Below are 72089 nucleotides of genomic sequence, written 5' to 3' on the forward strand. Positions count from 1 at the left end.
ACCAAAAACTATAATTTAGATGAAATAGTCAGTTTTTAACACATAAGTGTCTAAAGCAATGAGGAAAAAATAATATTTTGAAAATAAAATTTTTGAAGGATAAAAATTTGAATTTTTCAAGAAAATAGGAGTTATTAAAAAAAAAAAAAAAAAACTAAAGAAAAGAAATTGCTGCACATTTTGTATTAATTTCAATAGTTTGCATAGCATTAAATTTCCAATTCTGTTTTTGAAAACTTTGTCCTTTAAAGAGTTGTCTATTTGCATCTTAGGAATGACCAAAAATGGAGACTACGCCGAACATTAGATACTAGATTTTAATTAGTAGCAGAAAAATAATTTTAAAAAATAAAAAAATCCTCATGAAACCACAATTTAGTTGAAATATAACAGTTTTGGCACATTAGCGTCTAAAGCAATGAGAATAAAATAAAATTTTAGATATTAAGTTTTTCATTTCTCAAGAAAACTATTTAAAATCTTTCAAAAAGAAAAAAAAAAACAATTTGCAGCACATTTTGCGTTATTTTCATTAGTTTGCAGCAAAATAAACATCCAATTTTGCTTTTTTCTTACAAACTTAAGCATCTTGTTTGATTCCATCTTACCAATAGCCAAATATGGCGACTATGTTTCACACGTAGCGGAAATAATGCAGTATCCAATAAGAAGCTTTTTGGTAAAATAGAAAAAAAAAAAAAAATTATCCCCAATTGATCCGATGTAAAATATATTTTTTTGATGTGAAGTTTAGTGAATGAGCCAGTTTTGCGATGTGAAATTTTGTGAATGAGGGTTGCTTTTACCATGTAGAATTTTTTGAATGGGGCCACTTTTATGATGCGGAATTTCGCGAAGGGGCCACACAGCAGACCCAGTTCTGGTCTGTATAAAAACTCACAGGGGCTGTTCATAGATGATTTCATACCTCACCTTACCCTTGCTTCCTTTTGTAACATGTCATGCTGTTTTTCAAAGCATATTGTAATAAAAAGATACTGTGATAGGAACAGGGGACTCTCGGGTGTAATGTAGTAAAAACACAGCCTTCTATATATCAGGCCTACGCGCTGTATTGCGCAATCGGTGTCACGTGACTTCAAGCAGGCTTTGAGCGGGGAAATCCCTTTAGTTCAAACAGTGTTGTGGACTTCAAGTAGCTGCTCGTTGCGGATGCAAAATTGTATTTCATCTCACAACTTTAGTATCAAATAGCAAAGTAATATTTATTCCAAATGTGCGAATACGTTATCAACTGTCTTTATGGAGACTTGAAATGTTTTCTTTTTTGTTCTTTGTATTTGACTGTGCTAAATCGTTACGTTTCGTCAAGCTTACATTATAAGCCGTTGGGATACTTTGGTGGTGAAAATTTAACGTATCAAATGTTTAACATCTCCAAATATGTTTGAAGCTACTATTGTTGGATTAAAAAATGTTAAGAAGGTAAGTGTGGTTACCAATGGTTATTTTTAAGCAGAATTGATAATAAAAAATAAATGCAGTAAAATCCCTCCTAGCGGATACCCCTCCTATGTGGACATTATTTAATTCTTCGATTCTAAGGTAAAATTAAAAGGTATTATTAAACCTCTGTCATGCGGACACCCCTCAAAAAATTTTGTCTTGATAGTGTCCGTATTAGAGGAGTTTTACTGTACTTGTAAAGTAATATTTTAAGGATTTTTTACTTGTAAGGGGCGAATTTTTATGTATGTTTTTTCATGCTACATATTTTTATCACTTTCGATTTTAATGATGAAGCTTTTTTGCCCTCAATTTGTGTAATGATTATTTTTTGTAACTATTGTTTCAAGGAACTTTTTAACATCAATTGGCTGAAGAGTGCTGTTTAATAAATACATTAGATCGCGGTTCTTTAAAAAGAGCAACTGTTTTAACTTTTAAAGCAGTTTCTATTTCTGTAAGGTACTATACTCTATTATTGAAAGGTACACATTTTTATTTATGTTTTTTTCATGTAATACACGTTTATTACTTTCGATTTTAATGACGAAACTTTTTGTCTTCATTTTGGTAAATGATTATTTTTTGTAACTAAAATTTCAAGGAGCTTTTTAATATGAATTATCTGAAGAGCGCAGTTTAATAGATACATGAAATCGTGACTTTTGAAAAACACCAACTTTTTCTTTTAAACCCAGCTTCTATTTATATAAATGTATTTTAAAATGTTGTGGATTTTTTTTTTTTTTGGAGGAATTCATAGCAAATGAAAATGAATTAAAGCTTTTAACAACTATTAGCGAGCCATGCATTAGAAATGTGGTACATGACCATTACAAGCTTAGCTTTCACACCATTTTCTTGATTTTGAGAAATATTATGCGAATGATTTATAACATACTGTAGAATAACTTCTCCAAAAAAAAAAAAAAAAAAAAAAAAACTCACAGATAACTCATGATAAATCTAATTATATTTTTTACTCTGAAATATATGCATCAGTATTGTCCTTTTATACCAATTGTTTAGTTTGTTTCAATTGTTCAGATGTTTTGTAATTATTATTGGGTATTGGAGTGATTTTTTTCTCAAAAATGTATGCTGTTTCTTTTGTTTGTAACAGTTAGAAATATGGCTAAATATTGGTTTATTTTATTCCATCTTATTATTTTTTTTTCATTTGTCTGTATTTTTATCAAAGGAAATCAATACTACTGTAAATCATTCGTGTGAAAAATGCAAAATATTTATTAGTTTATTGAATAAGAAATATGCACTTCCCGTTTGTCTTCCCCGTCTGTCTTAATCATTTTACAATTTATTTACAGTAAGCAAAATTTATTTCGTACTTTCTTTTGCATTATGATTTGAAGTTGAAGTGTATTTTCTTTTTACACATTAAAATTTTCATTTTTATTCATTATCTATATATTTATTGCGAATATAATATTTAATGTGTCATGCATGAATTTTAATTTAGTTTACTATTTAAGAACTATTTGTGTCGATATTAAAACTCAAACGATATAAATTTTTAATTTAAAGATATATCGGAGTATTTCACGTAAAAATTAACTGTGTTTTTTAATGGATTATAAAAAAATCTAAATTTTTATTCACGGTAGAGCTATTATGAGATGTAAACAAACTGCCTTCACGGGCGACCATGTTGAATGAGCGCGCAGGCCTTGTGTTAAGATGGCTGTGAGTAAAAAGATGTGTGATGTCACACTTCTTGTTAGCCTCTTCTACCCCTTTGTCACTAACTCAGTTTCAGGACCCTATCCCTTCTCAATAAAAGTGTGACATCACTTGATAGCATAAAACATCAACAACCCCATTGCGTATTTTAAATATTTGGAGCAATCAAGAAGATTGCTTATTGATTGCTCCACGAAAGTTGCTTCATGAAAGCCGGACGTCATTTTTATGATTCACTATTTAATGCCCTGCTGACTTTTATTGCATTTGTGATTATTCAGATGAGTCCCAAGACTTTATTTTTCTTGATTACCTTGATTTTTATGTTAAAATTCATCGGAAATTCAGCTAATTTTTCAACGTAAAAAAGTTAAAATTTAGCCAAGAACTATAATTTTGAAAAATTAACCCATCAACTTAGAGAAAAGAAAATATGCTATATCTGTACCACCACTGAAGCAAAAAGTTAAATTTTAGTCTATAATACCTTCGCACAATAAAATCATTCAAGCATGTATAGTAACAAAAAAATTTGATTGATCAACACATCAAAGTTTCAAGAAAAATATGGTATTTGTGCTGCATTATGAAATCACACTAAAAGTATGCATGCATCATTCTTATTTACTTCTGTCTCTTTGACTTCCACAGAAATACAGTTAACATGAGTGAAAGAGCTTGAGCTACATTAGTGCAATGAACTGCAGCAAAAAATATACAAAGGCTTATGTCAATCATTGAACTGGCCATAGTGCTCAATCAATACCCCTGTGATAATACATACCTATCACATTTGCCTGAAAAAGTGAACTTCTGTCAACATCTGCGTTGACTTCTGGTATGGAGAACAGCGCTATCTAGCAGCAATCCAATAATGGCGTTGCTATGGCGATGGAATGGATCCACACAATTCAAACATTTGCCTCGTTAATATCCATATATTGTAATATTTCTTAAAACAGCACTACCCAGCAGCCATCCAACAAAGGCATTGCTATGTCCATGGATCCAAACAATTTAAATCAAATTGTTAGTTGGTAAATTTCGAGTTAAAATTTAGAAATTTAGCAATTGTAAATTTCTTCTCTATTAATTTCTAATACTTCCGTTAGATGGCAATGGCCTCCGTACCAATATTGACTGGTCCTAATTCCCTCATTTTGAGTTCATTTCTGTTGAATGTTAAGTTAAAAAAGGAAAAGGATAAGCATTTAGCATTATAGGGACGTTGGTTTAATTGAGGAATGAATAAAGAATCTGAAAAGTTAAACTAAAATGTATGCTAAGTTATAACTTTCAGAAACACAAAGGAATCATTTCGCTGCCATTCTTGATTGGAAATACTTGAACTTCTCAGAAATGGATTTCATGTTTATTTTTGGTTGCTATCAGTTTCAACCAACTAGAAATGATTGCAAAATAAACATTTGCTTGCTGAAAATCTTTACATATAGATATAATTAGTTGTACTTTTCATTCAAAATAGTTTAATATGAAAATGCAATGGTCTCTCTCATTCTAAAATTACTTATAGAACTACAAAACCTGAAATATTTTCAACATTTACAAAACTCTTATCAAAAATGTGCAGATTAAAGTACCTGATGAAGTGCTTGAAAAAACACTTTCTTACTTAACAAGCAAATATCCAATGATATTCAAAGGAATGTGTGGTTTATAAAAAATATCATAATTCTTATCTTAAACTCTGTTCTAAAATGCAAAAGTGTAAAAATTGGAAAGTAACAATATTATTATTATTTTTTGCCATAATACTTTCTGTAAAAATTCCAATGAATGCTTAATCCAGCTAGATCAATGGTTGGAGTATGAACTTCTATTTTGCTATTTTCCTATAGTCAAAGAGAAACATTTATCAGTAGGACCTCAAAGCAGAAAAAAAAAAAAAAAAAAATGTGTCTTAAACATACACAATTGAAATGAAGTTTTTATCCTTTCCTTTTTTATATTCTGAACTGTCACTTCATGTGCTTGTTTTCACACATGCTCTTGTTTGTTCTGCACCTTTCTCAGGTATATGCACAACCAAATTGTACATTTAATGAAGAAAATAGATTATAAACAATGAGAAAAGTAAGCAATAACACTGTCGTGGGCAGGAAAAGTGTTGCACTGCAATTTTTTTTTTTTTTTTGAAAAGTTTAAAATGCCCAAAATACAAATATCGTCGCCTCAGAGCAACAGTAAGATATTTTAGTGTTATTTTTGGGATTGGATATCTTACTGTTGCTCTGAGGCGACGATATATACTTGCTTAGGTTTAGCCTTGAAATTAGTTTGTTAGATTTAATAACAAATCTAGCTTTATAATTACTATTATTTTTCATTGTGTTTGGCAACAATTAAAAAACTGCGTCACTTCCGCCACATAAAGGTTGCGGATCATAATTTCAAGTTCTCGCATAAAAGTTTCACTTCAAAAACTAGAATATTTTAACTTTATAATTGCTATTATTTTTATTGTTTTTGGCAACAATTAAAAAACAACTACATCACTTCCATCACAAAAAAAGTTTGCAGATCAGAATTTCAAAGTCCTACCATAAAAAGTTTCACTTAGGTAAAAAAAAAAAGTTGATTTTATGACTTACCATTAAGCTTGAAAGACGAGTTCTAACTATTTCCAGAGCATTTTCCTCTTGCGTTAATATGCACATAAAACCTCCGCCTCCAGCTCCTACTAATAGTTGTCCAAAACACAATGGCCTGAGAAGATCCATTATTCTCTTTACATTGGCTGGTTCACACCCAGGTGCAAGAATTTTCTTTTGTTCCCAATATGTATTCATCAAATGTCCCACCTTTTCTAAATCACCTACAACCCAAATTCAAAATAATAGAACAATTTTTGGAAAAAAAGTTTAATCCTACAAGATGTAGGAGCAAAGTAGGTATTTAAATGAATGTTCCGCCTTTTTTAGACTTTGAAATGTACATAACATTCCATTTATACTTAATTAAAAATAATCTCAAACAGAATAATCCATAAATAAATGGTGATGACGGTTTATATTGAGTAAAGAAATTAAAAAATTAAAATTGAAAGAAACATCGTCAAACAAAACAATATCAGTATTTTGTCGTGTGACTTTTTGCTAGAATCATAATTCTAATCCTTTGTCTCATGCATGCACTCCACCAGCTTTTTACATTCATCGCTACTAAAACTGTTAAATATCCTCTTCAATGCAGCAATGAATTCAGTTTTGTGGGAACTTGATCTTTAATGTTTTTCTATAAATCTGAATATGCCACAAATTTTCGATCATATGTAGATCGGGAGAATTGCTTTGCCAGTTAAATACCAAAATCCCTTTCCATATACAAATTGATTTAGAGGTGTGACACGAAAAAGAATCTTTCTGAAAGATAAATATGCCACTGCATATGGCACTGATGTACTTCAGAAAAGAGCATCATGCAGTAATCCAGTATATCTTGATAAACTGCAGAGTTTACAGCTTGTTTAAAGATACATTATTGCCCAGTTCCAGTAGCTCTCATGCATCTCCATACCTTTACGGATTTCTCAAATTTGACAGAGCCTCATATGCAAGATTTCTCAAACGCTTCACTTATGAAATGGCAAACCTGAACACCTTTTTCGACAACAAATATGAGAATTAAAGATTCATCGCTGAATAAACTACTTTCTCAGTTTTGTTACCTCCAGATAAACTTCTCTTTGCTCCAGGAGAGTTGTGCAAGTTTCTGCTTCACGTTATCTTTGGCTTTACATTGAGGATCTGCAATTGAAACTGCAAATGATGTTATCGTCCAAGCGTAGTTGACTTGCACATGATAACTACAGATTATTTCCAGAGTACAGATTATTTATTGATGTCAGAGTCATTTTTAAAATGACTATTTTGGACGATTTACATGAATTTGCATTCATCTCTGGTAGTTGTTAGAAGTTTTTTACCATATTTACTCCAGTTACTTTTTAGTTGTCCAGTTCTATTTTCCTTTCAAATCTTCAAAACCGTAGATTGCAAAATATTCATTTTATCAAAAGTGATTTTTTTTCCTAATTTTAAACAATGATACAATACACAATTTCGTTGTTTCAGAATTATCAAGTTGACAACCCATCTTGAGCAAAGGAATAACGTAATATTTTCTGAGAGCTGAGCTTTATACTTGTCGCAATTTACCAGTTAACAGGTGTGCAAATATTTTAGCTGCTTTTCAAATTTACATGGAGTAAATTGATCATTCTAATTTTTTGACCATATAAAAAATTAACATAATTTTCAAATGTGTTAATGCTGTTAAAATTATATCTGCAAAGTTATTGAAACTGTTTTGCCCATTCATGAATAACAAGCTTCACTCTTTTTAATTTGCATGCATTCATTTTACGTGACTCACTGATGATAAATTTTGTCGAAAAAGTTTGGATATTCTATTATTCTGAGTTTGATTAATATAAGTATACATCATTTGATTAATATAAATATACATAAAAAAAGAAGAAATTTAAGCCTGCACAATACGTATTAGAAAGTTAAAGTTAGAACAATTGATTAAACAGTAACAAACTTCTTAACTTGAAGGCAACAATGTCATACGTGCTTCATCCTATTCTGATTTTTTAATTCTTGCATTTCTTTCTTTTTTACATTAAGAGTCTTCTTAATCATGCAGCATTTTTGAAATAGTTTACTATGGAGTATAACAATAAACAATTTTGAAATTATTTAACTAACCATTTAGTTTTTTTTTCTTTTGCAAGAAGTTATTAATAATTCATAAATTGATTATAAAAAAGCTAAATGAACATTTTTAGTGTATACACATTTTTTAAACTTATGATAGAATGAAAATAATACACTTTGTATAACTTCAAAAAACAAAACATCCTTAATGGAGGCAAAAAAGCAAATAAATAAATAAATAACTAGTATGTTGGGGCCATCACGAAACTTTCTTCTATATTTTTCTTTTTTTTTTTTTTTCTGATCCCTCCCCATGCTTGACGAGGAAGCAATATTCCCAACAAAAACAAAATTACACATGCAAAAATTTGACGACCGTCCCAATGTCTGAATTATTGCAAAAGCAAAGCAAAGAGCGAAAATTGAAAGTTATTTTAAAAGCCTTGCTTGAATTATTTACAAATATTTTATTTGTTAACAAACATAAGATGGCAACAGTTAAAAATTTTAAATCATTGAGATAATATTTCCGATCATTTCCATACAATTAAAATCACGAGAAATACGCAGACGACAATCTATTACGATTTATCTTTCTTATTGTTGCATTAATAAAGCTATTTTTATTCGCAAAAAAAAAAAAAAAAAAAAAAAAAATCAACACCTCTTGGCGCGATTGGCGTCAAAATTGAACCAAAGCCTGTTTACGTATGGATTCACATATATTCCAAATTTCAACCAGAACGTAGCATTACTTCTTGAGATAGGGTACTCACAATGGAAAAAAAGAACGGGTGATTGCGCTACCCCCCCTTTTTAGCTGTTGACACCAAAATAAAATCAGCTCTTATACCCACTAAGGGCTACTTGCCGATAAATTTTTCTTTCATTCCGTTCATTATTTCTTGAGATACAGCAGTCACAATTGACGACAAAAAAACGTTCTATAGCTCAACCCCTGTTTGAGTTATTGACACCAAAATTGAATCAGCACCTGTTCCTGTTAATGGCAACATATGGACCAAATTTTGTTTGATTCCGCCAGTTACTTCCTGAGGAATAGCAAGCACGCGTAACTCAAAAAACGTCCCATTGCTCCACCCCCCTTGGAGGAATTCGCGCCAAAAACCAATGGGCACAAGTTCACATACGGGCACACATGTGTACCAAATTTCGTTCGATTTCATGCGCTAGTTTTTGCTGTAGAGCGGCCACAAAAAACTGGTCACACACAGACGTGACACACATACATACACACACACACACACACACACACATACATACACACACACACACACAGACAGACAGACATTTTCCAAAAATAGTCGAAATGAACTCAGCACACCTCAAAACGTTCGAATCCGTCAAAATTCGAAATTCGAAAATTTGCACGAATCCAATACTTTCTTCTATATATTAGATATAGAAGAAAGTAAAAATAAATGAATAAACTGTCACAAGATCACCCGAATAGTAATTTAATGTTCTAAAATAGTTTATTCCACATAATTAGTCAGTTAGAAGCAAATTATGTCTTTACTAGAAGTCTTTGCTAAAATTACATACAACACTTGCTAAAACAAAGAAATAGTAAAATCTACTATGTTCACATGTGCCCATCCCTTCTCTATGATTTACATATTTTTCATCTTATGAGCTCCATGAAAAGTGGATTTTTGTGTGTGTTGGGGGGGGGGGGGGTAGACTTAATTATGTGAAGAAAAAAAAAGATTCATATGGCAAACTTTACAGCAAACCTTAATTAAAGTAGCCAAAAATAACAACTCTAATGTAACACAGGGTTTCTGCTACGGTTGGATTTTTTCGCAAAATGCAAAAACACTATCTAAGTTACGGAAATTAAGCAATGTATTTTCGCTCAAAAAAGAAAAAAAAACGATTCACAATCTGAGAGAGCAAGCAAGCATGGCGATATTGCACTTTATCTTTTTATAAATCTTAACTGACATGTTCCAACTACCATTAAGTACTTGTACAACAATACTTAGTCTTAAGACAGGCATTATGTCTCCCCCCCCCCCCCCCCCCCCGATAATTGGATTATTGGCATTTCAAAAAAAAAAAACTTATATTCTCTCAATGCTCAGTAGGATTCTAAATTTTTTATTTCAAATTGCAAAGAAATATTTGCTACTGGGTGTTTATTTCTTTAAAGATATCATGACTGAATTTTGAATTCTGTTTTCAACTGGAGGTGAAACACATAGAGTCAGTGAAAAAGATACGTAAACGTATTCATTAACCTTTGACATTTTAGCCTTACGCTAAAGCTTTTTCTTTCCCAATTATAGCTTTTCTGCTAAAAAAACGTTTAAACTCCACTTAAACCCTAAAGTAACAACAGAGGTTATGAAGGTTTAATCTTAAACTACTATTGTTATATTGTTGTAAATTGTATTGTAAGCGAGCGCCCAGTTGGCAGAATGGAGAAAGTGCTGGGCTGCGAATCCAGAGATTGTTAGTTCGAGCCTCAGATTTGACTTTTGATTAAATCCTCTTTTACTTTCCTTGCTATCTCGAAGTTTGTAGAAAATTCTAAAATATATAAATAACTGAATCTGCATTGTTCTAGAATATTCTTAAGTTGTGTATAAAAAACCTCTCATGAGCCGAGAGGAGGCAGTTATGTTCTTTCTAACTGATCGGTAGTCTGTATGAAATAAAACTGCTCTTCATTGATTACAATGTTATCATTCAATATTACAGTTTTATTTTTCAAATTTATAATTAGTCTGACATGACGTAAATAACAAAAATTTTATTATGTGTCAAAGAAAAACTAGAAAACTTATAAGATAAAACTTGAAAACATTAGTTCTTTATTCTATCTTGATTGGAATTTAAAAAGGACACACATGAAGGCTTATTTAGATATTTCTAAAATTTAGAATTTATTCATTTTTCTTCTATTGAGAGAAACAAAATTTTTTTTCAAAACTTCAAACTGTTAAAAACAAATGCCGACTTACCTTTTTGCAAAGCTTCTTTCATCTGCATAGAATAAGTAATTAAGTTCTTAAAGCATTTTACAACTGTATCATCTCTTGCATACCAGTTGCGAATAACTGTCTAAAAAAATAGTTACATTCAAAAGTCATTAAAATTTGTATTTTACATTCATTTGAAAATAATCAGTTAAACAGTCATTTAAATTCACAAAAATAACCCACAGCATTAAGTGTATTTTTACTACTCTCAAAACTCTAGGCTGTCCACATAATTATTTAACCAATGAGCAATTTCCTCAATATATTATTGATCCATATTTATTTATTTTTCTCAAATTATTCCTAAGCTTGGTAAATCAAGGTGTAAAAGTACTTTCATATATCTTGCACTTTATTTTACACAAATGGTCAATAATTTAAAATAATATATGTGAGTGTATGCCTAGACTTGTAGCAAAAAAAAAAAAAACGTATTTTATTCATTTATTTTTCTTTCACAATTTATAAAAATAAAGGAAAAAATTAATTCATTATAGTTTGTTTCAGTAAAAATAATGTTACTCTGACGAACATGATTTGGTACAGCTGCTGAGTCACATTTTATAGTATAAAGTAGCTGCGTCGCCCGGCTTTGCATGGTTCACCTCGAAAATAAAAGTTATGTCAAGTGACGCAAGTTCAACACTCAGGCTTGAACCAAAAAAAAAGTCAGTGAAATGTTGCGGAAAACCCCCAAAAAGTAAACATTTTAAATCCCCTGATTACAGGAAAAGCCTCAAAACAAAAACAAGAATTTTACCTGTGCATATTCGAAAAAAAAATGGCAACAGATCTTTCATCTCAATGATTTTCTTCACGCTATACATTTTAATAAAGCATTGTTGCGGAAAGTTGAGATGAAGCACTGAATAATAATTTGAATGGAGGAAAGCCTTCGATAAATAAGGATTTGATTTTGAAATCTAAGAGTCATAGTTAATAGTTTTTGTTTGATATCTCCGCTAATTATAATCAGAGGATTTTGTTAAATAGCCAAACATGAAGACGGGAGGATTACGAATCCATCGATACCTGGTTCGATGGTCAGTTCATTGTCGTTCGGGAGAAGAAGCTTGGACGTACATAGATACGCTCAGTTTTTAATTATATAAGAGATTATGGCCACAAACAAATTTTTGAGTTTCCCAACAAAGGCACAAAGTGCATAAAATTTTTGCCAAAAAATATACTGCAAAGTTCAAAAGAAAAGAGTGTTATTTAGCATCATTGAAATATAATAATTTGTGCACTGAAAACACTAATCTTTCAAATAATTTTAATAAACACTTGAACAGCAAAGAAACAATTTTTCAAAAGGAAATAACACTAAAAGTTTACCAAGTTAGTCCATGGCAATAAGAATCTCTCTTTTTTTTAAAATCAAACAAAATGATTTTTTAAACTGTAAAATTAATTGATAAAATAAGAAACTATTCCTAGTTACCAGAGAAGTAATAAAAATAATTGTAACATTATCATTCAAACAATGATTCAGAAGAGCTTAATTTATTCCAATAAAATAACAAATAATATGAGGACTGAGAGAATATAGTATTTATTTTTGTAAGGAACAATTAAATGATATTTTGTAAGGACTATTAACTCCACAAACAACAGGGTGGCGAAAGGAATGGCGAAAAAAAGTTCCTAGACTTTTCCCTGATAAAGTTCAGTGAATTTCCCTGATTAACATTACCATGGATAATTGCTTTCTTCCTTTACCCTACCTGAAAACCATTGCATATTAAATAAAATGCAGTGTTTAAAACATTTTAAGCTGTTAATTAAAAAATATATTTTGAAAATAAGCTTTTTTTTTAAGTGAAAATAATATATTAAATTACCTACGAAGAAATATTATAGGAAATCTAAAACAAATACTTTACTTCCAGTAACCTGTTAACATAAGAAATCTAAGAAATTATTAAAACCGCATAGACATATCTAATCATGATAAAAGTAAAAAAGTTTAATTGGAAATAATTTTGAACTGAATTCTCAAGCAGCATAATTGTTGCTGCAAGAATAACAAGTAATGGGGTTGTTTAAATTTTTTTTAAAAATTACTTAATCTGCGTGCTTTCATTGTTTACACTTCTGTCGTGTGACATCACAAATGATGAAATGCCATTCAATGTTGCCGTTCGCAGTACAAAATATTGAATTCGCATCTTTACTCACGTGTATTGGCAACGATAGGGTTGGTAGCCCGCGTAGAGCGCAATTTTAATTGGCTGCTTGATTATCATAACGTGGAACCGTGGTAGAATTATGCGCCAAAATGCATCATTTGTGATGTCATAAAGATCATGCCTTGTTTGAAAAATCGGACATTTAAAAAAATTAATTTAAAAAAAAACTGTTGGGAAAATGAAAGTATTTTCTAGGTTCATGTAATTTTTTTTGCTCATTCTATCCATTTCAATGACTAAAAGTAGTACTTTTGACTGAAGGAAAACACCCCATTGGGAAAGTATAGAAGTAATGCAGTTTTCCTTACATAAATAATGGACATATTTATGTAAAACAAATTGGAACCTTTAAACAATCAGTCATACTGAGCTATTCCCTAATCAAGAACTTAGGTTTCAATGAAGGAATACAGCATTTTAACTATTAAAAAATAATAAAAATATTTACTTATGTACACAACGCAATTTCAAATGATTTCATTATTAGTCAAAAAAAAAAAAAAAAAAAAGAGAAACTTTTGTAACAAACAACACTGAATTAAAAAAAAAACAATAATTAATTTCAAAATTTATAGTATATAACTTGGTTTTAAAATAAAAGAATTTTAAAGTCTGAAAAAAAAAAACCCTTCGTATAATCTAAAACGACAGCGAATAATAAGATGGCAAAAAACAAAGTTGATTTTCATTTACTATAAATTTAGCAATTAAATTGAAAACGCCAAGTAAAATACCTTTTAAGCTCTTAGCAGTATCAATTTAAAAAAAAAGATTTTTTCTTGAAATCGTGATTACAGTACGCTAGCTACTTCAAGATAATGAGTAAAGGCAATGGAGCTAAGTCTTTAATGGCGGCTCCCTCTTTGCCTGTAGGGTGGTTTATTTTATGTAGCATGGAACGCCTGGCAGAAAAAAATCAAACTACGTAAAATAAACACTTTTACAGACACAGAAGCTTAGGAAGTTCATCCTGTGGTTAATAACTTAAGATTCAATACTTTGACCTTAAGGGAAAAAAATGCACAAACATGTGTTAGTGCATAATCGTACCTCACTAATTTTATTTTTTTTACAAACAATTGGGGGGAAATGCATAGGAAAAAAGGGTATTTAATTTTGCAAAGCAAAAAGAAAAAATTCATTCAATCAATTTTCCCTGAATTTTGATTATTTATTCGAAATTCCCTGATATTTCCCTGATCAATAAAGTTCCCTGACTTTTCCCTGATCTGTCGCCACCCTGAACAAGGAAAAGTGCGGCTCAGGTAGAGAATTTCCTATCATTATATAACTTTCTGTCACAAATTTGAGTGTTGAAACATGCATATTTTTCTGGGAAAGTTTGATTTGAATTGACTTCAGTCGCACTTTTCTTCGCTTGTGAAGTCTTTTGTTTGGAACAATTGAAAACTACAGGAAGATTTAACTATTGTCTTTTCTGACCCGGAAGAGTTATTTCGTCCTTTTGAGTGCATTATGAAAGTACTTAGTATTTTTTTTCTTTTAATTCTGTTATTTTATTCTTTTTAGTGTAAATGTATTTCATAAATAGAAGAATGTTATCATCATGAAATTTCACCTCTTTTTTCATGGAAATGCTTCATACTAAAAGGAAAAAAGTTTTGTGTGCCTAAAACTTTAAGCATTTGGCACTAAAAACTAATTCTTGCTCCCCTCTAGGATTTGTTTGTGTGCTAATTTAATTAGAACCATTTTAATATTAAAGGTTTTCAAAACTAATTCATATTTCACAACATACAAGTTACTCGTGATAGAAATCCTAATATGTCTCTTTACTTAGATCCGTTTTCGATTATTGGCATAGATGAGGATAAAAATCCTAAGAAAGCAATGACAGTGGATATAAATTTCAAGTTTCCTCCAGAGAAGTCATCATTCAAAATTTTCATTATGATTACTATTAAGAGTCTTTTTTTTTTTAAGCTAGACAAAGTGAATGGGGGCCAGATAGTTGACACCTTCAATTTTCCTGAAAGTTTCAGGATATTTTACTAGTATTATGATAAGAAAAAGTGAAGCTTCTTACCTCTCTAATATGACTTGTTGGCCCTTGGGTGGAGGTTAAAGATTAGGGTCGCGAGAAAAAAGAGCTAAATACACTGGTGTAAGAAATTAAGAGAATTTTCAGATTTGGTCAATTATTTTCAGAACTACTGGACTGATTTTAATGAAATTTGGTATGTACATACATTGAAACAATACAAAAGAAATAACCATCTAAAATTTTAAACACACAAGCATGATCATAAATAACACTCGTTAGAGTCGGATGGTATGAAACAGCAATTGCAAAATTAAAAAAAAGGGGGTTAGTAGGGGGCTCGGTCCCTTCTAACAGACATATAGGCCTTGCAGTGTGACTCCATACTTACTTACCTATACTTGAAATAAAGCAGTTTATGGGATCCTTAAGCAATTATTTCCAGTCGTTCAACAATGCCGTTCTCAGGCTATGAATGGTCCCCGGAGGGGTGTTGTGAGTTGTTATTGCCCTCCTGAAAGCGTTGCGGACATGTTCTACAGGATTGGAGTCTAGAGATCTACTTGGCCAATCCATCGAGTGAATATCCTCCCCTTCCAGAAATTCGTTGACCAGAAGAGCTGTATGTTGTCTAGTGTTAACATCCATTAAAACTAACTCGGGCTCCAAGACCACATCCCTATATCTCGCAACTGTGACAGAGCCTCTCCCAAAGACGTGGAGGGGTGTGCGGCCATCCAACATGGTACCGCCCAGACCGTCAAACCTCTTCCTCCAGAATAGTCGATTTCGCGGATATTGGAGGCTAAATAGCGAGTCCTGTTTCAGCTTAAACTATTCTTTTCTTACGTTTACATGGATAGAAGCAGGAACCTGCTACCTATCCTCCAATATCCGTGAAATCGACCATTATGGCGGTGATCAGCTTTTTCAGAAGAACTGCCATGTTGTGGTCAAGGTTACGGAAAATTTTATTAGACTGGAAGCATGAAATTTCGGGAGCATAAAGTACATTTGGCTGTTGATTCGTTCTAGTATTTATGTGAGTTTGAGCATATAAGATTTTGAGTAGACCGTATATAAACTCGTGAAAAAGCGCTCTTTTATACTGAAATCATCATTTTTGAGACCATTTAATTAAGTAAGATGATTAGATCTCATGTTTTTCTGACATGAGTCTAAAACTACACCACATAGAGCATAATTACAGCTCTTGCTCCAAGTTACTGACTCAGGCGTTATAGAGTAATTGACCTAAAACATTGATTCTTGTTCTTTCAAACTATCAACTTTCAGACCACATAATTAAAAAAGTTGATTAGTTGCCATGGGCTTCTAACCTGGACCTTAAACTATACCACTTGGATTATAACTACAGCTGTGTCCCAAAGCTGTTGCAGGTCACGATCAAAGCTATTGACCTCTAAACAGCCATTTTTAAAGAATTATCGACTTTGAGACAGTTTAACCAGTAAAGCCAAAAGAAACGAAAGCTATTTTATATTTTTCTTAGTACTATACTGTGGTGAGTAGTTAATCATATACTTATTTCCAAGGGTTACTCACGGCTTTAGCTGATATTAATTAGATTATTAACAAGATTTTTGAAATTGTATTTTTAATTGACCTTTGACCTCAAAGCCATGAGTGAGTCACCAAAATATTTATACTAGAATGTACCTAGTATTAAGTAATATCCTTATTTAAAAGAATTGGCTTGGTTCACTCTTTGCTTTTGAAGCAAAGCAATCATATATTTAGCTCTTTTTTTCATTATCTTAAACTTTGACCCATGTTCAATGACAAACAATTCAGTTTTTTAAATAGGAAACTTCTCTTTTTCTTATCATAGTACCACTAACACATCCTGAAATTTTTACGAAAATTGAAGACATCAACTATTAAAAATGTCCAGCTTAAAAAAAGTGACTCTTAATATTACTGTAGTAAGGCAACCAATATTTAACAGTGGGTTTTATATTTAATCATTTGATGGAGAAATTACATGAAATTTGCTTTTTTCATTCCTAACGGAAATAACAATTTTATTTTAGAATTTTAATTTTTCAGGGTAAAGTTGTACCTTAGGATTAAGCAAATCATTTAGTGAAATCCCGAAGTTTCTAAGTGGTCTAGTTACTGAGATATAAGCAAAAGCAGGCCTCACATGCTAAGTATCATAAAAGTGCTTAGTCAGAGTTAAAAAGAAGCAATACAAGATATTCAGTTTCGGCCTTTTGTTTCATTAATTACTAAATGGTTTCAGGGAGGAGACTATTACTCACACCCAGGGGCGGCAAATAGGGGGGTCAAGAGGGGGCAGTCGCACCCCCAAATTTTTTCAATAGAATGATAGAAAACGGTTGAATTCAATTTATGTAAGTCGGACATCAATGTTCATTTTAAAAAATCTCGCTGGTTCTTAGTAATTTTTTGATGAAACCCGACACATTCCCAGACTAGAAAAAGTGTTTTTCGTTATTTGGATGATGACTTAGATATTCATGAAGTATTTTCCCGCCTTTTCAGAACATAGAAAGCTAATAGAGAACCATGGTTTAGTTTTAACTAAAGAAGACATTTCCTCATATAGGCTAAATATTTCATTACTTGTGTGCCCAGTATAACGATGGTATGTCCAATATGAGAGGCTTGTGCAAAGTGGTGTGGCTGCAAGGTTTTCACAAAAAAAATTCCTTGATATTTTACATTCAATTTTACTCTCATTTTTAAGTGTATATTTATTTAATGAGTCTTCATCGCTTTCTTCTGCTAGAAACACGTTTCAGCTGCTCAATGCATTATATCCTTTCATAGAAACTTCTTAAAAATGCATCTGATTATTGAATTAGAAAAACATATCAACAAATACCTTTTATGGGGCTCTCGGAGTGACACAAGATGCCTCGGAGCGTCTTCAAGAGTTAGGTAAAACCATAAAAAACATTTAACTCCAAAGCGGTGATTTGACGACTGGAAGTATTATTGCAAAACGATTCTTTCAATGGTTAAAAAGCTCATGCCTTTTAGCATGTATGACTTCGTTTGAATTTTTATTCAATTTGTATTGAGGAATATTTTTGAAAAATGCTTTACTCTATCAAAACATCTTCAATCCGCTACCCTCAATTTTCGGACAATTAAAGCCACAGTTCAAACTGCAAATGATCTGTGCACCATACTACCCTAGTTCAATCTACAACTGAATCTGAAAATAAATTTTACATTTCAATAAACGTGAGGCTTTTCAAAAAAAATTCTTCCTCCGAACCAATTTTAAAAAGACGCAAAAAAAAAAAAAAAAAAAAAAGTGACAAAAATCCACATGATGATGTGAAGTTAAACATTGATTTTTTAACATTTTGTATGAAGTAATAGATTAAGTTTCGAATGAAATTTACACAAGATTTGATAATAATTATTTTTCTGTATAGCTGGTTCTATATGAGTAAAATTGCTGGCATGGGGCAAGAAAAATTACAAGCAAAATACCGACAAGACCGGTTACCACATCCAGAGATTGCATTTTCGTCATTGTTATTGACTCATCAGTCTGAAATAGTAAATAACAGAGCTGGAGGCAGATGATATCTCAATGAAGCTGAGATGGCCGACGAGACTACATTATTAAATGATGAAAAATTAAGTCCCTCACAATTTTTAAAGTTGCATGGGTGATTTTGAAGAGCCGGATATAAAAAGTGTTTTCATACTTAACTTTATTGCTTCAATTATTTTTCAACTATTCCAATAAGCTAAGCTAGTAGAGAAAGACTTTTTTATGTCTCAGGAGGTTAGAGAATTATTTTCGAAGTGCAATGTGCAAAAAATTCAAACGAAGTCATACATGCTAAAGGGCATGAGCTTTTTCACCATCTTTTCTATTTAGCTGTATGGTGTATGTATAACTGGCAAAACAGCACGACACTGAGCAGATAGATTAGTAAAACAATTCCGTGCTCTTCCGAATTCCAAAAATCATGTATTAAAACTTTTCTAAAAGGTATAAAAACTTTAGTATCGAGATGTTTTGTATGATAACTTATTAGAAAATGAATCAACATTTTAATTGTTTCTAAACACTAATTTTTATTCATATTAAGCCGGTTTTATGACCACTTCCTGTTAGCTAATGTTTGTTTGGGACCACACTGTGGTAATACACATTTAAGAAACTCCACCCCCCAAATGAAATGCTGAAATGTCGCCCCTGCTCACACCCTGTGTGATTGTGAAGTGTTTTCTGCCTATAGGTTTGAACACATTGGTCATCATTTGCTTGAACCATGGGAGATTCATGATATTCCTAATAGGTGTTTGCTGAATTCTGCTTCAGTTACTGGTTTGTTTTTAGACTTCTGTTTGGGGACTAGTGCAATAGACCTCTGGTCCCAGTGCTTGGTTCGGTTGAGCCCTCTCTTTCATTCATTTTATTTCATTTCATTCAAAGGGTTTCATTTGTGATATATATTTTACCCATCAACAACAAAACTGAAATATTTGCTTCCCTTTTTCTTTACTTGATACAAACACATGTCATCAAGGGGTAAACATTTTGTATATAATATTTTATCTAAATTTACTGCAAAAAGAATAAATTAATGTTTTTTTAATGACTTGTACTCAATATATATTATCTTACGAACCTGCAAGAGGTTTTTAGCCAGTCTCACTTTTCCTGTATAAATTAGTAGTAAATGTGAATTCAATTTGTCAACAATGTTTTCAGATAATTGCAATGGCTTAACCTGCACATGCAGGGGAAGAGTGGCTTCAGAAAATCCTCTATTTATTCCACCCATGACTCCAGACACTTGATCCTGCCACCCTCCTCCAGTTGTTAGAAGCTGTTCAATGTGAAGCACCTAAGAAAAGGTATATTTTTAGATAGGAAAAATATATATTAAAAACATGTTACATAAATAATACTATCAAAGTAAAGACTTGCACAGTCAAAACTCATTAGTTAAAACAATAATTAACATAAACTGAAAAAATGCAGGAACCAAAAAAAAAAAAAATCTTCCTCATTCTTTGCACTTAAGAGCATTAGTTCATTAAGATAAAAATGCATTGAGTAGAAATAAATTTATTTTTACAGGAATAAAAAGAAAATTCAGAACTTAGGCCTTTGTGGGTAACATTGGCCCAACAAATGAAAAGAGATTGTCTACACCAACCCCCCCACTGAAGGTTGGGGTTCCCAAACATTCTGGCACATTTTGAAGAGTTTGAAAATTTTCACAACACACTAGTTCATCTCTATATACATACATAGATACACTGCTCAAAACAATTAAGGGAGCACATGGTTTCAACAAAATTACGCAAAGACGTATACGAATAAGTAACATAAAATGAATCATCCATAATTTGAAGCCTACCAGGAAACGGAAGAAGAAACCTTTATATACAAATCAGTGTTTATGATGTCAAAAACCAGAAAAAGGAGATGAGTGCAGAAATCCGGATGTTGCAGAAACGTCCGTTTTATTGCATAGCAGTGAAATTCAATTGTGCAATTTTTTTTTTTGAGACAAGGTTACTTGAGAATGTCTCAACAACGTGATTTACTGGAATCCATGACATGGCATGTTATAGGCAGACTGGAATCCTGGCAAACATAACGTAATGTCGCAGATGCTGTTGAAGTCACCAGAAGTGTTGTTGCAAGGCTGTGGAATCGATTCCAAGAGACAGGATGTTAGACGTCAACCAGGGCAAGGTCAGCCATACATAACTACAGCAACTGATGACTGGTACAGACTGTTAACAGCCCGTCAAAACAGAACAGAGAATGCTACGCAGCTGCAAAGAAAGTTGGTCTTGGCAACAGAACGAAGAGTGTCCAGCCAAACAGTACGTAATTGGCCTTATGAGGGAGGATTCTATGCAAGTAGGCCAATGGTCTGCATTCCATTGACCCCACGCCACCATGCCGCCTGAAGAAAATGGGCTGCTGAACATCAAAAATGATGGGGAGAAACATGATTGGAGCCAAGTCTGTTTACAGACGAGTTACAAATCAATCTGGAGTGTGACAATCGAGGTGTTCTGGTATGGGGGGAAAGCGGCACTTGAATAACCCCACATTCATTCATGAAAGGTCACAATACAGATGAGTTGGTTGGATGATATGGGGTGGAATCAGCATAGGCGGACATACGGACCTGCATATCATTTGGAATGACACTTTGAGGCGCCAAAGGTATGCAGACGAAATACTGTGACCTCCCCTTACGCTTGAGCCATTGGAGATTCCTTTGTTTTCCAGGATGATATTGCCTGACTGCATAGAGCTTGTCTGGTGAAGAACATGCTTGAAGCACATACCCTGAATTCGGCATTTCCCACAATATTCTTATGGTAGAGCAATTACTGCAATTAAAGTCTTCAATATGGGCCAGATTATCTGTCAGAATATGCACCTTGAGTATTTATTTGTTTAGTGTTAAGATAAAAGGGGTAAGCTAAATTCGGGGAAATATCGAGGTTTTCTATTTCTGTTCGGGAAGGAAAATTTTCGGAAATTTCATCCCGTGATAATAGTTGATCCCCCATATTCGAACCTCGTTTTTGTACTAAACCTCTCCACTAACATGCTAATACATACTGTAATTATTTCAACTAAAGATCATAAAGTTCTTAAAACTCTCATCATAGTGAGCGTTTGATAAGTGTCTGGCATGTTGTCAAAATTTCTGTAGTGATCCGAACCTCAACCTATTTCCTAAGTCCAAAATTGGTGTTGGTCCCGTTGCTGCCCTATTTCGAGCCTTATGCTGTACTTACTTTTATCTACACAGCAAAAAATAGATAAATAAAAGTTAAAATTTTTTTCCTTTTGAAATTTCGAAAAACATCGGCGATACATTAACATTTAGATGTTTTTCAAGGCCGATGGGCTGATGTTTTCTTCAAGTTAGCATCGGCCGCCAATGACGATGGTTACAATTTTGAACCATCGGCCTGGCTGATGTATCAGTAGAGTCCTAATATTCAATGGCCATACAAATAAAATAAACTTCCTTTAGAGTTCTGATTTTAAATAGTCAATCATTGATAATCCTTGATTAAAAGACTCATTAAAATTTAAAAAATAAATAAAACTCTCTTTAGCAGTGTACAAAAATACATACACATAAGAAAAGTCATGCAAAAGTCAATTACAATATTTAGTGATCAAAGAAACTGACATGTATACAATAAAATGGAATACAGCAGATTGTAAAAAAGAGGAAAACTATGTCATAACTTCTCCCTTATGTACAGCATTACTGCATAGAACTTTTTTTTTCTTAACTTTGAAAAGATCATTTATTAACCTGATTTAGAGGCAAGAAATAACTGAAAAGAACAAAGAAGTCAAAACAAAATGCAAAATTATGGAGAACTGCACTCTTCTTCTGAGTAAGAGGGATATTTCTCAAAAAGTTAATTTTTCTAAAGGATTTGTTTTACATCCAGTAAATAATTACTTTATTTTATTGCAATAATTGAAACATCTATTATTTATTCATACTTGTTTAAATCCCACATTTTAAACTTTATTTCAATTCTAGTAAACAGTATGTTTTAATTCTAGTCTACTTTAGACTAGAGTTAAAACATACTATTAGCCTTGAGCCCTTAGATAAATTGTATCAAATTATAAAAACAATAATAATTTAAAAAAAACTTTTCATTTAAGAGGGAAATGTAGTAATAGACATAGCTGGTACCGTTGTGAAATTTGCAACGTAATCATTTATATAGTTCTGTGAAATAAAAGCACCAGATTATACAATTTCACTTCCATCATACACATAACCTTAAAAGTCCCAGTTGAAGTGCAACATATTTTTAATCGATTTCAAAGCATGCATATTTTTGAAAAATCATTTCCCAGAGAAACTTACTAGTTCAAAACTGGGTTAACATTTACAAAAAAAAAAAACTATGCTGCAGTACACATTAAAATTTTACAACTCAATTTAAGTAAGGTCTATAATATTATAAATTGCAGGAATTTAAATGATTTATGCATGAAAGATATAATAAAAATGATAAACTTACAGCATGCACAACAGACAATTTGTTAAACTTTTTTCCTGTAACATACCACAAAACACTGATGACAGCACTTGCTAATATGCTACTAGTTCCCATACCTAAAAATTAAATATTGATTTCATACAGGCAAAACTAATTAGAGAATTTATACAGCAAAAATCATTAAAAAAACTAAAAAACAGAATCTAACATTATTTATTTAACATATAAAATTATATTGAGGGTTATTATTAAAGAATTTACCACATCCTTGAGGAAGAAGGGACCATGTCTGTACTACAAAGCCTCCACCAAACTTGGAAAACAGTTGGTCACATAACGAATGCTCAGAATGAATATCCACAATATTAGAATATATTAAAGCAGCTTTTAAGAGAGCCCCTGTAACAAATATTGCAACATTTTTGGGATTATTTCTGTCCACTTAAACATATATTCTGTAATCATTTTTTTTTTTAATGTGTATACAGTAAACTCCAGACTATCCTGTCATTGTATCCAGCCTAGAACAAAAATAAGGAATATCTGAAGAGGCTGTGTGCTACAAGCCTTGTGCTGAATTTTACACCTGATGACACATGTAGTTACCAAAATCAGAATGGCATGAAATTTGTATTTTGATAAGTGTCTGAGATTGATTGCAAATTTGAGCATTAATCAAGAGTACAATAAGATTTACTCCTTTTTTCTATGAATTAGGCTTACGTTTTGCTTAATAGTCCAGCCTCAAAACAGAGGTGCAGTGTGCATGGAATATGCGATAATTTTTGACTTCAGAATATTGTTAGGGGTAGTTAGTAAGTAAACATAATAAAATTCCCCGCCCCTATGGGGTGAGCTAAAGTTGGGAGGGAAGGGGGAAACAAAATTTGGGTTTTTCGAGAAAATATCGGAAACGATGGAAAAAATGCGTTTAAAATAAAAATTCAAGCTAAATAAACTTCCTATGAAACTTTCTACACACATTTGTCACATTTCAAATAATTTTCTGGGTATATATTACGAAAAATCGATGATTTTTGGAAAATTCTCTCTTTCTGTCAAATATTGGCTCTTAGTGCCTCCCAGGATCAGTATTCATGAAAATTGTCAATCACAAAGCTGTAAAGCTTTAAATTTCCTTTAATTTGATATGCTATTTTGTTATATTTTATTCAACCAATCAAAAGTTACAGAACTTCAAACACACACTTTCACGGCAAAACATTAAACACTTCCCATTCACAGATTTCAAACTGTCTCGAAAGAATCGCGCACTTCCTCTTTCCTCAAAGAATTCAACAATCCTGATGAACAATAAAGAAGTATTTGTGGATTACTACAACATAAATAATCTTTAGGAGGGGGGTGAAATTGTGACAAAGGGGAAGGAAAGAGTAAGAAGTGTGACAACAAGCATTTTTAAATATGAATAGGTTTATAAAACTTAGTTTATGAAATGTGCTTTGTGAAAAATGGGGAAGGGGTCAAAAATGTTGAAAAAAGTGTAACATCATTTATGGACAGCGCCTTAACAAGAAATTGGACGAAAATTTTCAGAACTACGTATGTGCAGTATGAATTAGCTCCATACCCACTGCATTATTTAACGAAAGTGAACTGAAGAAGTGCAGAAAGCTAGCATTTGCTCAGTAAGAAATTTGTTAGAAGTGATTAAAAAGTAAACGTACTGAAAGTCCCCGTCCCTAAGGCGGGGGGGGGGGTTAAAGATGGGGAGGGGGAGCCAAATTTTGTGAATTTTGATTATATCTCGGAAATGGCAGGAAAAATGTGTTCTGAATAAAAGTGAAAGTTAACTAAATTTATTGTGAAATTGTCTTCCTACATATTTTCAGTGGTTTTTTAGATATGCGTTCTTGAAAACCAATACTTGTTGAAAAAAAAATTAAATTGTTCGTTTTGTCTCAGAGTGCCTATGCCAAGCAGGAGCTCAAGAGATCTTGTGCAGCAATCATGTGACAAGGACCCTGACGGTTTTGTGTTTTGAAAATCCACCGGCTGAACACTTGAACTGCAGATTCAAACCTGATACCAAAGAAATATGAAGCCTATGCGCAATCACTGTGACGTTCAACTGAGAGGCAATCAAAAACTATGAAGTTCTAGAATATACTCAATTTCGTTATTCTTATTGAAATGAATATGTGGTGCTAGAGCATGATAATGAAAATTTTAATAACAGAGATAAGGTAAATGTAGTGACTGGTAGCACCTTTTTGTAATTATAGTTTTTATTACATTATTACTAATCTTATTTTGAAAGTGTTTATATGGAATATGGACTGACAGTAATTAGGAAATGAAAATATCATCTTTACGGTGACATCTTGATTTTATTCTGAGGCAGAAGGGTCATGTCACCAGCAGTGAAAAAGTTGTTCTAAGAAATTAGTAATGTATTGATGTCATCATCGTCCCCTTCCTCCTGGATAAATAAGTTGATTCCGTTGTTGCAAGTGCCCTTGCAATGCAAGCCTGCGACAGAATAGTTTTAACAATGATTTTCTAGAAGTGACTCCTTCGTGTCACATCCATTCGTGCATCGGTCAAAATCATCTTCAAGATTCCGTCAGGAGCAACATCCAATTCCGAGAGTTTCGTCACAAGTTGGTCATTCCTCCTTTCCCAAACCCCCAATCCAGTACTTCACCATTAAGTTCCTAGCTACAGGTGTGGTACGGCAAAGTTAGAGATCAGTCTTGATGTTTGCAGCTACTTTGATAAATGATTTGTAGCGGTACTCATTGAGGGACTTTTCTGTGGCTAGAGCATCATACCATGAGAGATACATATGAACCCAGAAGCCACAATGAATTCAGGGGAAGAACTCTTGATGTATACCTCAGACACATGTTGTATGATTTTAGATTTCTGGTACATTTTAGCAGAGAATGTTGTGATCAGTTAGGGATTTGGCTATCAAGAGAACAACCAGGAGGACTTCCTTTCAAATGATAGCTACCGAAGAATTTTGCCATCTGATGATAGCCATCTTCGCAATATCAACTTCAACATCACCTAAAGCTCAGAGCATATATTTGTCTCATTTTTCAACAGCTTCATCATTAGCGTATTTGTCAGCTGGCTGTTATTATAAAAGATGGACAGAAACCTTCTTGTTTGACCAACATTTCAATTTTATAACTGACATTGATGTCCATATGGTTTATACATTCGTCTGTTTTTGTCTAACAATTTTCTACACTAGGTATCCTCAGTAACAACAAATTCAAATTAAATTAAATCAATGTTGTTATCAATTTCCTTAAACAGTATGTATAGTGCTGACTTTTGTCACGTCCTCAGTCCTCCAATTCATACTGCATATACGTAATTTTGCAAATTTTCGTCCGATTCCTTGGTAAAGGGCCGTCCATAAATATGTCAAACTTTTTTTTCAACAGTCTTAACCCCCTCCTCACCCCCTTGTCACGAAATTCGTTTTACAAGCTACTTTTCATAAACATATTCATATTAAAAAATGCTTGATGTTACACTTCTTACTCTTTCCTTCCACCTTGACACAAAGTCACAATTTCACAAAGTTACTGTCCATCAGGATTGTTGAATTCATTGAGGAAAGAGAAAGTGCACAATATTTTCGAGTCAGTTTGAAATTTGTGAATGGGAAGTGTTCCATGTTTTGCCGTGAAAGTGTGTGTTTGAAGTTCTGTAACTTTTGATTGGTTGAATAAAATATAACAAAATAACATATCAAATTGAAGGAAATTTAAAGCTCTACAACTTTGTGATTGACAATTTTCATGAACACTGATCCTGGGAGGCACGAGGAGCAAATGCTTGACAAAAAGAGAGAATTTTTTCGAAAATTATTTATTTTTCATAACATATACCCGGAAAATTACTGAAAATTTGACATATATGTGTAGAAAACAGTTTTATAGAAAGTTTATTTAGCTTGATTTTTTATTTTAAACGCATTTTTTCCACCTTTTCCAACATTTATTTAAAAAACCCAAAATTTTCTTCCCCTTACCCTTTAGCTCACCCCGTAGGGGCGGGAACTTTTAGAATGTTTACTTACTACCTCTAACAATATTCCGAAGTCAAAAATTATTGCATATTCCATGAGATCGCATATTCCTTAGATTTCTCAAATGGAAGAAAAAGTATGCATGTTATTTGAATGATCCATGTACATTTACATACTTGCATAGTTATTATTCCGTAAACTGAACATCTTTAGCAACTCAAAACTTTGTATAGATTTGTTGCATAACTTCAAACAAAAATTTTCAAGGAAAAAACAAGATGAAAATCTTTTTGAACTAAGAGACTTGCATCAGATGTCAATTATGTTCTAATACCAGCAGTTCTAATCTCTATAATTACTTTATCAACGTGATGAACGGGTTATACAAAAATTATATTTATTTAATGAAGAAGCATTTAATTGGTTTATATATAACAGCAGGGATGTAAGCAATCAAATTATATATACCAAATTGCTTTGTAGCTAGTTGGTATTCACCAAAATTTTATAAATTATGAAAGAAAATAACTTTTAAAAATTCATGGATAGAGCTCTGGTTTTGATTATAAACTTGCACTACCATTCATAAAATTTAACATGTTCTAAATCATATGTTGGACAAGGTGTTTAAAGGAGGGGGGGGGGGGTAGCTTGAAATAATTTCAAAACACTTATTGGGAATAAGGATTTTAAACTTTCGAGTTCAATTTGGAAAGTTCTCATAATTATTAGCTTTGGTCTCTCCAGAAAAAAATTCTACCTACTCTCCTGACAGTGGCGTAGCTAGACCCGACTTTTGGGGAGGGGGGGGGGGGTTACTTCCTATATATGTATATATATATATATATATATATATATATATATATATATTATATATATTATATATATATAATATATATATTATATATATATATAATATATATATAATATATATAATATATATATATATATATATATGTATAATCGCTTGGAATTTTTCCCTTTTCTTCTTTTTTTTTCTTTCTCTTCTCTCTTCTTTTTCTCTTTTTTTTTTGAGACTAACTTTTCGGGGGGGGGGGGGACACCCCAGTCTCCTGATGCTCAGACTTTCAACCCCGTATTTCATGTATTGATCAGTTCTGAAATCTAGCAGGATGGCTAAATTCATGTAAGTAATAAAATAATGAGTAAAAGAAAATTGAGTGGAAAAGTCAAAATATTAAACAAGTGTACCTTACCTGGAGCATTTGGCTGGTCATAATTTAAAATATCCTTCATCTCTTCAATCAAAATTTCATGATACATTTCCTTTAGTTTTATCTTCAGATGTATAATAGGCCTGAAATTTTAGGGGGAAAAACACTAATTACTTTAAAATGGAAAATTAGCTTTTTTTTTTCGTAGTATAATTTTTAAAATGTCTAGTAACACTAGTCAACAAAAAAGAACTTTTTGTCTGCATCCTGGTTTTAAATTATCAATTTCTACTAATTTTAGGTCGAGAAAAATGAATATGGTAGTGAATTTCTTTTATTAGTTCTTGTTTTCAAGATACATAAAAGCCCACAGGTGAAAGAAGCAGAGCAACCACACATTGATTTAATGTTAAAAAGAAAAAAAAAATCTGTGTAATAAATGTTACTAAATATGTCTTGTTTTATTAAACAATGCTTTTTTTTTTGCAAAGCAGTGGTTGCTTTTGGCTTATTGCTGTAAACCAGATTTCCAAACTGTGGTTCTTGGACCCCTGGGGGTCCGCAAGTCCATGTCAAGGGGTCCGTCATGCTATCCAGCTAAAACATTAAATATAATTGAGGTTTGCCCGAACTATAGTTAATAATTAAAATCCTAATACACCATAAAAATACAACTCCTATGAAAAATTAACACACTAAAACTAGACCAATAGTGTTTCGTTCACTAATTTCAAAAGTTCATTTTTATTAGAAAACTTGGTGATAGCGTAGAAATTCGGTGATAACATTTTTTATTCCAATTTGAATTTAAAATATAATTTTACTTGCATAACTCAAAATAATAATGTAAGAAATAAAAACTAGATAGAGCTCTGAAAAATATACAGAAAAATGAATGCACAAGTTTAAAGGAAAAAAAGCGTAAAAAAATATTTAAAATAAAGGTTTAACTGTGTCGAAACCTTGTTATTGTGTGTGCGCGCCGGCGAGGGGGGGGGGGGGGCAAAGTTCATATTTTATTCTGGAGGGGGTCCACAGAGGTTTGAAGTTTGGGAACCTCTCCTGTAAACGCTTTATTTTTGATTGCTTTTTGTACGTCAAAGAAGGACCATCTCTTGTAATAGTTCAGCAGCCTTTGGTGAGCATTAACTCAGCCCAATGACCCTGATATTTGCGTTCCAATTTAAAAGATATCTTGATGAAACCTTTCCTCACGCTCACAGCTTTAGTTTTTAAACAAAATATCCTGGAAAAAGTGAACAAAATAAGAGTTTCAGAAACACATCATTCATCAATGGGCACAGAATTTCCGCAGGGATTGATTGACCAACTGTTTTTAGTTCTCGCCTTTTCTGCTGAATAGAAATACTTGCATTATAGTACAGTAAAATTAGGCCAAAAAATGGCCAAACCCAAACATCCAAAAAAAAAAAAGTGAAACCTGTTGCAAAGTACTTCTTACCCTTCCAGCAAGAAGGGGTAAAAAGTCCCAGCACTTTGCGCGTCGGGTTTTGGGGGGAAGGGGGGGGGGGAGACGAAATAATCCTCTATTTAAATAAAAAAAAATTTCTATTACTTAAAAAAAATTCTGAAACCTCGCAGAAACCACTCTATAATAGTAAAACAATAAACTCTCACATAAAAAAATTCTAATTAACCGGGGTGTACAGGCGAGGGGGGGAATGGGGGGGTGTCCATGGAGCAGCTTTGCGTCATTGGAATTTTTCGGGCAGTTTTTTCAAGGGGTATTTTTCTTTATTGAGGACTTTTATTCTTGATGGGTACTCCGTCACACTTAAGGGGTGCGCCATCGCTTTGAGGGGGGGGGACCCTGAATTTACATTCCAAAATCACAGTGAGTGCACATTTGCAGTGAAGTTCACGAAAAAATTTCCCTGACTTAAACTTTTCCGAAGTACAAAATGCCTCACAATGATATGGTAATGTCAGAATGATAATTCTAAAAGATCTAAGCGAGCTCAGTAACCAAATTATTTGTGACTGGAGTTATTAAACTGTTTAGAGCGCTGGAAAAAAAAAATTCCTGAGCAGCATAAAAAAAGTCCAAATTGACCAAAGTTTCCCTACTTCTTCTTGATTAACTTACTTCAACTTTTATACAATCTTTTGCCATCACCGTAAGGGAGGGACAAACAGGAATTGCCAATAGTGAGACGGGCAATGCTGCAATTCTGCACCCTCTAAGTCGGTGGGGGTTCTCATTTGCAAACACCAAGCTACCTCTCTTTTACGCAGCTGGTTATGTGAATTTTGCTAAATATGCGGACATATACTTGCAACTCTATCTGAAACTTTTGAGTACATTATGCGATAAAAAAAATTTGATCACATCAAACATCAGCTATCCATCGATCTAACGCAGTGACAAATTCAGGTGGTCTAGAATCTGTACTGATTCAACGATAGAACAAGTCTTGATGAGAGCAATGAGCAATACATCAATAGAATGCTAAATATTTACACCTTTTTGTTTCCCAGTTTGGAAATCTCAATCCGTTTCTAAAGCCCCAGAAGTTTCTTCCCTCTCAAGTTGGTATGGGTATTGCTCGCTGATGATAAGGTGAGTTGCAATAAGACCTTTAACGTTCGGGTTAGTAACATCAAATCATATTGAAGTCAAACAATTTTGTGGCATTTCTTTGTAAAGGAGGTAAGCAGTTATGTCTTTAGCTTCTGTTACGAGAGTAGTTACTATCTGTAAAGATGTGTAAGCCCAAACCATCTTTTACACCGAATGGTATGAACAGTAAAGATGGAATAACAAATTGCTAAAAACTTCTGGTACGAGTTATGCGCTGATCCTCCATCAGTATTCGATGAATCTGGTTTCAGAAGGAAAGAAATCCTGTATCGTTAAAGTACTATTATCTGAAGCAAAAGGTTCATCCAAAATCACAGAACGAACAGCTGGTGTGATATATGAGGCAGTGAGAAGCAAAGGGATGTAAGTGGACATTTTCAAGTTTTGAATAAAACGCGTTTAAAGATAAGATCCTAGGTAGACTTTCATTGTTTTTTTTTTTTTCTAAATCATGCTGTATAGAAGCAATTACCAGGTCTACTAGGACCATTTCTTGCCCCAAGATATAGGAGAGGTTCACCAACCATTTGTACTGGTTATCTCCAAATTTTTAATTTTGCCCTTTGCTTCTCACTGCCTCATATGTAATAGAAAGAAGATACCCGCTTGAACATATTTTTGATAATGATATGTAAGTTTCAAGGAAATATGCCAGCAATGCAGTGTGTAGGTCACTTGTAAGTATGGGAAAGCTAGTGTCATTTTTGATGGGTGTAAAGAAAGCACCACAGAAATATAAATGAAGTCATATTACAACAGCTAAGCCTTCTGCTCTAGAAGACTTTCTGCGTCTCAAATCTTGTGCTTGCTCTGAGGGGTTCATTGGATATAGTGAATGTTTGAAAAGTCTGAAAGTAGACTGAAGTGCTCAATTATATGCACAAACTGTGTTAGACATAGCTGCAACAATAACGATCTTGCTGAGGATCTAGATTCCAAAAAACATCTTGATAACAAAGACTTTTTGTTTCAAGCTTAGGAGAAATCATTTGAAAGCAAAAAACAGTTCAGCGTTATTTTTCTGGCCATTTAATCAAATGTGCACCATCAGAGGGGGGGGGGGAGGAGGATAATATTTTAGTACATAATTTCGTTTTGGGACGTGAGCTACTGTTCTTATGGGGTGGACAGTCCTGATTTATGCATTTTAGATTTGCATGAAATAATACTTCGACTTGAAATAAAAGGTGGGGGGGGGGGGGGGTGAGGATTTATTTTATTTTGCAGAGGGGAGGGGGGGGTGTAGCTTTGAGAGGAGGTGCACCATCGCTCTTGGAAAATGGACACACTTGATTTCTAACAATTTTCTTAGCATAAAATAATGTTTCCATATGAAATGTATGGAGGGGGTTTCGGGGGTACTGCTTCGCTTTACGGGGATAGGGGGGCTTTGTAGCATTTGTGGGTTTTGTCATCCCTCTTGGGGGTCAAACACCTTTAATTTTATGCTTTTAAATTTAGTATAACATAATATTCTCACTTTAAATTTATTCTAAAAATTCTGAAAAAATACTCAAAACTGCAATTTTTAGATGCCTCCCATTCCAAAACCCGACGCACAATGGGGTGGGACTTTTTACCTGTTCTTATTGGGAGGGTAATAAACAATTTGCACCAGGTTTAGCTTTTTTTTTTGGATGTTTGGGTCCGACCCCTATTTTTACTGTACTATTATACCCTTAAAGGCTTCGTGGATACTTTTTTTATCACCTCACAGTTTTTTGTTTTTTTTTTTTTGAAACAGCGATTTTCATGATTGCGTGTATTTGAAGGGCCGTTACAAACTATATCTTTAACCCTAGCTTTAATATATCTTGGAAATTTCCCTCTAAGGTATTGGAAAATTGTCTTTGTTCACAGCTTTCACAAAGTTTTTCATTATTCCCAGCAGAATGAGCATGGGTGGAAGCAGAAATGGGTAAATCTACCTAGAACTCCAAATTTGGCGGATTTTGGGCATTTCTCTCCCAGAATTTAAAATTTCTTGCAGTGCGTTTGGGTTTTCATATGGTAAGATTTTCTATCCTAACCTAGAGTCGAAGTTTAAAGAACAATCAGTCGTCCCATGGGGGGTGTTTCTATCTGGCAGGAAAAAAGAGCATCAGTGAGAATTCACTATCCTAGTTGGCCCTGTATCTTGAAAACTAGAGCTAATCTTGACTTTTTATGGTGATTTTCGTGTTTAGCAAGGCAAAATACTTCGGAAACAGCTATTTTTGAGCCGGATGCGTTTTTTGATGTTGACTAGTGTAATTTGTTAGTCGAAAAATTTTGAAAAAAAAAAAAAACACATAAAGAATTGAAATTACCAATTTTAATATTTAAAAATGCTGCTCTTTTATTACCACCTGGTTAGCCCAATTGAAAATCTTGATGAGTATGTGGTTATTTTCATATATAGTTGGACCTTGATTAGAAATGAAAACAGTCAGAAAAAAACCCGGAAAATTTCCGAAAAAAACGAAAAAAAATAGTTTTTTTCCGAAGGAGTAAATTTCTACTTCGGAAAAATTGAAAAAAAAAATGAATTTTTTCAACTTTTCAGGGTTTTAATTGAAATTTTCAGTAAAAAGTGATCAGAAATTTCTCACGCTTAAATTCTGATGCAATCCCCTCCCCCCACCCGTTTTATGTTAAACTACTGTCTAGCATTGATGCAAATTGTTGTATAACAATATAATTTGCATATAGATCTAAAATTTTTTAATAATACTTTTAGCAAAAAAGCTTAAACCAATAACCTTAGTGAAGAATTTATTTTCCTTCCTCATAAAACAAACAAGCATAACTTTAATCACAAAACTATGTTTCTGCTTACTGTGCGAACCAAATGTACAGGGTGCAGCAAAAAAAAAAAAAAAAACTGGCAAGCAATTTTTCAAGAAACTCTATTAAAAACAAATAAATTAACAAAACACAAAAAGTAATAATATGAGAAGACCTTTAGCAATCAATAAATTTAATTGGTTTCAAACTAGCAGCCTTTTGCAGTAATACAGAGATGCAACTGCTTATTGAAATTTTCATTCAAGGGCAGCAAGTCCTTTAATCAATCCCATTCCCTATAAAACAATTGGTTTAGAAAGTCCAAACTTATGTGTAGTTTAGGGTAGACCTTTGACTCTGAAACAGGCCATACAGTGTAATAAATGGGATTGAGGTTGAGCGAGTAGAGCGTCCACTCTAAAATGAAATCATATAAAAAACAATGCGCCTTGCACCACTCTTGTCTTTTTGGCCATATGAATCGGTGTGGAGTTAAATCCCTAACTTATCAGGCTTAGGAATAAAAAATAATGCCAAATAAGCAGGAATACTGTCATGGTCTCTTCTGATTTGATAAAAATAGGGGTGATAAAGATAACGATGTGAGGGTACTCTTGTTTTTTTTTTTCAATTGGGACTCATTTGTTAGATGCGTTGGTTGACTTTTTCTTTTTTATTTCTTTTCTTTCTTTTTTTTTTTTTAATTATAAATTTATTCCTTATTGAATTTAGGAAAATAATATCACATTTATCAAAAATACTGTCGTAGTGCATTTTGTTTCAAATAGGTTTACAGCAGTCTTTTTGGTCCAATTCAATAAATAAACACTAACCGCCACTTATAAAATCTCTGGATTATAAACTCAGCAGCTTTTTAAAATGAATGTGGAAGAACCAAATCATTACATTACCAAACCATGTTAAAACCGTACTTTAATAAAATCAATCTTGCCGTTACATAAAATAAAGCTTTTAGCCAGCATCTGCTACTAAAAGCTTTATTTTTACTGGAACTAGCCATATAAAGCATTGAAACCTAATAAAAAAAAATTCGGAGATTCTCTGAGACACACCAAAAAAGGAAATGTTAAGAAATGTTTACACAGACCAAGTTCACTTCGCACTTGCGCAGCAAAAATAAAACCCAAACTAACCATTTCTGTGCAAACACAAAGTGAAACTATAAACACAAACCAAAACTTTTCACTATTCCGCGCTCAAAGAAGACATCGAGGCACGCCTCCTTAACCCATCACCCCTTTTTCAAATCCAACCGCTTTTGGCTGCTTAGTCGCGATTTTCGAAGTCAGTAAAAGTAAAACAAGCAAGTAACACGCCTGGCTACAGATGAGCGTAAGATTCAGAGACTTCAGATGCCGTCATTTGATAAATACGGAAGACAACTTGCATTCGATGACCGCTCACGAAACAAAGTGTGTAGAAACAAATTGCACAGCTGAACTTTAGTCGAACAACACTCTATGGCCAGAAACACAATAAGAAACAAAATGGCGTTTAGACGAGACTTGCGGAAAATGTGTCCGACGGTCGAAGGGGGATAGAAAGACTGGTTCTGCTCATAGGGTGCAATTGCAAGCAATAAAAAAAAAGAATTCCTGGAATATTCCGGTAGCATAGCTATTTTTCTTAAACAACAACAAGGTGGGACATATTTATGCTACTTTTTTAATTAATTTCACTGTTAAAGCTGTCATTCAGATACTTTTCAAGGATTTAATTATTTAAAAAAAAATCCTAAGACATTTCAAGAAAGGTGAGAAAGGTGACAAAAGTTGCAAAAGGTCACTAAAAGTAACCAAATTTTCAAAAGGTGACTAAAAGTGAGAAAAGTGACTGACTCCTCGGCTTGTTGTACTTACCATACTTTTGGATAAGTAGCAACCAAAACAAGAAAATGGTTATAATGAACAACACCTTACATATAATGAATAATTTTTAGCTCATAATTTTTGTATTCATGAAAGTTCTTTCAGCATGACAAAACATACATAGTTTTAAATAAAATTCAAGGCATACTTTTCAGTTCGAAATGCTTGAGCACCAATGGGTTTCTGCAACAGATAAATATATTACTTCAATATAACACTCATAAGGAATGTGCAAAATCAGTAAGAGCAAAAACTATTTTTAATTCCATTGATGTTGCATAAGTAAAATCAGCAAAATATGTAATAAATTCAATTAATGAATGTAACACAGTTACAAAACATTTGAGAACTACCTTTCCATCAACAAGCACAGCAATATTAACAACCGATCCTCCAAGCTCATAGCATACAGGTGGAGTATCAGACCAACCACCTTGCAAATCAATTCTTGCCGGGCACTCTGCAGTTATACATACTCCAATGTCTGGCATTGAACATTCACTTAAAATGATAAACTGAAATGGGAATAAAAATATTTGGAAAAGAAATTTTCGTACCAATAAATTAAAAAATATGCATAGAAAATGAAACTAGAAAGAAGAGAAATAACATATGCACTGATCAAAAATGACAGTTTAAAATGCCAACTTTGAATTACAAATTTAAGTTAAAACAGAGAATTAGAAATAGTTTATGAAATATTGTGTGAACACAGAATTAAACATTATTACAGAAAAAAATGTCATTTAATTTTTTTTAATGGAAATACATTATGGGAAGCATATTAAGGTTCCCATAATATATTTCCATTACATTAATCAAAATAACACTAAAAATAAAGCTGGAAGGAACCGATATTATTTCACAATACAAGAACCAGTATTTTAATTGAGCTTTGTGTACGATTCAGATTTAAAATATAAAGAAAAACTACTCGGATTTTGCGCCCCTGATTGTCAAATATCTTTATACATTTCTAGTAAGTTGTTTAATTGAACTTATGTGAAGTAGAAATCTTTTACCTTTCTTACAGTTTTCACAGATCTTTCAATTAAAATTTGAGTGGCCCTTTCATAATGGCGGGCAGCTCGCATCAAATGATCAGGGCGATTCATCCATAAAGACCTTTCATTCTGCAATAACTTCATGCCTTCCACAATATCACCATTCTAAAAAGCATTAAGGGGAAAAATAATGAAAAATATGATAACTTTGTTTAGCAGATTGTTATCTTTTGAAGATATTTAAAGTAGTATTACTTATTATGGAACAAACAATATAAAAGAAGAAAATCATTACACATTGATACAATAGTGGTATGTAATAATGAACTATAGTAGCCATGATATTCTGATCACTGTTGATGTTATTAGCCTCAATATCATTGAAAATATCTGGTCCTAATATCTTTAGTTTGTTTTTCTTTTAAAATTATTTCTTGATATGATCAACAATTAATTTAATGACATTAATATTTAATAAACTACATTTGAGGAGTTTACATTTAAAACGGATTATATCTACTTTTGGGAAAAAACGATTTTTTTTTTCGTTTTCAGAATCTGTAGTATCTCCCTATCGACTCATGAATTTCTTTCTTCTCAAAGAAATTTATATCTACTGTTAAAAATGCGTAAACATTGGTTTTACCACGTAAACGGTGTATATCCATCCCCTTATTGCTCGCCAGGTCTTTTACGGCAAAGTGGAACTTATCCCTTATTTGCCAGTATCCACTCATTCACTGTCATGTCAAAAGGGTACATATTCAAACTTGAATTTGCCACTTCTAATTCAAAAGTAGTTCACAAATAAAATAGAGGAGGGAGGCACTGGCTGAGCATTTCCAATCAAGCATGATACCTGTCCATATTAAGAGATCATAGCACCTTCCAGTAGTCTGTTACCAGTTAGGCAAGCGCAACCTCAAATTGTGATTACTAAATTAACATTAGATAATTGATACTGCTATTAAATTGTGATTAATTGAAAGATTGTGATTGCTGAATATTTTGTTTCAATTTTAAAGTTTATTTCTGAAAAAAACGCATGTTTTTTTTTTCAAAAGTGATGATATCCTCTCTTTTACACCAAAAAGGAATATATCCAAAATAAAATTGGCAATTTAGGTCTGATAAAATTGTGGAAAAACTCCTCGACTTATGCCAATAGTCACTCGTTATTCTACCAAAACATGGTGAAAAATTTGAAATTCTAACAGTTAGTGCTTGTGCATAAAACGTTTTTTTTTGTGTTTTGCCAAAAAAATATAAAACTGGATATAAGCTGTTTTGAAAGTAAACTCCTCATTTCAAAAAACAGAATAAATGGAGGTTTATAATGAGTTGAGGTAGGGCACTTTATGGTGCAATTTTAAAACTGGTATGAAAACTGATTACGAAAACAACTAAGTTACGAAAACAAATCAGTTGAAAATGACAACTTGAGTAAATAACTTTGCAATTGCATATGAGTGTTAGCAGCTGAGCCTACCTGGAAAATAAAAACTGGAGAGATTCTGCATTGGACATTTCAACAGTTTTGATAAAATTACTACATTTAGCATGCTGGTTATGAGCTAGAGAAGTGATATATTATGCAGGGGTGCCCAGCCTCCCTAAGAGCAAAGGTGCACCCTCCAAAATATCAAAGACCCACCCCCCCAATGGTGAAAAATACCCCTTAAAACACCCCCTAAAAGTTCAATGCCACAGTCTGCGCCATACCCGAGCATGCCGAGAAATTCGAATTTTTCGGCATGCCGGATAATTCAAGGTTTATTTTGCAACAAAACAAAAGTAAATTTCTTCATTCAGTTCGAAATAGAAAGCAAACCACTTTAAGGAAGAAAATAAATAAATCCTAAAAGTAACCTTCTTTCAAAAAAAAAAGTGCATTGCATATAATATGTGCTTGTTGTTTATGGCAGGTGTCACTATTGATGAATTTAACAATATGCCAATAAAATAATCGATCCAGAAGCAATCATCGGTTACTGCGATTTGTTCATAATTTTTTTAAATAAAATATTTTAGGTTCCTTTTGGAGAGGTAAGTTAGATTTTTATGTATTGAATAGCTATGGTAAATTCTTTAGCACACTGGTTTAGGGGCGGTAATTACTTACGGTTTAAATCTTTGCTTACATCATTTTAATTTAATTTTTATAAAATAATTCGTTATTAAACAATATTTTTCTTGTTAAAATAACAAATGACATTTTTAGTAAATATTTTTATAAAATTAAAGTTTATTAGTACTAATAAGATGTGTATAGAACTTATATTCATTTTTAAGTTGAACATATATTTTTTATAGTATTCATTTTTTTCCAAACCTCGATTTATCCAGCATTCTGGAAAGGATTAGGCAAGTGCTATTGAAAATTTGGTGACCCCCGAATTTTTTGGCATGCCGGATAATGGGGGTAATACGGTACTTGCTGGGCAATACATTAAAATGATGATATTAAGGTAAATGTGCAGAACTGGTTTAGGTCGAAGATGGCCACAGTCTACAAAATGTTGCTATTAGAGCCTAGATGTGGTACATGACTTAATTAATACGGTGAATATGTTTAACAGTGGTTTAAAGTATAAAGATTTTTCAGTAATAAAATACAAATGAGAGCAATTTATTTTTAATGCCTAAATAGCACAGACTTTCTGAGAGAGCTTTGTAGAATGAGCTGAGGTGGAAAAGAATCAACAATATGTTTATATGAAAAAAACTTTGATTTGAAATTCAATGTATTTGATTAATAAAGAGCACAGTTTATTAGAGCTAAAACTTTATGAACTGACTAACCAGAAGCTTTGTGAAAGCTATTTTCCATGCAGGATTACTTCCAGGTCCACTTCGAAGAACACCAGTGTTACCAGCCATTACACTCAAAAGATCAGCCATATTGCTCAGGGTACGAGTTTTGACCACAAGACTAGCATCGGACAGTAAAACTGAAGTGAGCAATAAAAGAATAATAATAAGCTAAAATAGGTATAGTGGACAAAGCAACCTTTTAGAAGGGGGCAATCTTTAAAAATAAGATTCATTTTAAAAGGTTATTGTTTCAAGAAGCTTTGAAATTTTGAAACAAAATAAGAGTAAACAAATGATAATGAAATTGAAAAGTTCTGCACACAGTGATATATCTTTACAGACTAAAGTAGCCATGTTTTAAACTTTACTAATTGTTCACACCAAAAATTTATGAATTCATTTTAAATTAACCAATGAATTTAGGACTTGCACAAAAGAAATCCACTGTGATATTAAAGGTGTGAAAGTTACGAAAAAGAAATGAAACTTGTTTACACACTTTAAGACTGGTAAAACAATGCAAAAGCAAAGGGATAAAATGTAAGATTTAAAAATTAATAAATACAAGCATTTCACCTGAAACAATCTCATAATGATTTCTCATAAAAATTTCATTCATTTCATGAGAGACAAGAGTTCTGTAAGTTTGTTATTTTTTAAATCTCTAATGAATTTTTTGTCATTTAACAATTTCTTTAGAGCCTGAAAATTTGCTTCTTCCCTCCTTCTCCCCTAACTAAGACAAATTATCTCCCTAATTTTCCTTTTAATTTGTATTTTGACTTAATTGCCACATGAAACATTAGAGAATCAATAGGTTTATACTTTCAAAATCAAAATTTGGGTTTTACTTCAACAAATTATAGATTTGGAGAATTATAGTACAGTTTAGAGAAAAGAACTATCACACAATGAAATATGCTTGGTCACTTTCCACAAATATATTTATAATGCAGTAAAAGAATGAATAAAGTACAAGCAAACAGCTTGTTCATTGCATGTCATCCATTCATTAGCACACACATATACATAGATACAAGGGCTGTACAAAAAGTATTCAATCTTATTATTTTCTTGTGAAAACCAGCGGACTTAGTGTGGATATAAATCAAAAGCTCTTGCATGAGCTGACTTTAAACTAGCACTAAGCACAGTGCATGCATGTGCAATTTTTTTCCATTTGTCAATAGTGTCAGTAGCTGACAAACAGAGTTTGACTGACGTAGTGTGTAGAGCTCTTGGTGGATTTTTTTAATTTCGCAGAAAAAAATTGAATGACTGCAACAGCACTACTGCCATCATATTTTGACAGAAACTGGGCGACAGCCGAATAGAAACAATTCAGAAGATGAATACAGGTTTCGGTGATGTATTCCATTTCTAGCACTTGGTTTAGATATTTTTGGTCAAAAACAAGATTCCTGTGGGTTCAACAGACTCCTTACTGTTTCGAAATGGCCCTGCCACTTCTAGCTGTTCCCATAACTCAAAAGGTGATTGAAAGGTATGAGATTTCATACAATGCAGGACATTATGGTTACAATGACAGCCCAGCTAGACTCCTCTCTGAAACAAGCCTTCTCGGAATGTTTCCATTCGAGGCAGTACTATTGGGAGAAGTGTGGGGAAACCAAAGGGGACTATTTTGAGAGAGATTAGGTTTCCAACTCTGCAGATTAGCAGGTTTTTTTTTTTTTAGTTGGTCAAAGGTCAGATACGTTTACAACCTACCCTGTATATTGTCCGCCATTCATATAGAAAAGTGTCACATTTTTCGAACTAACCCCTAGTAGTGAGATAAATATATAAATACATGCATATAATATGAAAATATTTCACGAAATCAATCATATACCATAGTCCAGTTCTCTTATAAGACTGTCATGCCATTCTTCAATAAAAGCAGATCGAAAATACGGAAGCAAAGACCTTTCTTGATTGTGAAGCAAAGTCCTTTTCACAATTTCAGACGAAATTTTGGAATAAACAAACCTAAAAAGCAACTGAATGTATGCAAACACAGAAAAATGAGGAGAAAGCTAAACAAATTCAAAAAGAAAAGCTGTCTTACCTTCGGTGATTAAATGTTTCAGAATAGTTTATGTCTTTTAAAATGTCAGAAATACAAAGTCTGTCACTTGATTTCCACCTACCATTTAGGAAAGTATACCAATTTAAACAAGGTGAACAACACATTCAAAGGAAAAAAAAACTTTCATGTTAGGATACATATTTAAGGCAACTAATTTTAAATTATGAAACATTTTCCCCAATATTCTAGGCAAAACTTATACATTATACTTTAAAAAGTGTTTGATAAGTTTTGTATGCAGAAAAACTTTTTTAATAAGTACCATTTTAGGAATAGTGGTAATGTTCACAGGAAATTTTATGAAACATGTATCCTAACCCAACCAGTGTTAATTGATTAATTAATTTTATTTCTGTTGCAATCTTAGTGAAAAATGTGTGAAAATGAATAACAACAAATCACACATAAAATTAATGATAACAAATCTCTACCATCAAAGGAATAATAAAGCTACCTGTTAAATACTTTCTATTTGAAAGAAAAATGTAAATAAAAAAAAAATATATTAAGTCACGATACCTTAGCCAAATTTTTCAATTTCAAAACTAACATTTAACTACAATCTCCAGAACAACTAATATGGAAGCAAACAGCTAGTTAATGCCAGTGGTTGGAAAAACTACTTTTCTTTTGTAGCAAACTACAACTACTTTATTCCAAATGTAGTTAACTACAACTACTTTTTCAAAATGTAGCAACTACAAACTACTTTTGAAAAGTATACGCTACTTCGCTACTTTAAAAAAAATAAATGAATGAAAAGCATACACATACACACCGATTGGGGATTGAATGAAACTATCGAAAAGGGGTTTAGATTAATAAATTGGCTCATTTGAACATGGAATGTTACTAAGAATTATTTATTCTTTCTTTCCTTTACTGAGCCAATTTGTTAATCCCCAACATTTTTTTTTTACAATTTTTACGAATATTTGCTGCCCGAAAGGATTTAAAAAGTTGAAGGAATGCTACCTTCAAATTTTTAATCCTTTCTTGATAGTCAATACAGTCGCTTCCGGTTAATAGGACCACATTGGGACGGGGTCATTTTGGTATTAATTACCGGCTTGTTCGATTAAGCGAACAGGACCTGTATAGCTTCACCGAACATGCTATACACATGACATTTAACTGCCCTAATGATTATTGTGAGCTCCATATGTATAGTGAGCCTACAAAGAAGAAAAACTGCTGTTCGTAAAATTTTTGGATAAAAAAGAATAATTAAAATAAAGCGAATAATGTGTTCCAATTGATTTGTTCTAATTCATTTGTTCGAATAATGTTCGTTCAACCATGTGTTCCAACCGATACGGTTTGAGTTATTCTTTGCAGTCAGTATCGATTCAGTTCAGTAATCATAAGTGATAAAATGTACCAATTAATTATTAAAAATTAGATTTTTTCTTTTTTTTTTTGAAAACAATTACATATCTTTGACCGTCTTAACTGAGCTGAAGAAATTTGAAATTTCACTGCAATTTCGATCTCTGCCGAAACAATGCCGCCATGCAATGTGAGTTTTGCTAACCATTTTTCCCCCCCTGAAAATATCACTGAATTAAATTGAAAGTTACCTAGGAACCATTATTAATTTATTGCACTAATTATTAAAATCGTTGACACACTTCAAACTTGGATAGATAGAACGTATGGTGTCAAAATAATATGTTTGAGATTAACTCGTATCTTTCAGAGTCTTACGAATCTGATTGGTGCAAGTTTTACAGGGCTCATAGCAAGTGGGAAAAAATGTATAGGAGTTTAAAAGGAAAAATATAGGAAGTTGATAGCAAAATATATAGGAGTATGATTGCAAACGATATAGGAGTTTAAAAGGAAAAATATATAAGAGTTTGCTAGAAAATATATAGAAATTTTGAAAAAGTATAGTATCTAGTATGTTTGGAGCACCGTACAATACAAATCAGAGTACCAGTATCAATACAATTCTCTTATGCATGATGTCATAGCAATGTGAAGAGTCCCAGATGAGAGAGCAAATGAATTTTTGTATCCAGTCACTTATATGAGTCATGTTTGTTTAAGACAATTTTGATTCAATAAGGAAAAATTCTGTAAGCATGTTTCTTTTTTTCTTTTAAACATGGAATTCTACATACAATCAGAGAACTTTATTAAATTTTTGATCAAACGAGATATCATTAGAAGTAGACACGTACCGAGTACTCGGTAATTACTCAGTACTCGGCATACTTGGCCAATTTGCCGAGTACTCGGTACTCGGCCAAATTCTGATCAGATACTCGGCCAATACCGAGTAGTTGCAAAAAATTGAATATTGTCCAAGACAGATACCAAAATTTATATTAAAAAAAGAGCAAGCATTATATTCTGCAATAATTTACAATTAAAATTTATAAGTCAAATTTAAATTTTGAGAATAATGAAGTTTGTAATGCTTCAATGGTATAAATCTTTCTTTTAATGTCCCCAAAGTTTATTAAACTTGTTTATTAAAAATTATGCAAAAAAAGGCAAGTATAGAAAATATGGAATTTTTATATTAAAAATGGATATTTGCTACAAACAAAAATTAGTTATAAAAAGTATAAAAATACCTTTGCTTAAAAAATTAAAGGAAATAAAACAATGTTAAAAGCACAGTGTAGGAACACTGCAGATACGTGTTTTGGAAGTTACAAGGAATTCCTTTTTCTATGCACAAAATGGGAGCTCGTGGATTTAAAGGCATCCGACAAAAGTTGGATTTTGTTGTTGAATGTCTTTACCTTCTCTAGCTCACATGTTAGGCACTGAAAAAGACATTCCTTGTAAGGGGGGGGGGCGGAAACATGTGTCTGCAGTGTTCTTGCACATTTGTTTTATCTGCTTTAAAAAAATATTTATGTTTGGCGGACTAGAACTATAATTGATTGGTATACAGTGAAACCCCTCCTAACGGACACCCCTCTTATGCGGACAATTTTTAATTCCCAAGTTCCAATGCAAATAACATTATTAAACCCCTGTCCTGCGGACACCTCTCTATTGGGAACAAAAAAAATTGTCCTGTTAGTGTCCGCATTAGAGGGATTTTACTGTAATTTGTTTTAATTCCAACTTGATTAATCATACCTTTTATTTATTTATTTTTAATTTTAAAAATCATTTTTTGGTAAAATTTTTGACAAACAAAATTGTTTATATAATGTGTAATTAAATTTCACCAGGAATTTAGGTTTAAAAACTATTATATGGACAAGGAGGTCTATACTACTATTCCAATAAGTTCAAAATTCATCACATGTGTGTCGGTGGTTCTTCTTAAAACATAATTGGTACTTGGTAACTCAGCCGAGTCGTGAAAGGCCGAGTACTCGGTAACTCGGTACTCGGCCGAGTAGTGAAAGGCCGAGTACTCGGTACTCGGCCAAAGTGCTACTCGGTACGTCTCTAATTAGAAGTATACCGCATACTAAAAATATCGATTCTCAGATTATTTAAAGAATTTTATCACAAAACAGTATGAACAAGCAATTACAAAATTCAAATTTTAACTTACATACTTTTAAAAAATGCATTCTTATTGATTGCTAAAATTAGGTAATAATTAATTTGGACATTCTTTTTTTGATGTCATAAATCACCTATAATCCTTCGTATTGGTACTTCATTGCTTCAATGCTAACAGTAACAATGAAATGTCCTGTCGACTTCCATGTCTCTCTTGTCTCACTGGTTTTGTTGGACGTATCATGAGAAAATTATTACAAAAAGTGTGCAACACTCTGCCTCCCCTTCGTTTCATTATTTACAGAAAAAAACCTGATTTTACTAAACAAAGGCAAATAAAAAAAAAGACTGCACTAATGGATCACGTTTGTGGGAAAAGGTCAGTCTCATAAGCTTGATTTATTTAAGCAACAAGTTTGATTCATATATTCTCCTATTTTTTAACGTTAAAACTGGATTTCATTTAGTTTTTGAGGAATTGATTCATTAAAACACCCTGATTCAATTACCTGGCGCTCACTGTAACGGCATTATCCATAACTTACAGTTAATGTGTGTATATATAGACACATGCATAAAGGGTGAATTTGACCTAATCTGCTAAACGAAAGGGGGTGTTAGAAGAGCCCAAGTGGAGCATAGAACCATCCATTATTCTCTCCCATTTGTAACCATAACCGAGTAGATAGAAAAAAATGAGTCATAAACACTTTTCTGAGATGAAGACCAATTTTTGAAAAATCTACACACAAAATAAGTACATATTTGAAAAAAAACAGAAAAAATCCTATAAAATGACACTTTTTTCATGGAGATTCAGCGAGCTACAAGCTTTGAAACATTTGAAGTACTCAAAGTTGAATTGGTACCAAAATCTGTACAAGGCATTTTCAAAAATAATCGTTTGAGCTACAACCGGTCATTTGAACTACATGTAAGAAAATTAAAAGCTTTCAAAATCTTTACAGCAGTATACTTAAAGTTAACATGTTAAACTATTAAAATTACAAAGTAAACTCATTAAAATAAAAAAAAAATTGAAAGCAAGTTGAAAGTTGCAAGTAAAACCATCAATGTTTCGTATATTTCACAAAAATAATTAAACAGAAGTTTTATACATACGCTAAAATAAAAGATCTAAGAGTGTACAGTGCAGGAAAGAAAGAAGAATTGATCAAAGAATTTTGCATTTTTGAGTAGCATTTAACATCTGATGAAAAAACTATAGGAGTTAGTGAGAAAATATAGGAAATATAGGAGAATATCTAACAAAATGTGAAAATATAGGAAATATAGAACCTGAATGAAATATGAGCCCTGTTTTACTCACGTAAGACTGCAACACTCAAATTCTTTTGAAACCTTGTTTTTTTTTTCTTTTTTTTTTTTTAAACTTTATTAAAAAGCAGTTTTTAGAAAACACTGCAAACTACTTTTTTTTGTATCGAGCTACTCGCTACTCTACTTTCTTTGAAAAGTAGTGCGCTACACTATAAACTACTAGAAAATGTAGCTACTACAGTAGCGTGGCTACTTGTAGCACGCTACTTCCAACCACTAGTTAATGCAATACTAAATATCATGCATATGTATCCCCCTTCCTGCCCTTACACATTTAGACTATAAGACAATAGTTACTGCCATGGAAACATTAAAGGCTCTATTAAGCAGTAAATATTCAGTATTTTGGGAAAATCATAATTCCGTACTTTACATATTAATATCTTCTATAAGAGAAGTATAATAATATATTAAAACAAACACATTCAAAAGACAAAACAGTATTGAAAGTAAATTAATGCATTATAAAAACTTTAAAACAGAAGCAAAAATTACAGCATAAAGGAAAGAAAGAATTTTGTTGAAGTTGTTGCCCAGTTTTAAACTAATTGGAAGTCAAGTAGATACACAACAATAAAAAATAATTATTACTTTTCCACAGAAAACAAAAAATAAAAATTACTATAGATTACTTGTTTAAAAGTTTGTCCAAAACAATGTGATCTTCTACGTCACAACTAAATAACTGGATTGTTTCTTGCAATGAAAAGTCACTGGGAAATAGTTTTGCATTCATTAAAGTTCTCTCTGAATCTTTCTAAAACAATTGAACAATAGACATTATTTCAAAAAAAAAAGCGTTGAAATATAAAAGTACTTTTACAGAATCATCTTAAACTTTCCATTTTCAACAGGTGGAAAACAATACATGCACTTAAATTTAATTGAACAAGCATGCGCTTTTCCTTCTAGCAATACTGTTAAAGTGAAATAAAATATACATATAAATTAAACAAAATCAGGAAAATAAACAATAATGCTAATTTAAAATTAATGTTTAATTATTGAATATAAAATACTGTTTTATTCAATGAAGATAAAACATTTTAATCAAGCCAAATTTTTCTACCTCAAACTTTTCTGTTGTTTTATATAAATGTTTTAATGCATATTGTTTAAATTAGAAACAAAAACAAAAAAAAAAGTCAGAAGATAATATAAAAGATCAAAATGAAATTGATGTTAGGTACATATTGGCATCCACTTATAGAAGTATTTTAATGCCTTTAAAGTGTATTTCCGACATTGAAACCCAGAAATATGCCTCAAAAATTTAGACAAGAATATTTTTACATTTTAATTGTATTTTGCACAAGTTTTGGTGTACATCAGTGCTTCTCATCCTTTTTAACCTTACGGTTGGTTAGTTGGCTTGAACCTTGCGGCACACTGAACCAAATTTTATATTTCAATATGAACAATGTTTTTACCATCCCTGGTCAAAGCAAGGAAAAGAAAAAAAAAAACAGCGTTTCTATACAGATTTAACATTTAACCTTTCAGATATTCTAAATACTTGTTTCTTTTGAAATTCAATTGCAGTTCACCATGAATTTTGGAGCTTAATACAATCAGTAAGTCCTGAACTTTCATTTAACACGACTCAGGCACTTTTACTTCCCTTGAGGGACAGTGGCACGTTTTATTCAACTCTATGTTGGGAAGAGCTGCAGGAAGTTTTTAATTCGAAGATCAACGCATTTATTGTTCTTGAAAAGTTTCAAGTCAATGCTAAGAGAATCCCACATCAAAAATATATGCTCAGAAAATGGTAACAGTGACAGCTCATTAATAGTGTGATCATAGATGTTTAGGAACAATTTTTACGAAGAGCCAATATATGTCCAAAGGCACTTCGATGAGCCCCAGTTTTCAGGATCAGTCGCTTCTGAGGTCTATACATGTTTCTCATTCCTAAAAAGAAAGTTCCTTGCTGATGCGTCAATGCATCACGAACATAGTCATTGTTCTATTCCAGTCAGCTTGAGGTATTGCTTAAAATTTGTTCTCAATGATGGCCATACTCTCTGCCACCACATTCAACAGCTTTTCTTTCAGAATGTGTATAGCTGGTCCATTTAAATACATCCAGTGAGCCACAATCGAATTCCACTCACCACAGCTGAATTTTTAATTTTCACACATTTAACTTGTCTATACACATGAACAAAATCTCACAGCGTCCTTGAATTAGTCAATTCTGTTCAGTAAGATTCTTAAAAAGTTCCTTCATGTACACTTGTTTTCCCAAATACTAATATTTTTTGTAACAAACTGGTATGTTTTGTTTTGTTGAGATGTGTACCTCATTTCTAAAAATCTTGCCTCGACCTTGCTTCTCAAAAGCCAGCGAACTTCCGTGTGAAGAAACTGGGTGTGGGGCTTCTGCCCTCATCATCTCTTCAGAAAATACAGTGAAAATATGAGAATTGAGTGGTTTTAATTGTACGTAGTTGACGATTTTTGCGGCTTCAACCATGGCTGACTTTAGCTCATTCGGCATATTGTTTGCCAGAAGAGGTTTACGATGAAGGAAACTGATTAGAACCCTTGGATTTTGATTTTTCTCACTCAATCTTTGATATTTCCCCATCATTGCAAGTGCTCCATCACTGCAAGTGTAAAAATCATTAACTACATACAATTAAGACCACTTAATTCTCATATTTTTACTGCACTTTCTGAAGAGGTGATGGGGGCAGATTCCCACACCCTGTTTCTTCACACAGAAGTTTGCTGGCTCCATCACTGCATGCGCTTGTGCAGTTGTAAAGCTGAATCCCGTTGGTTTTTTTAGTTGTAACACAGAATTTTTAAAAAAGTTTGTTGAAGAATGTATAATGCTCTTGAATGCCATCCTTATTAGCAAAAGCATTGCACCTTTTATGTGTGTTGCTTTATCAACTTGAAATTGAAATTATCCAGCTATTTGCAGTTTATCAACCATTTTTTAGCCTACTTTCCCAGTAAAAGTCAGAAAAAGAAGAAAAAAGCATGAAAGAAGGCTTAATGCATCTTAAAAATATCGCAAAAAACAAAAAAAAAGGTCAAAAATAAATAAAATAATTAAATAAATATCAAAAAATTAAAAATTGGAAAGTAGGGTATTGAGATGGGGGAAAATGTCTGTCGGTCTGTCTATCTGTTACCCCCTAATAACTTTTGAAAGAAAAGTCCGATTCGAGCAAACTTTTTTTGTTCGAAAGATCTTGGTGAGGACACCTCATTCCCATATTTCACTTTTTGATTTGAACTATTTTTTGTTCAATTTTCAACAGTTCAAAAAAACTTAACATTAGCGCCTACGGGGAAATTCAAGGCAATTCCGAACTGTGAGGCGAATTGTCTTCAAACAAACTTTGTAGAAAAAAGCTTTTGATGAAAAACTTGTATATAAAATATCTTTTTGATTTGAATAATTTTCCGTTCAATTTTGAACAGTTCAAATCCCTTAACATTAGCGCCTATGGGGAAACTGAAAGTCAATGTAGATTCCGTACTCGAAGGCGGATTTATTTCATTTGTTGGAAATAGCTCTTGACGCCAAACTCCAGACTCGACTCCGAGAATTTAGGGTCACCTGACTCCGAATCCGACTCCTGTGCTTGACAAGTAATCGGACTCCGACTCCCTGACTTTGACTCTGACTTCGTAACTTTGGCAAAAATTTATACACGGAGGACAAATGACTGACTCCGATTCTTGGATATTCGTCTCCGACTCCTTTATCCCAAAATGAGATCGACTTCGACTCCGACTCCCTGCTATGGTGTTAACTGAAATAATTATTGTTGATATGATTTGTTTTTATTTTCACGCTAAAGTTTTAATTTAGGTATTCAGTTTTCGGCGAATAAACTCTAAGTCACTTATGTTTCTACATTAAGATATTTGAGACTTTTTTTTTTTTTTTTTGACACTGAAAAGTATTTCTTTAAGTTGACATTTTATTGTTTTTATTTATTTTGGTAAGTGCATTAATTCATTTAAAAAATTATTTTTGGCAACAGGTGAAAAAAGAAACGATTTTTATCTTTTTTGATATGATGTATTTATTTTAATGAGCTTATGAATTTTAATTATTATTTTTTCGTTTTGAAAGCTGTTAAAGATTTTTTTTTAATGTTAAAAAAGTGTATTAGTTGCTTTGTTTAAAAGGTGCTGCTTTTTTATTTGTTCGGTTTTTTTTAAAGCTATTTTGAAAATATTGATCAGGTACTAGAAAGTAATATGGGTACACTGGAAAGTTGGCTCATATAGTTCTAGATGGAACTTCTTGGGGTTTTTTTAATGTCACCCAGCATGTCATTAATTTGTCTCCTGATAAAATGGTCTGGAAATGCCACTCTGACCACTTCCACTTCATCGGAACTTATCACTCCCCGTACCTGGTAAAATAAATGTTTCATCGTTGGTATGCAGTTTTTAATGTAATTTGGCAATTGATTATTACTAGCAACATTACATACATGATCTCGTGAGCAGGTAAAATACATTTCTGTTTTTCCTTTTTCTACAACTCCGAAATTACTGCGGCATACCAAGGACCTTGCCGCAGCACACCAATGTGCCGAGGCACACCGGTTGAGAAGCACTGGTGTACATCATACAATTGTTGTGCCTAGCAATGGAATGTACATTCAGTGTTACATTCTAAACTGCTTACTGTGAAAATGAACAAACGAGCGAAGTGTGGCAAGAATAGAATTAATGCTTCAGTACAATGCTCCAAATTCCAGTCACCATTCAAAAGAATGGTTGTTCATTTTTTGTGACATCATATTGCAACATTCATTATAAGGAGTCTGTCTTTTGGATCATTTTTTTCATGAAAGATACATCTTTAAATTCCACATAACACAAATTTTTTGTGCTTGAACTCATCATGGCTTGAACTCCTTTCAAATAAAACTTCACTCCTAATCATAAGTAATCTTTTTCAAATTTATATATTTTTTGGAGTTTAAAAGGCATTAATGCCTCTCCCTTGCACCCGTCCTTGGTCAACACCTGATGAATTTATGTTGCAATGACTTAAGAAGCAACAAAATAAAACTTTCAGCATTATTTTAAAATATTTTAAGAAACAAAATTAGATGCGAGTATAAAAAGTATAAGTGCAAAAAATGTTACCAAATGAAAGTCCCATATTTCATTATCTGAACAACCCAAGAGGTTCAAAAAATAGCTCCAAGGTTTGTTGCAAAACGTTCCTCTAGTTACTGCAACTGGTTCCTAAAAACGAAAATATGAAGCAAAAACTCAAGTCCAAGTAAAATAAAATCTTTAAGTGAATTTTTTTTAGAGAATTAGTTCAATGCTTTGAAACAATTTATTGATTATAACAATACAATTCATGCTTGAGAAAAATAATAATTCAAACTTTAAAAAAAAGGCCAAAAAATCCACTTCATGCAGTGTTAGGTTGTAGAATAATTAAATTGTTATTCTGTTTTTTGATGGCACAAACTGCCAAGAGTTTATGAGTTATTGGAAGGGGGCTTCCGAAGTGTTGCATTTTAAAGACATTAGATTCCCCCCCCCCCAACATTCTATATTTTTTCCTATTAAAATTATTTGTTTTCCCCAAGGCGCGTTCTATTTAACAATATGGAATGTTTTTGAAAAATTAATATACTCGGCTTTCTGGGTAGGGGCGGGCCCCTTGCCTCTCCCCTTCCCCCCTATTGGTAGCACCACTGTTATATGGTTCTAAGCCAACAGCCTAATTGTCAATAAAATTTGTGTTAAAATAAGATCTCAATACATGATCCTTAGCATTTATGCTAGTAAGCAGGATATTCTCAATGTCAATGTTCTTAGCCTGATTCATCTAATCTAAGTTAATCTAAATACTATTTACAAAATTACCCTCTTTGTAATACCTAAACTAAGTATTCTTCTGCTATTTTAATGCTTTGCTCTGTGTAGGTCAGATGTTACACCAAAATCTCCAAATACTCGTATTTTATAGTTGCACAATAAATACTACAGAACAAAGTTAGCAGTATTTTTTTCTCCTTTTAATTTGGGGACGAGACTGCTTCCCTCCTTTTTGCATCCATGACAGAGAGCCATATGTTTACTCGCTGGTGCTTGTAAATGCATCCGGCAAAATTTACAGACTCATCCCCCCCCCCCCTGACTCTAAGAAGAGGGTGAGTCAGAACATTTGTAAAGGAAAAACTATTGTTGTATGGTTTTATCACAAGAAGAAAAAGTTTATTCATGCATTTAATCGTAAAATGTGCCGTCTCTGAAATAAACCACCATTGCTCCATTGGTGGTAACAAGGCGCTTACACCAGCAGCCAGTAGTTGATTAACAAGGAAGCAATCAATATTCAGTAAATTATTTAATTTACTATAGGAACTTAGAGACGAAACTATTTAGGTGGCTAGTACATACGTTCCAGTTCTGTCCCACTAAAAGCGCTTACTTATCCCACTCTCTAACACTCACCAGGAAACCACTCGAATTTGCCGCCCCCCTGTAGTTGCCACCCGGGGCAAGAACCCCGGCTTGCATTTCTGCTACTCAAGAGTGAAGTGTCATTTCAGTTTCTACAAGAAATTTGGTTCTTCTTGAAGATATACTAAACATTAAAAAAAATCTTCTCTTATTTGAACCTTTAACTTTTTAAAAGACAAGATAACAAGCAATTGATTTTTATTAATAAGAGCCATAAAATAGCATTAAATCACATTTCTGTATTAAGAAATAACATGAAAATTACATACATTTAAATTTTCATTAACACCAAACACTATTGTCAAACAGGTTCCTGCAACTTTCTTGAAATAAATGCTTAGAACCACTAAATTCTCTGGTACATGTAAAACCTGGAAAAAAAAAAAAAAAAATTTTTTTTTGAAAGTTACCACCACAGACAGGAAAATTATACAAAATCGAAACATTTTTATTCAAATAAAAAAAAATCTTAGAATAGAATCAAACTTTGTTATTAACATCTTTAATTCACAAGATTTTATACACATCCAATTATGAATCAGTTTAATACAATTTATTTCTTTTTTGTAGCAGAAGTTGAAGTCCAAGAAAAATTTTAGGGACTTACAACATTTAGGGTTTTTTTTTGAGATGGGGGGGGGGGGGGGAGAGGGGAGTCACAAAGAACACATAGTTATTACAAGTCACTCTGCCCCCCCCCCCCCTCTCTCTCCATATATATATATATATATCTGTAAGTTTATCCCAATTAAAACAAAAAAAGTAGCAGACGAAGCACATTTAATGAGAAAAAACAATACATAAACAAACATAAATACATCTCAAACACAAAAAACAAATGTAAAACTTTTGTGTCTAGGGCACGTCTTCACAATTCAACCATCTTTCACTAGCGTCTTACATCGTACTCCCCTCTTGTTTACAATGCGCTCCCCTCGCCGCGGTTTTGCGGTACAGTCACCGCAGCGGTGCAAACAGGGGGTGGGCCCGCACGCCCTGTGAGATTTTTGTGTGTTTATATGTTCGAGGTAATCTCCGGAACCACTGCATCTATTTGAAAAATTCCTTTACTATATAAAAGGTGCTTTCTTACTGAGTAACATAGGCTATAATTCGAAAAAATCCGATAAATAGTTCTTTTTTTATTCAAATTTAGGCTCAAATTTTACTTAAATTGCCTATTGGCTATTAAAGGGGTGAAAAATTACTTGCACATATTAATATTTCATATCGTTAAAAAGGGTAGAATTTTCCGCGTTCTAAGCAATTTGTTTCAATGCTCTAACTTCATTATGACGGGAGCAATTTGCATTTTTATCTCGAACTTTTTTAGGCTTAGCTGAAATTTTGGCAATACTTTCTTTATTAAATCTATCAATAAAAAGTGATGGAATTGTCCCACAGTTTTCTTTTTGACACCGTTGGAAAAAGTGACATTTTTTACTCCAGAAATATCTCGATCTATGGTCGAAAAAATAACCTTTTATCTCCAAAGAAAAAAAAGTTACAAGCCATAAAAAATAAAGTTCAAACAAATCTAATCTCCATTAAAATTACTGATGTTTTGTTTCGCATTGCCATGGTTACATCTTTTAGCTTCGCTTCATTTTAATTTCTTAAAGGCCCACAAACTTGGCGCCACGGAATTATAAGCAATAGGGAAATGTTTTCGCCAATTCTCCATGTTTTACGATCTACGTTATTATAATTCCCCCAGACAATGTAGAAATAGCAGGAAGAGTTTGAAAACTAGGAGTCTTAGCAATTTTCCCAATTGTCGCCAAATTTGTGGATGCCAAAGACCAAGGGCTAATGTACTTCGGGAATGGCCTTGCTGATAGTGGCAAAAGCAAACAATTATAGCCCATAATTGACAATAGCGCCAAACCACCAGTTATCGAAACATCTTTGAAATTACTAATGAAAAGAAAGCAGTGCATTGTAAAAGCAGGGGGGATGGAAGTTGTATTTGTACGCGCTTTTACATTTAATTCTAAAGAAGAACATTACGGTGATTTAGCTTTCAAAACTTAATGATACCCAAACAAAATATCAATGTGAAAAGTAGGCAAGTTCGATCGAAATGAGGTTCTGAGTAGACGGTGTCACCGACAAGATTCTGATCTCAACGGATAACAAATTCCATAGCAATTCCTCATGGAAATTGGACTGCCCCGTGTTCTTCAATTCATTACGAAAACAATTTTTTACTTTCTTCGATCCCGGATTTAGGCTTGCCAAGTTACTGTATGATTGGAGCAGTCAAATGTTTTGGAATTTGTTTATTGACGTCCAAAACTTGCCGCAAGTTTAAAATCCGAAATCAAAGAAAATTTAAAAAAAACGTTTTCTGAATGAATTGAAAAACATGGGACAGTTTAACTTCAATGAGGAACAGCTATGAAACTTGGTACCCGTTCAGATCTGAACTATTTTATCAGTGACACCGTCTACCCAGGGGCCTCATTTTGATCGAACTTGGCTTCTTTTCACATTTATGTTTTGTTGGGATTTTATTTTACAGCGATCGACAGCTTTCGGTAATGTCTACAGCCCTACTATTTTAATTACAATGGAGAAAATAATGCCTTTGAGTTCAGAGCAATTCCATGTGTAACAGAAAGACAGTTTTGTTTTTGTTTTTTAAGAGGTTTAAGCGATTAAAGTGAAATTATTTTCATTTCAGCTGACTTTTTTTTATCTCTCTGCACTTCATTGTTAAAATATGAAAAACAAGACAGAGAAAAAAAAAATTATATTCCCTTTTCCTCAATGTTTGTGGTATTTTCTGCTCCGTGATAAAATGACACTTTTCTGAACCAAGTTTTTGGACTTCTTAGAACAAAACGATATTTTTGTGGAATGTGTATATTCATTCAATCTTTTAACTGACGAATACTTTCGTGATAGAGAAGTAACAATAAGAAACTGTTCATTAAAATAATTTTTCATGCACTAGGTTGACAAATTCAAGTTTATGCGTTTTGACGGAATGACTGCAGTGGAGTGACTTTTAAAGTCCATTCATTACTATAAAAATGGCCATATTTTTAATTAAGTTGAAAATTGTTGCCTTTAACTTATGACACTATTGTTGTTTACGTGTCCATAGTTAATAATCATGGAAGGATTGAGGGCCATTGCCTCGAGATTTTGGACTTCTTTTATTTATTCACACATAAGACATTATGAGAAAGATTTTCAGCGTAAAGAAAGGAAGTACACCACTCAGAGCATCCGAGGTTATCGAACCCAAGTGTACCGGCATTTGAAGCGAAGTTTCTACCACAAAGCCACGAAGGCCCCCAACGCATAATGAATGAGGCGTAATGAGTGATATAGTTTACATTTTTCTTTGCCAAAGAAAAAACATCCACTTCACTTGCAAAAGGGCTCGGTTCCGGTACCGTGGTCGCTTTGCGTGTTAGGTGCTGAGCAGTTCAGTCTAGGATTATTGCTTTAAAGCAACCCTAAATGTAATTCATTGTTTTGGCGATTTGTTTTGGAAGAAAAGAAACTTTTGATTTGTATTTATTTGAGTGAAATGTACGACATTTTCTTCTTTTTTTCTGACGATGATTTTTAAATGTTCCACTGGATTCCCCCCCCCCCCGTTTTTTCGTTAGATGGATGGATTATGAGAGCGTGGTTGCTGGGCGAGTTTGGCGATAAACAATAGAGTTGCGGAACTATTTTTACATTTGAACGATATTATTTGATGTCATTTTTTGTTTATTTGGTGAAATATTTTAAATTGCAGTAAAAACCGCTTCACTCGCTAAATAGAGTTTTAAAACAACTGTAAATCTAATTTAATGATTTGACAAAAAGTTTTAAATTCCAAAGAAACTTTAATAGTTTTTTTTTCCTTTGAAAAGATGTGTACGCATTTTATACGAAGAAAAATGATCATTTTACATTAGAGGGGAGGGGGCGTCAATTTTTTTTTTATTCAATAGACTTCTATTAAATTTTTAGCACGAGCATCGCTGTGCGGGTACTGCTAGTATATATATATATATATATATATACAGTAGAAGACCGTTATAATGCACACCTTGGGACTAGAGTTTTTGCGTTATACAGGTTTTTGCATTATATAGATCATTTCACAAATTTTGAAACTAATATTCAGAATATATCTATATATTAGCACTTCAGAATGAGTTTTATCTGCAATGAGTATTAAAGCACCAATATTACAACTAGTTATTCACAAATAAATATGTTTCACATCAAAGTCCTGCACGCTTCTTGTCTTGTCTTCTTGCACGCAAGAATCCTGCTAGCTTCATGGTTTTCATAACAGCTGCATTTTCAAGAGCCATCTGGTATTTTCTGTTTACTATGAGTACTAATTTTCATTTTAAAAGCTTTGAAATAAGATGGAAAGATGAAAAACTTTCCAAATATAATTTGCCTAAGAATTTTTATGCTTGAAAAGCAAAACAGAGGGATTTTTTAAACTTCAAAACCTATTGTTTACTTCTGAAAAGTAGTGCAGTTTATAGAGAATTGCGTTATATAGGTCGGTGTTATAACGGTTTTCTACTGTATATATATATATATATGGTAGAGTGAGAGAAAGCCAGGGATATATAGAGAAAACAGATATAAAGGGTGTCCAGACAAGAACTACAGGGTTTTGAATCAATTTTTTTAAATACAATCATAAAACTTGGTTATTGTTAAATCAGGTCTACCACAAAGTTCTGAACATTTCCGAAAAGGGAGAAAGAGAGCGTAAGTTTTTAAAACATCCAACAATGTACGATTTAATTTTCACTGCTTTTTACGAATTCTTGTTCGCATGCTGGCATTTTGTAAACAATTATATACATTTTTATGTGAGATTTACCCTCTCTTTTAAGAAACATTTTGATAATTTCTAGTCCTTCTAAGTATAACAAAATATTGACTGTCGAGTGTTAAGTACACAAACAGAAATTATAACCTGTGAAAGGATTGTAATCCAGCACCTTCAAAGGAAAACAAGAAGCAAAAAATCAAGAAAAGTAAGTATACAGTGGATTCTCTCTATTCTGAACACTCATGGGACTGAAAAAAAAGTGTTCAGATTTTGGGGGTGTTCATTATATAGGGAGACTGGAAATGCATGCTTAAATATTCTGTTGCATTAATGGACTGTGTTGAGCACTTTGCCAAGTGAGCTATACCAGTGTTTTTAGATAGAGGTGTTGAATTTTGGATTGGCAGCAAGTGAAATGTCCAATTAAACTCAGTAGGACCTAAACTTTTTCATTTCTTTCTTTCTTCCTTAATTTAAAAAGATTTACATAATTTTCAACTATAAAATATTTTAATACAGTAATCGGTACAACACCTGTAAAAAGAGAAGCAATTTTAATTTGCTTTTGCATTGTGTATTCTCGTGCTCGGTATGTGCTATTATTCAATTGTTCAAGTAAAAATGTTTCCAGGTCGTTTTCAGCCACAAATTGCTTGTTGGTAATCATAATTTCAAGGTCTTGAATACTACTTGATACAATGGTTGGATTCTTGAAATATGCAGTTCACTGGCAGAAACTTCAGACTCATATTTCTCAGCTGAATGGTTTTATGTAATGCAGCACACACACACACAATATCCGTAAAAAAAATTCCTCCTCCCCCTTCTCTTCATCTTCTTAATGCTCTTCAATCACTGTAATAAAATTATGAAGGTATTTCAAATTTTCCAACTAGGTTCATAGGAATTCTAGAGTACCAATTGTGAACATGTTCAGTATATCGTCGCCTCAGAGCAACAATGAAATATCTAATACCAAAAATAACACTAAGCTATCTTATGGTTGCTCTGAGGAGATGATATAGAGAGGTAATATCCGAAGAGGGTTAAAAATAAGGTTCATAATACTGGGGTGTTCAGAGTACACAGAGGTCAGCCTATGTTAAGTCTATGGAATTTCAGCGGGACCATCAAAATGTGTTCAGAATATCAGGGACGTTCACATTATGGAGTGTTCAAACAGAGAGAGTCCAATGTATAAGGTAAAGTTAAAGAGAGTATCGAAACTACTTTTTAAAATATATGTTTCAGTCATTCATCCTGCCCCCTACAAACAGTTTTTTCATTCTGTTTGTGTAAATACCTGGACTAGATTGAGTCTTACAAGAATCTTGTGAGTTTGAAAAGAAGCTGTTTAATTTTAACTTATTTTTGCAACTCTTTCAATTCAGAATTGAGATCAACCTTTTAAAATTATTTTCTTGTATGAGTGAAGATTCTTCAAGACACAATTTCAAAAACACATTTCATAAAAAGCACGAAAATAACCATTCAAAAAAAAAAAAAAAAAAAAAACTGTAATAAGCAAATTTAAGATAGAAAATGCATAATTTTCATAGTAGTTTTTAAGAATAATCTTTTTTTGCACAACTGCAACTTTCAAAGATTTGTTTTTGATACTAGCATTTGTTTTTTAAATTGCTGCTTCTATTGTGGACATGGGTGCAAGTTTGGTGATGTGTTCAAGACGGAAAATATTTTCGCCCCCCCCCCCCCCCGCCCGCATGCGAACTTAAGGAAAAATATGTGTATAAATGCTGTAGATTTTACCAATGCCAGCTTTGGAATCTGTGTTTGATTTAAATTTTAAGCCTTTAAATTGTAATATTTAAGCGTTTTGACATCAAATTCCAAAAAACCTAAAATCCGGCAATAAGGAGGGGGAGGGGGGGCTCTCCCCCAGAATTTTTTTCAAATTGACGCCCAAAAAACGCTATGGTAGGCCTTTTTGGTAAAGTTCAGGGAAAGGAGGGGTTAAGGGACATCAATTATTTCAAACTGATAGTCCCAAAATCACATTATTGGGCAACCTTCAAAAATATTGGAGAAAAGGGGGGGGTGCTCTGGGCTCCCCTGAAATTGAAGTTTTAAAAACGAAATTTTACTCCATCTTTCATAACGTTTATACGCTTTGTGAATGCACTATTGAGGGGATGAAATTCAGGAACTCTCCTTCGGTAATATTTCGAAATTGAAGTTCCATAAAAGCAATTTTAGACAATGTTGAATAAGGTTAGGGGTAAAAGCGCTCGCAGCTCCTCACACCATTAGTTTTTTGCCGATCGTAAACATTTTTATTGTAGCAATAAAATCGCTTAGGACATGAGATTTTCACTTTTGCAACATAAACCCAAGGTAGTGCCAACCAGGGCCGGATTTGGAAGTGTGGAGACCCCTAATCAGGGTTCGGAAAGATCATTATATTTTCGAAAATATCCGATAATTTGATATATATATCCGAATATTTTGATATATATGTATATATCCGATATTTTCGACATGTGAAAGTTAGGATATTTTGTAAAAATTTTATTGTGGGGGCCCATTTGTTGTGGAGGCCCCCGGGACAGTAGCCCCGCCTGCCCTCCCCTAAATCCGGCCCTGGCGCCAACAAACCAGAAAAGAAGGAAAGGTGGGGGAAGAGTATGGTCGACTAATGACAATGAACTAGCACCATTCCCCCACAGTCTTCATTTGAAAAAAAATACTTTTATAAGATAGCAGGTGGTGACATTAGCAATAAAAAATTGCATCAGTGAAGTAGATATATTTTTTAAACAAGGTACCCTTTCCAATATTCATTAATTAAAAAAGAAATAGGGGAACTGAATCCTAACATCAGGCAGGGTCCCCGAATCACATCCCTCTTAAGGCACTCAAATATAGCCTAAAGAGGCGCTTTAAATATTTCAGCATCAAAACATTTTCGGAAGAGAACTCCAGAACACCTTCCTCTCAGTTCACCACAAATGTCCTAAATTTCTTTTAAGGCTCCAGTTTCTAATTTTTTTTTTGCAGGAATAGTACCCCCCTTACCTATAAACATGGTTTATGACCGCCTCAAAATTTTAATAATTTAATTTTGGAAACTTTTTGAAAGAATCTTCCTACGCATTTCCCCCCTTAAGTCATCCAAAGATAGCCCGAAACAAAGCTCTTAAAATTTCAGAAACGGAAATATTTCGGGCTGAGGTGCGGAACCCCCCCTTTCTTATTGCGTTTACTAAACGCAGCGTAAGTTTTTGTTTAACATTTATTTTTCTAACGACTTCAATTTCGAAAATGTTTCGAGAAAGACCCCTGAATTCCCTAACTCTTTACTCACTCAAAAATAGCCAACATAGCATTTCAATACTTCAGAACGGTGAAATTTTCGGGGAGAGAGACCCCCCCCCCTTCCCCAAAGTTCACTAAATTTGACTTAAATTTGCGGTTTGTTTTTCATCACCGAAGATTTAAGAATTTTATTATAAAAGTTATTGAGAGAAATCCTTCGAATTCCCTATTCTTAAGTCTTCCAAAGATTAACTAAAGCTGAGTTCTGAATACTTCAGTTTTGAATATTTTTTGGGGAAGAGGAACCCCTAACCACAAGACGGTCTAAAGTTGCACTTTTAAGACCCCAGTTTCGGAATTTCGCCTAAAGAGAGAACCCTCCCTACCTCTTGACATTCCCAAAGACAGCCTAAAAGTTTTAAGATTTCAATTACAAAACACTTTTCGGGAGAGGGTCCCAAATTCCCTTTTACTTACGTCAGTTAAGTATAGCCTCAAATAGTTTTAAATACATCAGCTACAAAACATTTTCATGTTAGAACACCAAAACCATCTCTCATAAATTCACCAAAGATGGCCTAAATTAGTGTTTTTAAGACTCCAGTTTTCAATTTTTTTAAAACCTCCACACTTTTACATCATTAAAGACAGCATAAACTTTTTGACTTTAAAATTTTTAAGAGTTTGCAGAGGAGAAATATCGAACCACTCCTAGCTTCAAAAATGGCTTTCAATTCAGTTTTTCGATATTTTATACTGGAGTCCTTGAGAAGCCCCCCACCCCCTCTTAGATTGTCCAAGACATAAACATTTTAAGACCTCAGTATCGTGGGTTAATTTGCGAACTTACCCTCTTTGCAAGAGCAGCATTTCTTCGCAAACTCGTGCTGCCGATATTTTTCTCCTTTCCTTTCTCTCCCCCCCCCATATTTCCATTCTAGCGAGTGTTAAGTAAATTCATTGACATTGGAATTTAGTGATTCCTCAAGTCTTTGTTAAAAAATTCAGGAACGTTTGCCCATCTGTGCTTCCAACCAGATTGAACCCCCCCCCCCCCCCCCCCCCCATTATTTCCAAAATTCCCATTTTCATTAAAATCTTCAAAATCTCCGATAGTTTCCATTTTACCTGGCATGTGGACGCCCTTTGATCTCAATCGGTGATTCAGATTCAACTCTTAAGACATTTTAAGAGCGTACATATTTTTCATTTATACGTGTAAAGTTTGCAAAAAAAAAAAACCGCAAATGAAAAAAACGAAAGGATGATCAAAAATAGCGTGAGAAAAGCTAAATTTTCAATTACAGCCGATTATTTCGAAAAATCAGGGAGAATAGCGAGCAACTGCGCGGTCTGCAATGCAGTGAGTTGGAAATAACAGAGCTACACCTAAAAAAAATCAAACGGCGAGAGTCTAAAAGGCACTCCTTCAGAAGCACGTTGCAAACAAAACAAGCCCATGATGGAAAACCGAGAGAATGTCGATGTAAATTCGTGGTTATGGAACGGTCCAGTAATATATTAAAGCATATTTTTCAAACACTCAATTTTTCTTTCTTAAGTAAAAACTGGAAGAAAGTCATCGAATTTCTTTCCGTCCCGACCTCCGTCTCGGAAATTTTGTCCAAGACGGAAATCCTTCCTGAGACGGAAGGTCTTGCACCCATGATTCTGGATAAAAACATTAAATTTCTGTTCTTTAATTTCTTAAAATCTTGCTACATTGAGTATTTTTAAATGAGCTTGAATTTTCTTGGGCTGCAATTAATTGCCCAGAAAGTTAATATACAAAATTAGGTCTTTCCCACCCTACAGTATAAATGAGCTTTTACTGTATTATGGCTTGAATTAAGATCAGACAACCACCTGAAGTTTGCTTTTATGTTTTAAAGAAAAAAGTGACAGTGGAATTTGAGGTTGCATGGTATGATGAAAGATGAAGCAAGATCAACATTTTCATAAAAGGTTTATGATAACAGAGCTTTGAGCAATAAAAACATTTAACTTACTGCATCTGAATCCATCATTAGGACACCAGAAATATAGCAATTTTCACCAATGAAAAGACTTTGTGTCTCAAATACTGAATCACAAACTATAGAGCCACTAAATATATGGCAGTTTTTGAGAGTTTTGATACATGAATTCACCAGAAGGCAATTTGAAGTTGATAAATTCAGAGAAGCCTGGAATAAAAAGTGATTAAAAGAATCTTAATCTGTAAATGGAAAAAGTTTACAATACAAAAATGTTTTATATTGCAATCCACTTAACACAATACTGAAAACTTGATGACCACATTGTAATTTTATACACTATTTTAAAAATGTAAAATAAAAGTAGCTAAGCATTAAAGCAGAGGCGTAGCTAGACCCGACTTTCGGGGGGGGGGGGGTCTTATATATATATATATATATATATATATATATGTGTGTGTGTGTGTGTATGTGTGTAAATTTTTTTAGTATTAAAAAAATAAGAGGGAGGTGAATCTTACGTACTTTGGAATGGGGTGCCCCAATTCCGATACTTGTGTCAAACAAAACAAAAGCAAAGAATTTTTTATTTTTTTAATGTTATGGAAAATTCAACTTTTTTTTCTTTTCCTTCCATTTAATTTAAAGTTAAATTTTCTAGCAACGTCTTGTCAAAGCCAGTCTATCCAAATCAGGGAGAAATCAAATATCTGATGAGCGTGTTCCGTTCATTTCAGTGTGACTGCTTAATTTAGAGGCTAACACACATATAAAAAAGCGGGCATCCCTGAAAGCTAATAGATACTTCCATTTCCGCCTGTAAACTGGATGTTTGACTTTCAATCTTATCGGTGGTCAGACTATAAAGATATTATATTTATAGATATATCTGTAAAGATATTCATTTTTAATTTTATTAGCTGCTATAGAATTTACATAAATATCTATTTGAGGGAGCAACAGCAATTTTCGGGTATTATAAACAGAAGTCTTTTTTATTTTCTACTTTTTAATCCGAACCAAGCTAATAGAAATAATCTAGATTCATCTCGTTTTTAAACATTTTATTCAAGTAATGCTATGCAGTTTTTCTTTTGAATTAAAATAAAATTACCTTCAGAAGGGTCCGATGAGACTAACGCTGCTTTGCAGACTGTACTTCGTTTTTTTCAGACGACGTTAACTTTCTCTTTTTAGAGCAATCCTTTTCGTCATTTTAATTTTTTTTCTTTAAGTTGAAAAAAGCTTGTTATCGGTCTTGTTTGTTTCATTATGCAACAACTTTCACTTAGAATGTACTACTTTAAACAGACTGTACGTTTCCAAAAGAATACGCAGTAAATACTGTAAGTGCGGATCCAATGGGGGGTCATGGGGGGTCATGAACCCCCCCCCCCCCCTTAGCCAGACCAAACATTACACAACAGGGCCTTTTTAATCTTCCTGTTACTGAATTTTTCGAAGGAGAAATTGAGGACCACCCAGTTTGTGAACAAATTTAAATTATATCCAAGCACAAAATTATGGGGGGGGGGCTAGTGTGGGTTTAAGGGGGAGGTCATGGGATCATGATCCCCCCCCCCCCCCCAGCTAGACCAAACATAACCCAACAGAGCCTTCTTAATCTTCCAGTTACAGATTTTTTTGAAAGAGAAATTGAGGATCACCCAATTTATGAACAAATTTAAATTATATCCAAGTGCAAAATTAAGGGGGGGAGGGGCAAGTGTGGATCCTAGGGGGGGGGGTCATGGGAATCATGGGCCTACTCCCCTTAACCAGACAAAACATTATCCATCGGATCCTTTTTATTCTTCCAGTTACAGATTTTTTCAAAGGAGAAATTGAGGATCACCCAGTTTGTATAAAAAATTTAATTATATCCAAGCGCAAAATTTACGGAGGGGAAAAGCGTGGGTCCAAGAGGGGGGGGGGATCATGAGGGTCATGACCCCACCCCCCTTAACCAAACCAAACATAACCCACCAGATCCTTTTTAATTTTCCAGTTACAGATTTTTTTCGAAGGAGAAATTGAGGATCACCCAATTTGTGTACAAATTTAAATTATATCCAAGCGCAAAAATAGGGAGTGGGGGAAGCGTTTTTCTATTTAAATTAGAAAGATTTTCGTGCAGAGAGTTCTGACTTTAAGCAGTTTGAAGCAGCATATTGCATAACATACACCCCGCATTTCAGACGTTTTTTTTATTATTATTATTTCCTCCATTTTCTAGGATTAAAACATTAAATTTCCCTTTATTAAAGTGGAGACTCTCAAACTCGGTCACGGATACAACTTTTCTTGTAAAAAGGATTTTTACTCTCATTAAAACGGACACTCTTCGACAATTTTGGCGAAATGTGGTTAGTTTTCAATCTTAAAGCATTTTTGCCGCAAACTCTGCTAGCAGGTACTAATAACAAAGTTTTACACAAAGTGGGGTATTTTTATAAAGGACTTTTGCCAGTTAATACATGATCGCTGCAAGTTGAATATCAACTGTGGTTCACGAAGTGGACACGGGAAAAGAATCGAAGTCCAGTTAAAGATTTCCCTCCATGTATAATAAAACTTATTGAAGAATGTGACAAGAACATGTATCCTGGAATAAATTGCCTTCTTTGACTCATAGGTACATTGCCAGTTAGAATTGCCACAAGTGAGCGAACCTTCTCGACATTGCGGCGTTTAAAAATCTGGTTAAGAGCCTCAATGTGTGAGAAACGCATTGTGGGACTTTCTCTCTTAAATATCCACAGAGACATTGATGTAAATGATGACCACATAATCACTAGATTCGCAAAAAAGTCGAAAAGGAAGTTAAACTTTGTCTTGTGAGAAAATGTGTGGAAAAAAACCGTTCAGAAATCCTAAAATAATGTTTGGAGGGGACTCCGGAAATTGAAAAGTGCTCACCTTCACCAATGTTATTTTTCATAACCAAGTTTTCCTGAATTTATTTTCAAATGTTTTTTAGGATCCCTTAAGGTTAATTAAACTACTTTTTAATGCATAACTATTACACACTAACAGACTTTTGATGTGGAGGTAAAATATGTTTAACATTTCAAGCCAATTTAGTAGGGGAATGTGGGGCGAAGTGAAATAGCAGGGCAAAGTGAAATGGTGAAATATCTACTCCGTTTTTAGCGCTACTTAACTAGTAATTTTTTAACTGTGTAGTAAGATGTGTCACGTGTAGTCTATTCAAGTCAAGAAAAAATTACCTCCAAAAATCTAATCGTATGATAATGAAAGCAATTTTTAAAAAATGATACTCAAATTGTAATATTTTGTTGTAACTCAAAAATTATTTTGATATTATTGAATGATGAATTGGGACCTTCTAATATTCGGTGCAGTATTTATTTAGTTAATATTTAGTTTACTTGTGTTTTTAATATTTCTCACAATTAGTCAAAGTTACTCATTCAATCATCTAATAAATCACCCGCGTTTTATTTACTTAGTAATTTGATCAAAAATATTTTTCACAACGGAATAGAACATATTTCATTCGAAAAATATTTCAATTTTCTCTTTGTCCCATGAAAAAAAAAGTGAACATTTTCCACTTTTTTATTTGAAGAAACAATTTCACTGCCAAAAATCAAAAACAAGGTTTCAATGCAAGTTTTGTTATAAAATACAATGTTTTTTCTTTATGTACTGTAATTTTCAAAACAAATTTCCAATTTGTTCATTTTGAAAAAGCTCAGTCATGTTAACTATTTCACTTTGCCCCACATTCCCCTACTAAAAACCATATATAATTTCACCGAGATGCTATAAAATAAGCGGTTTCAATTAGAAACATTATCATAATGATTATAACACGAGGCTAAGGTTTTTAATTATACCCATACTTCATTTGAGTTTTTATAAATTAATTTATGTGTTAACTATAAAATATTATGTAACTAAGAAAATCATACCTTCATAATGTGTAAATTTTATTGTATTTAGTTTATAGTATATTTACATTAGTAGTATTGTATTATATTTTATGTAGAAATTATTTCTTTCAAAGTAGTTGTCGATTTGTTCTTAATGCCATGATACAGATGACATACCATTTTGATACTAAATGCCATTTCTATTAATATTATATATGGCTTAGCCAAGAAACTACCATGGGATTTTTCACATTCAACATTTTTTATAAGCTAAAAAATAAATATATTGTTTCCAAAATAGCTTCTTGGATAGAAATGACTCTTCTAGGCTACACATTATTTTAAAATGTTAATAGTTGATTCCCTCAAAGAGGAATTAACAGACGAAATGCGGTATTAGGTTCTTCGATGAATTAAATGTATTCTGCCGCTCTGGTCTCTGACTCCTGAAGTACAGTTGACTCTTTTACCTGAACTCCCAGATTTTCTGAACACATTTTGATGGTCCCGGGAATCACGTACGCATTACTTCCGTCTACCCCTATACTGATCACCCTCTTAAACTGAAGACTTTCATTCGGTCCAATGAGTGTTCAGAATAGAGAGAGTCTATTGTACTTCCTTAGCAAACAAAATACTTTTAATCAAATATGCTTTGTGTGTTTTGTGTTCTTTTTCATGACTAAAAGTTTATTTATGTAAAAGAGAAGTCAATTAAAAAATTAAATGAAATAGTTGCATTAATTTATTTCTTTTGGGAGAGGCCTGAACCCCCTGAACTTCCCCTAAAATCTGCTACTGACTATTCAGTATGGTATTTTTACGATTTGAAATTCTTGTTCGTTTTACAATTTTTACTTTCTTCTATATCTAATACATAGAAGAAAGTATTGGATTCGTGCAAATTTTCGAATTTCGAATTTTGACGGATTCGAACGTTTTGAGGTGTGCTGAGTCCATTTCGACTATTTTTGGAAAATGTCTGTCTGTGTGTGTGTGTGTATGTGTGTGTATGTATGTGTATGTGTATGTATGTGTGTGTGTATGTGTGTGTGTCACGTCTGTGTGTGACCAGTTTTTTGTGGCCGCTCTACAGCAAAAACTACCGCATGAAATCGAACGAAATTTGGTACACATATGTGCCCCTATGTGAACTTGTGCCCATTGATTTTTGGCGCGAATTCCTCCAAGGGGGGTGGAGCAATGGGACGTTTTTTGAGTTACGCGTGCTTGCTATTCCTCAGGAAGTAACTGGCGGAATCAGACAAAATTTGGTCTATATGTTATCATTAACAGGAACAGGTGCTGATTCAATTTTGGTGTCAATAACTCAAACGGGGGTTGAGCTATAGAACGTTTTTTGTCGTCGATTGTGACTGCTGTATCTCAAGAAATAATGAACAGAATGAAAGAAAAATTTATCGGCAAGTAGTCCTTAGTGGGTATAAGAGCTGATTTTATTTTGGTGTCAACAGCTAAAAAGGGGGTAGCGCAATCGCCCGTTCTTTTTCTCCATTGTGAGTGCCCTATCTCAAGAAGTAATGCTGCGTTCTGGTTGAAATTTGGAATATATGTGAATCCATACGTAAACAGGCATTGGTTCAATTTTGACGCCAATTGCTCCAAGAGGTGTTGTTTTTTGTTTTTGTTTTTTGAATAAAAATAGCTTTATTAATGCAACAATAAGAAAGATAAATCGTAATAGATTGTCGTCTGTGTATTTCTCGTGATTTTAATTGAATGGAAATGATCGGAAATATTATGTCAATGATTTAAAATTTTTAACTGTTGCCATCTTATGTTTGTTAACAAATAAAATATTTGTAATTAATTCAAGCAAGGCTTTTAAAATAACTTTCAATTTTCGCTCTTTGCTTTGCTTTTAAAATAATTCAGACATTGGGATGGTAGTCAAGTTTTTGCATGTGTAATTTTGTTTTTGTTGGGAATATTGCTTCCTCGTCAAGCATGGGGAGGGATCAAAAAAAAAAAAAAAAAAAAATATATAGAAGAAAGTTTCGTGATGGCCACAACATACTAGTTCATTTTCATATTAGTATAATCTAGTGCGTTGATCAACATAAATGACTGCTGCTGCTCCTAGTTCAAATTAGAAAAATCAGGCCTCCACAAAGTTTAAAAATTGTAACATTTAGAATATACATAGTTTTCTTAGAAGCATACTGTATTTTTTGTTTTATATATGCTAATAATGCAAGAACGATTTGTTGGTAAGTAAGAAACAAGCACAAGGTTTCAATACCAACGTTTTCAGATTCTTCATACATAACGAAATATGGTAAAACTATGATTTAGACCGAAGAAAGCCCCTTTTTTTGAGGAGCATGTCGTAACCCCCCCCCCCCCACCAAGGTACTGTTGTTTTTGGGTACACGTTTGGTGACTCCCCCCCCTTAACCGGAGCCTGGATCCGCCCTTGAAATACTGGCTGAAGAATCAATGTGATTGCAATGGATACTCTGGTTAGCAAAGGTAATTTTGACTATGACCTATGACACACACAAGACCAGACCAACAAAAACCTCTATCATCTCGAATTCCGGTTATGCTATTATTTTCGGATTCAAAGCCCAATGATCTTCAAAGCAGCAAACAAAAACATTTTCTTCAACTCAGAAACAGAGGAATTGTCTTCAAGAGCTGAGGAGGCAGTAAATGTGTTCCACGAATAGGAATTCCAGGAAGATTAACCAAAGGACAGTCGTTTCGCGCACTTTCTTGGAAAAAGAGTTAAGGGGTGGAATTCACAGGTTTGGCATGTTGAGATGAACATTAAAGTTCACGTTTAAAGGTCATTCAAGTTAAAAGCCATTTTGCTCTGTTATCTGGATTAGTAGTTCTTTTTGGTTGCTCTCTTTCTTAAAATTGTGATTCCTTAGAAAACCGAAATGATAGGAGTGAAAAGAAAGTATAAGTTTTTTTTCAAGTGATGAAAAAAGGAAAATTGTAGACTACTGGCCAAGTTAGATTTACAAATACAAATACAAATGTGACGACCAGCAACAGGCTCTGGGCCCAGCTAGGCTGGTCCTAGTCAATTTATTAGTCCCCAATGAAGATCAATGGCCCTCTTAAAGCTATCCACTCCCTTGCTCATTACCGCCTCTTCCGGTAAGCTATTCCAAGTGCCCACGACCCTGCTAAAGTAGTAGTTTTTCCTGATTTCCAAGTTAGCCTGAGATTTAAATAGCTTAAAACAATGACCCCTTGTCCTGCTTTCCCCGCAAAAATGCAAAATTGCTGCAATTGCTAACCTCAAGAGGATAAATAATGAATGCAAAAAAAAAAAAATCAAGGACTAAAAAGCAATAAAGACTTTTCTTGAAAAAGATATGCTTAAAGTTTCTTTTACTGTCAAAATGATTCCTTAAGCTCGCAATAAAGCACTTAATAATGTAATAATATAAATATCTAAGAAAACTAATAAAGAGGAATTTTAATCAAGAGCCCATATTGTCTTTAGTATCGATTTCAAATTTTCACCATCATATTTCAAATTTCTATAAAAAGTTTCTTAAAACCTCTGTAATTTAAAACCTCTTTATCTCGATTTTTTTAAACGTGAAATTCGAAATATACAGATTTGACTGTATGCAATATTCTCACTGCGCGGCTCATAAAATTAGACATATTTAACAATTTGCAGAATCTATGACAAAGAAAGGCTGCCTATACGTGGATTTAACAAACAATCTCATTTCTAAAGCGAAGTGTCAAATTTCACTCAATTATCAAAAATATGTTGCAGCAGAGGGAGGCATCTTTATACTTGAGTGTCACTCATGGAGCAGATTTTCAATGGCATTAAGGGGGGGGGGAGCGAAGTGAATTTTTGACCTTTGTTACACAGAAAAAAGTCGTAGTGATTTTTTTTTCTTTTTCTTTTTTTCTTTCTCTTCCCTCTTCTTTTTCTCTTTTTTTTGAGACTAACGTTTTGTGGGGGGGGGAGGAGGTTGTCCCCAAAACCTCCCCCTTAGCTACGCCCCTGCATTAAAGTTTTGGTTCTCACAGAAAACAAAAATGCAGATGATTGTCAGCCAGATTTTTGGCTGATTTTCTCCTCATAAGATTTTTTTAAAAAGGAAAGAAAATAAATAAAAGACAGAAAGAAAGAAAAGTTTTTGTTGAGAATTTTTTTCTTGCCTATAAAACCAGATCAATTTTTCTATTTAAAGGCTTGCTGGAGGTGAAGCATTTATGGATTCTTCATTCCGTAGTATAATAATTTAAGAATAAAGTTCCCTGTTGAAAAGTATAACTAATTTTCTTAGATTTTTTTTTTTTTTTTTTGTAACAGAGGTGCTTCTAAGGCGTCTGAGAATGTTTTGAGTACACTGATTTACTACATGCACGATATTATCATTTAAAACTATTGTATTCAGATAAACAAAACATATTTCAAATTATATTCTTTCACAATTTAAATATAAGGAACTTGTGAATAAACAATATATATTTCTGAATGAAACTTTAGAGCATCTTTTAAGTGCAAAACCATATTAAAAAATTGAATATTAGCAAATAAAAAACACTAAAACTATGATCTTAAATTATAGCACAGCAAGCTATGTTGGTTTAAAGCATCATCCTAATGAAACAAATTAAGACCAGTAATTTCATCTTATGCTTGGCAAGAAAATTTTTACATTTTAGAGAATAAAAACTATCAGTTTCGCTTGAACCCCAACAACAAGACATATGGTAATAGTTTAACTTGCTTCATTAATGGAATGCACTTTTTCTGAATGGGATATGGTGAATAAATTTGACATATGATTAGTAGCAACATCTTGACTAGACCAGTATAAGTGTTGATGTCCTTTTAATAACTCTGAAAAAGAAAGAAGGGTTTATATTTTTAAGTATGAATACCTTAGTTGCAAGATATTTACTGAAAAATCTAAAACAATAAATGAGTTATGGATCACACTATTGCGCAAATGCACCACATTATTGCTGATATAAATTTGTATTTAAAGTTACAACTGACAATGAAATTGCTATTCCATAATAAAATTAGTTGCATTACGCACTATGCTGTTTGTTGCAACATTTATCTAGGGCTTTTTACCAGATTGAAAGTATTTTTTATTTCTAAAATCTATAACAAGAATTTGAAGCATTATTTTTGTGTATTTTCCAAAACCTTTAAAATTGTTTTGACCTTCTCTTTGCAATTTTTAAAAGCTCCAGTAGTAATGCATTTTTTTAAAAATAAATCCTCAAGTATATAAAGCTTTCTTGACTTACTGGGCGACATTTTGTACTTAGACAATTCAGACCAAACCAACAGCCGAGCTGACATGTTTTCTTTTGAATTTCCTTCATTGATGCCAGCCTTTAAGTTGTATGTTTTTCCACATTTTCCCACTATG

General features: G+C 33.0%; 2 protein-coding genes across 2 annotated transcripts in view; both read right to left on the reverse strand.

Moving 5' to 3' along the window:
• Positions 1-4917: 4917 nt before the first annotated feature.
• On the reverse strand, positions 4918-51462 carry LOC129220642 (L-fucose kinase-like). The gene is made up of 15 exons (XM_054855071.1): positions 51395-51462; positions 46894-47018; positions 41420-41497; positions 41204-41340; positions 39337-39485; positions 36553-36699; positions 35884-36045; positions 35679-35713; positions 28316-28416; positions 23348-23485; positions 23108-23202; positions 19699-19917; positions 10841-10940; positions 5781-6004; positions 4918-5021 (listed from the first exon to the last, which is right to left on the reverse strand). The coding sequence occupies exons 2-15, from the start codon at positions 46995-46997 to the stop codon at positions 4926-4928; spliced, it is 1785 nt and encodes a 594-aa protein (XP_054711046.1). The 5' UTR covers positions 46998-47018; positions 51395-51462; the 3' UTR covers positions 4918-4925.
• Positions 51463-71312: 19850 nt separating this feature from the next.
• LOC129220521 (L-fucose kinase-like) overlaps positions 71313-72089 on the reverse strand; it is a 5053-nt gene continuing 4276 nt past the window's right edge. The window contains exons 2-3 of the mRNA XM_054854949.1: positions 71965-72089; positions 71313-71545 (exon numbers count right to left, since the gene is read on the reverse strand). The exon at positions 71965-72089 is cut by the window's right edge and continues 59 nt beyond it. Of these exons, the coding sequence (XP_054710924.1) occupies positions 71424-71545; positions 71965-72089 (247 nt within the window). The 3' untranslated portion in view covers positions 71313-71423. The remainder of the gene's footprint in view (positions 71546-71964) is intronic.

This window comes from Uloborus diversus, chromosome 4 (genome assembly GCF_026930045.1).
Source record: "Uloborus diversus isolate 005 chromosome 4, Udiv.v.3.1, whole genome shotgun sequence".
NCBI classification, from domain to species: Eukaryota; Metazoa; Arthropoda; class Arachnida; order Araneae; family Uloboridae; genus Uloborus; species Uloborus diversus.

Bases quoted from the DNA above. Each gene is read 5' to 3' on its own strand.
- LOC129220642 (XM_054855071.1), bottom strand. From the start codon at position 46,997: ATGAATGCAAAACTATTTCCCAGTGACTTTTCATTGCAAGAAACAATC. The intron at 36,700-39,336 runs GTTAGTCAGTTC...AATGCTTTTTAG, and splicing joins TAGCTTTCACAAAGCTTCTG to AATGGTGATATTGTGGAAGG. The intron at 19,918-23,107 runs GTAAGTTTATCA...ACCTTTTCTTAG, and splicing joins AATTGTCTGTTGTGCATGCT to GTGCTTCACATTGAACAGCT.